Source organism: Eubalaena glacialis, chromosome 20 (assembly GCF_028564815.1).
Source record: "Eubalaena glacialis isolate mEubGla1 chromosome 20, mEubGla1.1.hap2.+ XY, whole genome shotgun sequence".
Lineage (NCBI taxonomy): Eukaryota > Metazoa > Chordata > Mammalia > Artiodactyla > Balaenidae > Eubalaena > Eubalaena glacialis.
In genome coordinates this window covers 17,706,654-17,767,601 of record NC_083735.1, presented here as the reverse complement: position 1 = coordinate 17,767,601, position 60,948 = coordinate 17,706,654, and the positions used below count along the sequence as shown (strand labels likewise).

The window sequence follows — 60,948 nt, the reverse complement described above, 5'->3', positions numbered from 1 at the left end:
TTAGAGGTTGGGGAGCTGGCAAAAGCAAGGACTAGACTAAGTCCTAGGGCAGGTTTCACAATCTTGGCACCATTGGCAGTTTGGCTGGATAATTCTTTGTTGTAAGGGAGTGCTGTCCTGTGCATGGTAGGATGTTTAGCAGCATCCCTAGTTTCTAACCCTCTAAATGCCAGAGTACCCCCTGTTCTCCCAGTTGTGACATCCAAAAATGCCTCCAGACATTCCAAAATGTCCCCCAGAGGGCAAAATAGGCCCTGCTTAAGAACTGCTGCTTTGGGGGATCATAGTAGTACGTATCCAAGGATCTGAAGAAGGAGAAAGCAATATGGGGGAATGTCCAGCGATTGGAATTGGAATGCCAAGTTAGGGCCAGAGCTACAGCAAGAGCTTCTCCTTTATAAGGCTGATGTTGGTAGCTTAGCTACCTTGCTGTGGAGGGGCCATGTAAGTCTAGAGTTGGTGACAGATGGAATATAAATACAAAAGCTGAGAATTAGACAAGGTGTGGCACCCGGTCTCAGTCATGGCTGTGCATTGGAATCAATGTGGAATTGTAAAAACATAAAAATGCCTCGGCCAACCTTAGCTCTTCTGAAGCAGAATTTCCAGTGGTGAAGTCCAGGCAACTGGTACACAAGCTGGTTTGGGAACACTCACAGGGTTAGATGACATCCTGAATACTGTGTTCAGGAACTCAGAAAGAGACAGGCTAGGAATAAAACTGCCTCAGCATAGCAGACCTCAGCAATGCTTAGTGTCTGAACCTCTTTAAGAGCTCCCATCCCATCCCACACGTGAGGATGAAAGCATTATATAAATACATAGCCATTGTGGCTAAACTGTCCTAAGTAGGGAATTTCCCCAATTTTACTCTTATCCTCTGTTCTGAACCTACTCACTCTTTTGTAAAACGTTTCCTGTTCCCACCCCACTGCTTAATACCCGATTTCTTTCTCTCTGTGCAGCCCCCTTGTCCTGATATTTGTTTGGCTTGTGTGTGATTTGGGCAATATTTAAGAGGTAGAATCAAAGCCTTGCTGACTGATTGGATTGGGAGTTTCTAATTTCCTTTTAAAGGTACTGATTAGGCATCTATTGTACTAAGTAATGCAAAGTAAGAGTGTAAAGCAGTAAGACAGCTTCCACAAGCTGCACAAGTATCAGTTTCATAGAGTAGCACGTCATGCTTTATGACAGGAAATCCAGAAAAGAAGAGAATTCTGTGGTACTTTAAGTGTGTACTCTTAAGTTTCATTTCCATGTGAAACACTGCAGTTGACTAAAAAAGTACATCCATGGAGAATCTCAATTAAACTTGATTAATCTTGGTTAAATCTAGCAACTGGTTCAGCAGTAATTCCGTAACAGCCCAATAATTCTGTAAAAACACTTCCACTGATTTTTTTATTCAGAAAAAAAGGAGAAGACAGAAACAAAAATCCTGGTCATTTGCAATATCTATCAGCTTTCAGTTTGGCTCTCCTGTTTAAACAAAAACAAATAATAAAAATTAATCTGTGTAGAAACATGTCATATATAGCCAACTGCTACTAAACATAAACTCATGCTCAGAAATTGTGCTCTCAATTTTGGTTATTATATTACCACACTGCTTATATTAAAATATTTTAATTAAAATTTTACTTTTCAATTTTGTTTCATACTACATGGATTTTATTCTTACAAAAAAAATCTTTTCCTGATCTTTAACTCATGTTGCTTAAGGGCTTTTTAAATCCATAACAGTGATTTTAATTGCCTCTGAATTTAAGCATGCCCTAAGCTTCTATTTAACAGGGTAGCAATGTTGTATTTTCATAAGTGATAAAAGTTAGAGGACACAGACCTTACTCTATTTCTTTTGAGTCCATATCCTGATTATTATTTATAGTCTATTTTTTTTTTTTTAAACAAACAGAAGTTTTTAAATTTTATTTATTTATTTATTTATTTATGGCTGTGTTGGGTCTTTGTTTCTGTGCGAGGGCCTTCTCTAGTTGTGGCAAGCGGGGGCCACTCTTCATCGCGGTGCGTGGGTCTCTCACTATCGCGGCCTCTCTTGTTGCAGAGCACAGGCTCCAGACACGCAGGCTCAGTAATTGTGGCTCACGGGCCCAGCCGCTCCGCGGCATGTAGGGTCTTCCCAGACCAGGGCTCGAACCCGTGTCCCCTGCGTTGACAGGCAGATTCTCAACCACTGCGCCACCAGGGAAGCCCTATTTATAGGCTATTGTTGATTTCTTAGAAATAGGTACATGTTAAATTTGCTCAGCTGGAAACAATTATTACATCATTTGCTATCTTCAGGTAACCACCTGATCAACTGGTTAACAGAAAATACCTGATAAAACACTGTCTTTATCAAGGAATGTAAAGAAATGTCTTAAGACTAATTTTGCAACATGAGACTTGAATGAGTGGCAGGAGATTACCAAATTCTCTCTCGATCTGGCACTTACTTGATTTATACTTGTAAGCTCACAGCTAAACCTCTCTAACCATTTTTTTTTAATTTATTTTTTATTCTCAATGAAGATGAAATAAACTTTTAAAATGTTTTTACTGGAGTGGAATTCTAGAAACTTCATAAAGCTAGGCAAAAAGAATTATTTTCAAGAGGTAGTAAATATTATTATTCACACTTTAATATTAATATTGTTGATAGTGATAATAACACCATTATCTACATAACCCTTTTACAGTTTACAAACTAAATTTACATACATCATACCTCTTCTGTATCTATTTTTTTTCAATTTAATTTTATTTATTTTCTAAGCATTTTTTAAATGTTGTAAATCTAGGACACTACTTACCTAAATAGGAATACTAATAAAGAAATATTAATAATGTGCTATGATAAATATCCTGCACACGTCTGAATTCAACTTAATAAAAGGGCTTCAATTTTGTTATTCAATTTTATACTTAGAAAATTTTAAACTGATTTTTATCTCATTTTTGGAAACCTGTACTACTTTAATAGAACCCACTGAATTTTGAAATTAGTCAAACAACTTCTTTCTAGCCCTGGTTCTAATAGTTATAAAAAGTTGATGGTAAATAAATTTATGAAACAGTTTCAGTCAGACCTGAATTTCTTGCAATAAAATATATAAGCACTTGGAATCTGGCTATTTCCAGATATTCTTTCTTGGTGATCTTTTCCCAGACTTATGATGTCCTTTTAAGGTAACACCACCACATTCAAAACTTAAAAATAAAGACAAAAATTTGAAAATTACAGCAATTAAAAAAAGAACATGAGTTTATATACACTACTTCTATTGGCCACTGAAAATAGTTGGAAATGATTAAAAATATACCTACCTGTCCAGAAGTGTTTCATGCAAAAATCCATCTTTCCGGGCCTTTTTAAGGATTTTACTGTCTTCTTTACTTATTTTAAGTTTGTGGTCTTGGAAGCTCTGGAATTTCTTTCTGTTAAGAAAATATCTTTCTTGAAAAATATCTCAAACTTTGATTATACATGTTTACTGATGAGCTTAAAATATTTTTAAAAGTTTTTTGTTTATCTAAAAAAACTAATTGTTTTTCTTAAATAACATACAACTTTTCAACAACAAAAATGACTTTAGTACCCCACCATCAAGGAGGCAGTTGTTTGGATAGCTCTACAAACTCAAGATTTGGAATGTTGGCTGGAGTCTCCTGTGTCCTGGCAGCATTTGGTTGGCATTATGTACTGGCAGTGACAGACACTCTATAGAGTAGGGAGAATAGACTAACTCAAGTGACTTGAGCATTGAAAGCTAGCAGGATGATAATTACGAAAACTGAAGCCTTAACAGAAGCATTCAGTTTAGTGCTCTGTCCTAGAGTCTACATTATGTTGTCTCTGCTTGTCCTTCAGGTAATTTTATTTTAGGTGCCTTGAGAAGCATGTCACTGCCAAATCTACAGTTCTAAAAGGAAAAAATATACGTACACATAATTGAGTTCACACTGTTTAACATTTCCTTTGTCTTCTTCTGGAATATCATCTTTTTTCTTAGTTTCTCTTTCAGCACAGGATCTAATCTGGATATTGGAGATGAGAACCCAACAGGTTACACATTTATCTTCCCCCTGCTCCACCTTACTTATTACAAGAGAACATTCTAGGTGATTTCTTATGCAAAAGAAGAAAACAGTTAACTTAGCAATTAGATTCAGAAAAAGACAGATTCTAGATATGTGTTTTTATTTATATATATAATTTATCTAAATAATTGCTATTATATGTTTCTTTAGAGCCCTTACATCAGAAACACTGAAGAGAAACTTATTTGAAAAGCATTTTACAGATCAGATCCCGCTAAGCCAATTAGGCAATAATTTAACTAGTTTAATTTTGGCTGCAAAAGTAAATACAGTAGGATCAAATTATCCTGCTATTTAGTGTTCATTTTATAACACTGAAAGTTTAAGATAGTAGCTGTTTTACTGTGCATAGGATATTACCAACACATTAAAACTTTTAACATAACACAATTTGTTTTCATCTAATTGGATTCTATCCCTTTTAAATCCTCCTTATACTTTCATAAGTTTTGACAGATACTTACTAAAACATTCCATAAATTAATTGATACAGATATAGCAATTAGGATCAACTGAGTGGGGTAAGAAGAGGACAGAATTCAGGGCCATGAAACTGGCAATTTGCAACCCAAAGGACCCACATCTGGAAAGGGATCTCTGTGGCTTAGAGCACAATTCCAAGATTGCTTAGAAACTGGTGAGCAATAGGCATGTGCAAATAATATGTGTGCAATGGTTTTGGCTGGAGGAGTCCTAGAAGACCTGGGGAAATTCTGGGCCAGGTCTGTGACACAATACTGCTTTTGGCAGGAGGGAATGTGTTCTGGTAGATAAGGCTAGGCTATAAAGGTGGATGCTGACACAGACTAGCAGAGCCTGCAACGTAAAAGGCAAGGTGGAAATAGTCCTGGATTATCATTGCTCAGAGCTTCCAGGTACCTGACTAACCAGACAGACCCAGGGAAATCTGACAGGTACTTCATATAAAAACGGTTGTAATTATTGATAAATATAGCATAGTGTTTTTTTATTTCTGTAGATGTGCAAAGTACTGTACATACATTTGTACTGCTTGTCTTCAATAATCATACTTTTATAATGTAATCCAGATGAAAAACAATTCAAGCATGATACAATAAAATTAAATATAAATAAATAAAATTAAAAATAGGTGAGTCAGAAATCCACCAGCATTTTTCTAATGACTGCTTCCTGAGAAGCAGTGTGCTGTGGAACGTAATTTCTAGAGTCAGTTGGGCCTGGGTACACATCCTGTCTCCACTTTATCTGTGTGAACTTCATGAAGTGACTGATCAAAACAGTGAGGATGTAGGGGAGGTCAAAGGTTGTTTCCTCCTGTGTAAAGTTAAGATAACCTCATAGGAACACTATGAAGATTAAAGACAACTATGCACGTGCCTCACTCAGCAGAGTACCTGCAGCTACTTGCTGTAGTTTTGTTTACATAATTGAAAAATATTATGACTAATACTTTTTAAAATATAACAAGAAAATCTAGGTTTTAGATTTAAATTTTTTGAGATTTTGGCAGTGAAAATGGCTTTTGAGAAAACTACGGAAGATAGACTGAAACTTCTAATTCCTGAGCTGTCTAGAATGGTATTTTTTTCTCCATCAATCAACTCCAAATGATGAAATGAAGAGTTACTGGTACTGACATTCTTGTTTAAAAAGATTAGTGATATTTTTCAAGGTAAAAAGAATACTGTAAGACTGTGAAACTGAGGATTATGAAAATCAAGAACATTTTAAAAATAAAATCAAATATATGACACGGAATTTAAAACATACAGATACTTGATAGATGTGTTTAAATTATGCTGATAGTAGAGAAAATGTAACATGGATTTTTATGTTTTATTTATAAGGATTAAAGCCACTTTAGAAAAGGCTTTTTTCCCTCATTTCTTTAAGCCTTCCATTCTGGCCCTCACTAATGCATTACACACAGCGAATCTGGATCAGACTACAACATTTTAAAGAGACGTAGTCACATCATACATGTGACATGTATTAGTCTATAGAAAAGTCTCATGATTACCTTTATCATTTCTTCTTCTCCTGCCGTTTTACTTTTTGCTTCTATATCACCTGCTTCATTGCATCTAATAAAACAGCTATTTGAGGCCAGTAAAGCCATTTTCCCCTAAATGGACAAAATAATAAGAAATAAGTTATAAGAATACCTGTGAAAAAAATTCTTAAGTCTTGAGACTAAATTGATTTTTTTCCCATGTCTAAAAGTAATCAGGAAAAATAATGTGAAGAAAACCTGGAAAAATAAAAAATCATACAGAAAACCAAAATCACCTATAATCTTACTACTCAAAGATAACCACATTAAATATTTTTAGTATATTCTATTAGTAGGACTAAATTCTAACTGTATGGAATAGAATTATTTCCTTTGGCCTCAGAGATTTATTGAGGATATAACTGATTTAGTGTTTTAAAAAGTTAGCTTTAAAGACAAAAAAAATTATAATAGTAGTGTTCTAAATTTCTCTCCATAATTAGAAAATATAAAAACATATCATAGTTGACAGAAGTATAATCAACTATACTTCAATAAAATTTAAAAAAAAGAAAAAAAATGCAGAGAAAATATATCTCATAAAAGCTAGCCTTTGATGCCTTTGAATTTATTGTTCAGAACTTTAGGAATCAATGTCTGAGGGACTTTTGGGTGTAGGAAGAATTAAATCTTCTATCATATCCAGTTACAAAAGTGGTAATAACACGGATTTGACTTAATTTCTTATTTGAGGTGGTAAGGGCTGGGTTTTCTGTCATCTGGATGACTTTTGGTAAGCTTGGATGTGGCCGTATTGTCCAAGGTGATTTAAATCTGTGCTGCTGATCTTTCTGCTGAGTACCTTTGTGTAATAAAGTTTTACTTGTTACATCAGGGACTTTTAAGTCTTTCTTTCATTTAAATTTAAAATTTTAAAACTTAGTGTTTTTCCCAAAAATAAAGTGAAATGAACATCCCTCAAATTCTGTATAACTGGTAGTATCTGACTCATCATCCTGGCCTTATCATATGTTGGCGTTTTCTGTTGATATAATGAAAAATATCTATTCAGTTTCTTTGCCCTTTTTTAAATTTTTCTTTTTTTTTGCTATTGAATGAGTTTCTTATATAATTTGGACATTAACAGCTTATCAGATATATGGTTTGCAAATACTTTTCCCAATCCATAGCTTGTCTTTTCACTTTGTTGATTGTTTATTTTTCCCGTGTTGTACTATTTTTTGAGATCTTTTTAAGGTTATGAATTCATGTTGGTTTTAAAAAATTTAATGCATTATTGCAGTCTACTTTTTTTGTTTTTTTTGAACATATGTTCTCAATGAATGTTAGAGACTTTCTCATTCACTGACAAGGAACTTTTATAAACAATAAGAGTCCTTACATCTTGAAAGACCGGTTCCCATTGTTCTCTTGGTCCAATTGCATCTGAACGCCCAACAACAAGTCCATCTGAATTTATACCAAGGTATTTTCCATAGCCAGATTTCAGGGCAATTCTTCAGATCAATAAAGTAGATCAATGTTAAAAACAGAGAGAAAGGAAATTAAATATGGAACATAAAAATAGTATGTGTGTGTATAAAAATTCAAGACTAACCATAGTCCAAATGTTCAAAAGCCATGTGTGGCTAGTGGCTACCATATTGGACAAGGTAGTTCTATGTATACAATTTAATATTCTACTTTTTTAATACAAGTATTATATAATACCTTATATAGCAAACATTTTCCAAATTCATTATTCTTCAAAAACACTACTTTTAATGGATATATAATATTCTATTACAATGTATCATATTGTATTACAATGTATTAATTATAGTTCAACTCAAGCTTACCTGGAATCAGACAATTTGACAGCTGTAAACTGCTCTGGAGGACTAGGACCCTCATCAACTACAGGAGAAAAAACAATTTGAAATAAATTTGACATTTCTTATAAATGTACATATAAAGATATGCTTTAGCTTGAAAGAAGTAGCTCTTTTTCTTTTAAAAACAAACGTAAGAATATTATGATGTAATTATAATACAGTATTCATAGTATCAAGAGTTACTTTATCTTCTATATAACTCATGTTTAGTTTTACATACTTAACAAGACAGATCAGCATGATGCTTATTTAGTCACTTCCAAGATACTATCTCTTTGTATTTTAAAATGCAGTCAGCACAGAGACAAATAAGCACTTAATATTTAAAAAGCTAAATGCTTTAATTTATTCAAGGGATAGCTATTTAGACAAGAAGCTACTGCTTTTTAATCTTCTAATTTCTTCGTATCTCATTAGTGCTTCTTCCCATGGGCTAAAAGGAATGAGAAAACTTTAAATTATTAACAGTTAGTTAATGCTCCAGGTTAGTTTTGGCAAAAGGTGTAAAGAATGAAGGAATTCAAACCTTTGACTCAACCAGGTTTTCTTTTTCCTTCTACTTGTTATTTCAATTATTCATATTGTTTTTGATTCCCATGGATACTCTTCTGGAACTATACAGAATGTTTTCAAATGCTTACACTGGAAAGAGGGAGCTGCCAATAACTGGTAAATAGTGAAGAAGGAAAAAAAATGGAAGAGTCAAATCAAGGGATTCATTCATTTGGAATATATTCGAGATTTGTTAGAATTTGGCCTAAGTGAATGAATGTCATAAAATATATACTGTAGCCTTTTCCCTTCCATTGCTTCTACCAGACACAAACCTTCTTTATGTGGAGCTCCCAGTGTAAAAAGTCCATTGTCAAGTGCATGTATGTAGGTTCCTTTATCCATTTCGATCGCTATGGTTCCTGAGATTTCACCGAAGTTTGTTACTGTCCACCAGATTCCTAAAAAATAAAATCAGTAATTTAAATTTATATTCTGGATTTGACAGAAGGTTCTTACTTGTTGCTGTTGTCATTATAACATATTTAAAATTTTTATTTTGTAGTTGTAAGAAATAATACAGGAGGATCTCATATACCCTTTAATCACTTTCTCCCAGTGGTTAACATCTTGCATAACTATAGTCAGTATCAAAACCAAAAAACTGACACTGATACAATCCATGAAACTTATTCAGATTTCATCACTTTTACACACACTCACTTGTATGTTTCTATGCGGGTATGTAGATCTAGGTTACTACCACCACAGTCAAGATTAGGTTCTTTTAAAATATAAAATAGCAGTACACATGAAGGCACAAAATGATATATACAGAACAGTCTCTCTCATATCAGCCTCCAGTCATCCACGACTGCTTTCCAGAGGCAATGACTATTACAACCTGTTTCTTATGTATCCCTCAAGATTGTAATTTACAATTGCTAAAACTGAGGTCAGGGAGCTTATTACGTATATTTTCCTTCTAGGAGTTTTATGGTTTCAGGTCTTACATTTAAACATTTAATTCATTTTGAGTTAATTTTTGTGTATGGTACAAGATAGCAGTCCAGTTTTCCCAACATCATTTATTGAAAAGACTGTCCTTTCTTCATTGTATATTCCTGGCATATGCATGGGTTTATTTCTGGGCTCTCTATCCAGCTCCATTGATCTATGTGTTTGTTTTTATGTCAGTACCATACTGTTTTGATTACTTTAGCTTTATAATATACTTTGAAATCAGGAAGTGTGATACCTCCAGCCTTGTTCTTCTTTCTCTATATTGCTTTCATTATTTGGGGTCTTTTGTGGTACATATAAATTTTAGGACTGTTTGTTCTACTTCTGTGAAAAATGCCACAGGAATTTTGATAGGAATTGCACTGAATCTGTAGGTTGCTTTGGGGTTAGTTTAGACATTTTAACAATATTAATTCTTCCAATCCATGACCATGGAATATCTTTTCTACATGTCTTCTTCAATTTCTGTCATTAATGTCTTATAGTTTTCAGTGTACAGGTCTTTCACCTCCTTCGTAAATTTATTCCTAGGTATTATATTCTTTTTGATGCAGTTGTAAATGGGATTGTGAATTTCGCTTTCTGATAGTTCATTATTAATGTATAGTAAATGCAACAAATTTTTGTATATTCATTTTGTATTCTGCAACTTTACTGAATTCGTTGATCAGTTCTAACAGTTTTTTGGTGGAGTCTTTAGGGTTTTCTATATATAGTGTCCTGTCATCTGCAAATAGTGACATTTTTACTTCTTACTTTCTGATTTGGATTTATTTTTCTTGCCTAATTGCTCTGTAGGATTTCCAATACTATGTTGAATAAAAGTGGCAAGTGTGGGCATCCTTGCCTTGTTCCTGATCTTAGAGGAAAAGCTTTTCACTGTTGAGTACGAACCTAAATTGTATCCAATTTTTGTTGGGTCTGATAATGATAGTGTTATGTATTAAAAGAAAGAGCAAAACAGAAGGAAGAAAAGAGAGAGAGAAAGAGAGAGACTGATCTTATAAGAAATGCACATTTATGTATATATGTATAATGACATAGTATCTGTTATTTATTTTAAAATTCTCCAGAAAAACGTATGCATGAGAGATTATCTCACAGTGGGCATGTGTGTAAATGAAACAAGACTGTTAAAATATTGATTATTACTAAAGCTCAGTGATTCATTATATTCATGGAAGATTCATTACATTCTTTTCTCTACTTATGTATTAGTTTGAAAATTTTCCATAATAAAAAATTTTAAAAATTGAGTTAATCACACTGTACAAAATTATCTATTCAGCTAAACAGGTCAGGCTTTTCATATCTAATAAAAAAATTAGTAAAAGTTTAGCTTAAATGAAGCTGGACCTTACCTAATATCATATACACATACTAACTCAAAATGGATCAAAGACCTACATGCAAGAGCTGAAACTATCAAGATAAAACTCTAAGAAGAAAGCATATGGGAGAAGCCTCATGACACTGGATTTGGCAATGATTTCTTGGATATGACATCAAAGGCACAAACAACAAAAGAATAAACAGACAAACTGGACTTCATCAAAATGAAAAATTTTTGTGCATCAAAGGACACTATAAATAGAGTAAAAAGACAATGAGAAAATATTTGTACATCACGTATTTGATAAGGAATAAATATCCAGGATATATAGAGAACTCTTAAAACTCAGCAACCACAAGAAAAGCAACCCAATTCTAATGATGGGCGAAGGACTTGAATAGGCATTTCTCCAAAGAAGATATGCAGATGGCCAATAACCACATGAAAAGATGCTCAACATTACTAATCATTAGGAAAATGCAAACCAAAACCATAATGAGATACCACTTCATACCCATTAGGATGGCTATTATCAAAAAAACAGAAAATAACAAGTGTTCATGAGGATGTGGAGAAACTGGAACTCTTGTGCACTGCTGGTGGGAATGTAAAATGGTATGGTGGTTTCTCACAAAATTTAAAATAGAATTACTGTATATGATCCAGCAATTCCATTTCTGGGTCTATACCAAGAAGAAATGAAAGCAGAGTCTTGAAGAGATATCTATACAACCATGTTCACACGCAAAAGGTAGAAGGAACCCATGTTTTCATTGATAGATGAATGGATAAACAAATGTGGTATATACGTACAATGGAATATTGTTCAGCCTTAAAAAGGAAGGCAATTCTGACACATGCTACAACATGGATGAACCCTGAAGACATTATGCAAAGTAAGACAGTCATAAAAGGACAAATACTGTATGATTCCACCCTTCTGAGGTACTTAGAGTAGTTGAATTCATAGAGACAGAAAATAGACAGAAAATAGAATGGAGGTTTCCAGGGACTAGGGGGGAGTGAGGAATGGGCATTTATAATTTAATGGGTGCAAAGTTTCAGTTTTGCAAGATGAAAAAAATTCTGGAGATGGTGGTGATGGCTGTATAACGTGAATGCACTTAATGACACTGAATTGTACACTTAAAAATGGCTAAAGCGATAAATTTTGTTATGTATATTTTACCACAATTAAAATAATTTAGTGAGAGGTTTACATGATAATTTAAGTTATTTCTGACTTATAGCTATAATTGTTTTCAGTAAAAAAAGAAATGCTTTACTCAGAATCATTATCAGCATCTTATGATCATTAAATCTTTTTTAAAAATGTAATAGTTAATGATTTAAAATTATTTGTATTTTATATGTTCTGTGCCATGTTGACCAAGTACACTTAATGTTGATTCTCCCCAAATGACCTAGATTCAATATAATTCTCCCAGAAAATCCAACAGGATTTATGGTAGAAAACTATGAATTGTAAAATTTATATGGAAATGCAAAGGATCTAGAAGAGTATAAAGAAGTACAGAAGTATAAAGAAGAAGTATAAAGTTGGGAGATTCACACAACCTAATTTCAAGACTTTACGAAATGACAATAAGACAAATATATCACTAGAACAGTAGACAAATCGATGGAACAGAGTCCAGAAGTAGACTTAACACATATAAAGTCAATTGATTTTTGACAAAGATACCAAATAATGGAGAAAGGAAAGTCTATTCATCAGTGATGCTGGGACAACTGGATATCAATATGAAAAAAAAGAGAAAGAGAAAATAATTTGTAAAATGTATTTGGTTAAATAATATTTATCTATATTAGGCCTTTAAAATGATATATCAGAATCTCTGGGTTACTAAGCAGTGTAATGATTCAGAGAACCATGTTTCCTCTCTCCTGTGCTTTGTTCTGATGATGAAGAAAAGACCTCAGCAGTGACATCTACTGTGCTAGAGCATAAAAGCAATCATTAACTATAAGTAATATTTGAGCACTTTAAGACAAATATGAGTCGGTCATAAATTCCTTCTACTTCCTTTTTACTACTTATCCCGACTAGGAAAATACTTTTAAAGGGATCTCAACTGATGTTAACTTTTCTCAGAATAAAGTATACAAAACTGACTCACCAACAATATCAAGTTGAATTTCTTCATCTTCTTCTCTTTTTCTCTTCTTCTCTTTGCTCTTTTTCTTCTTACTGTAGGAGATAATTTATATAGATGAGTTTAAATATATTGATTTGCATACTGTCATAAGATGAAATCTTAGAACTCTTTTAAGATGTACATTGATATATAAATTATTGATTTACAACGATATACATTGATATACCCTCTTACTTCTAATCCTGAGAAGTCACTTCTGATCCTGTACATACTGTGTTACAGTTAAGAGAACAGACTCTGGAGCCAGACTGCCTTTTAAAAGCCTGATTCTGTCATTTCTTAGCTCTGTGATTTTTGGAAAATTTACTTAATCTCTCTGTAAGTCAGTTTCCCCACCTGCACAATGAGGATAATAATTTAACCCAACTCTTAAGGCTGTTGTGAGGATTAAGAGAATGCGTATCTTCATACATTGCTCATGAAAATGTAAAATGGTGCAGCCACTTTAGAAAAGAGTTTGGAGTTCTCAAAAAGTTAAACACAGAGTTACCATAGGACTTAACAATTCTACTGCTAGGTATACACCCAAAAGAAAACATACGTCCGCACAGAAACTTGTATAAGAATATTCACAGCAGGGCTTCCCTGATGGCGCAGTGGTTGGGAGTCCGCCTGCCAGTGCAGGGGACATGGGTTCGGGCCCTGGTCCGGGAAGATCCCACATGCCGCAGAGCCCGCGTGCCACGACTGCTGAGGCCTGCGCGCCTGGAGCCCGTGCTCCACAACAGGAGAGGCCACCGCAGTGAGAGGCCTGTGCACCTCGATGAAGAGTGGCTCCCACTCGCCGCAACTAGAGAAAGCCCACGTGCAGCAACGAAGACACAACACAGCCAATAAATAAATAAATAAATAAATAAATAAAAAAAAAGAATATTCACAGCAGCATCAGTGACAAGTGCCAAAAAGTGGAAACCCAAATGTCCATCAACTGATGAATGGATAAACAAAATGTGTTGTATCCATACAATGGAATATTACTCAGCCATAAAAGGAATGAGTACTAATATAACATAGATGAACCTTGAGAATGTTATCCTAAGGAAAAGAAGCCAGGTACAAAAGGCCACATATTGTATGATTCCATTTATATGAAATATTTAGAAGAGGCAAACTGATACAGACAAACAGTGGATTCGTGGTTGCCTGGGATTAGGGGACGAGCAGAATGGGGAGTGACTGTTAATGACGGTGGGGTTTCCTTCTGAGATGATGAAAATGTTCAGCGACTTGACAGTGGTGAACCTTGTGACTATCCTAAAAGGCACGGAATTCTACTTTAAAAGAGTGAATTTTATAGTATATGTATTATATCTCAATAATTAAAAGAAAACCAAGAGTGACTTTAAAAAAAAGTTAATATGTAGTACTTAGAACAGTTCTTGGCACAAAGAAAGTGCTATGTATGTGTTAATTATATTGGTAGTTGTAATGATTATACGACACACTTGTTTGTATTTTCATCACAAAATAAGCTTTCAGAAGCTAACTCTCCCCTCCCTCCTATGAATTCAGACAGTAACAATTTCACATGTATTCAGGATAAATTCTTGATGCCAGACCCCTAGGCAGAGTTCTCAAGTGCAGTGGCTTCAGTTTGCTCCTTGACACTTTCTTTCCGTCTCTCATAAAAGTACCTAAAACTCTATCACTCAGACCAGGATGAAATGCTCAACATTTTTGTGAATAATCAACCCCGAGCAAATCTAGCAGTTAAAAAAGAGGTGGAGGTATGAGTGGGCAGATATCTTTTCCTAAAAATCTAATACTCATAAATCACCACTATAACTTCTTCCTTGTATTTGGCTCTAGTTATTTACTGTACATGTTATCTTACTTAATCCTCATAATAATCCTTTTAGAGTATCATTAATCTCTCCCAATAAACGAATAAATGGAAGCTCAAAGATATTAACGTACCTGCCACAAATCACAAAATTAGTTATTAGTGGAGTCCAGGTTCAAACCCATATCCTTTTCAAAATCCACATCTGCATATTGCATTAAAAGCTAATTTTTTTCTAGGTGGGAGGGAGACAATGTTGAAAATAATTATTCCTAATAAAGGAAGTTACTGTTATAACCTACACGATCAGACTAATACAGACCCACCAAGCATAGGTCTGGAGGTGGGGGGGCTCATCAAGGGACCCGAACTTGTGGCTCCTGGGCTATCGGTCCGCCCTGCTAGGGCGCGACTGTGGCGGTGCGTCTCTGCACCGGCCCCGGGAACTGAGTCCATCCCGGCAGGAGGCCAGGCCCAAGGACTGGGAGCCTGAATGACAGCTCCCTGCGGCTTCCACAGACTAGCCGCTGGGAGGGGAGAGCGGAGGGTTGTCGGAAAAGAGGGGCAGATTCTCCCGCACAAACTCGCGGTTTACCTCTTGGCCTTGGTTCCTTTGAGTACGAGTTTGGTGGGCTTCACGTAGGAGTATTCGGCCATGGTTGCGGTGATGCTTCTGTATTAAGACAGGGAGCTGGCTCAGGGCAAGATACGCGAACCGGCGCAGAAGCGGGCGAGGGAGGCACAAAAGTGGGGATGGAGTCCAAACTACCTGAGAACGTATCAGCGGAGTGGGTGTGTTTCCCCGGAATCCCTGGCCTTTCTCTCCCGAATATTGAGTCCCAAATTGAATTCTACTTCCTGTTTACAGCCTGGGGCTACGGCAACGGCAGAGGGCCTAAATATACCAGCGTTCATTTGCTCCGTCCTGAGAACGGGAACCTTAGGGCCTTTCTAAGCGAGGAAACCGGGGAGACGCGCTCTCTGGTGGATGTGGCGGGTCTCACAGCCCTGCTCGGCGTCTTGAGCCACTCTGGAGAGAGCCGCCTGCTAGGTCTCGGGAGGAGGCGATAGTTAGAGGGTGAAATAAATGACTCCGTCAACCCTCCGGATTCTGCACAGCGGTCTGGTCCTGACTGCACCCCGCGGCCCAGGGCTGAGCCGGCGTGTGGGAGCGGGGCGGCGGGGGCGTTGGGTAACACAGCGCGTTATCTGGCCTTGGACGACGTCATGAGCGATGTCAATTACATAAACGTTTATTGTACTGTTTTAATTAGGGAGACTCGAGTAGTGTGCAGGAAACAAATAGGGAATAAAATAAAAGACAATTAAGTGCCAACATTTGGGCCGAAGATTTCACTAGTGCTGCAGGAATTTGGGCGGAGGTAGAGTGGGAGGGTGACCGTGGAAACTAATGCAATCAGAGAGGTCTTTCCATATAGGGTGGGTTTTGAGAGGCTTTCACAACTTCAGTCACCTGTTCCAGTCTCTTCATCAGTTTGATAATCCACCTCCCTGATTCCATTTTCGCCGCCTTCCAAACCGTCCTCTGTAGTGCTGAGTGATCTCTCTAAAGAAATCGCTGATCATTATTCCCCTACCTAAAATCTATTAAAGGGAAGCCTGTTGCTTTCTGGAGGGAAAATCCTAGCATCACTTAATAAACTGGTGATCGTGACCCCTTTACCCACCACTGAACCCCTGCCACCTTAATTCCAGTCACACAAAATTATTGGAAATGTTGGAGAGCTCTGTGTTTGCTTCTGCTGCCTAGAATGCTGCTTTAGACTCTTACCCACCCTCTTCATGTGGCCCTTTTTTTTCAGCCTTTAAGACAAACTCAGGCTTCATTTTCTCCAAAAAGCCATCTTTGAATGACTTCCTCTGTTTCCCCAGATAGCCTTCATTTCTCACTCTGTAGTTTAGTACTGTGCTTTTCAAGCGCAGGAGCCATGGCTTATTTATCTTTGTTTCACCTACACCCGTACCCAATGCCTGTTTCATAGTAGACCTTGCCTAAATGTCAGTTAAAATAGTAAGATCCTAAATCCTGGTGTGGGATAATGAAGAGAGTGGAACAGAGTGCGACTTGACTAGATAGGAGGGGTTGTGATAGAAAAACACAAGTAGACACATTGGATGGGTAAGGAAAAGCAGGCCATTGGAAGTCAATTCCTTATTTATTTATCAGCTGTCTCTGCAAAGACACTGCTTGGTGATAGGAGAATACAAAAGATGCTTAGACTCAGGGCCTGATCTTAAGGGGCTTCATCTAAATAAATAATGAGCTGTGAGAGGCAGTATAACATAATTAAGAGTGTAGCTTCTGGAGACAGACTGCTTGGGTGGACAAACCTTGCTGTCTTTGTAAGTTAGATGACTTAGTTATTTAAACTCCACATAGCTATGTTTCTTCAGCTATAAAATGGGATGATACCTCCTAGGGTTATGATGAATATTAAGAGAGTTAATATAGGAAGATACTTTTAAAAGTTCCTGATAAATAGTGCATCATAAATGTTAGCTATTATTATTAGATATCAAAGTGCCCTGAGAAAGATATAAACAAAATGTTGTAGCAGGATATGGTGGTGACATGTTATAGGAGTTTGTGCTCCTGTCTTGCTCTAGGGATCAGGAGAAGATTAATAGTCAAAGTGGCATCCGAGAAGGTTCTTGAACAATGGGTAGGATTTTGATAGATGGAGATGGGGGAGGATAGGCATGTCTGATGGTGGCAGCAGTATTAGCAAAGGCATGGAGATAGAAGAGTAAAGGGCTTGTGTAAGGAGCAGTGAGCGACCCTGTTGTTTGGAGCACAGGGCATGTAGATTAGAGTAGTGCGAACTAGGACTGAGAAGGCAAGTTGGGCTCATTTTTTTTTAACTTATTTTTTATTTTATTTTTATAAATTTATTTATTTATTTATTTTTGGCTGCTTTGGGTCTTCATTGCTGCATGCGGGCTTTCTCTAGCTGTGGTGAGCAGGGGCTACTCTTCCTTGCGGTGTGCAGGCTTCTCATTGTGATGGCTTCTCTTGTTGCAGAGCACGGGCTCTAGGCGTGTGGGCTTCAGTAGTTGTGGCGTGTGGGCTCAGTAGTTGTGGCTCGCGGGCTCTAGAGTGCAGGCTCAGTAGCTGTGGCGTACGGGCTTAGTTGCTCCGCGGCATATGGGATCTTCCCAGACCAGAGCTCGAACCCGTGTCCCCTGCATTGGCAGGCGGATTCTTAACCACTGCGCCCCCAGGGAAGTCCCTGGGGTCATTTTTTGGCTGAAGAATTTGCATGAAATCAGTAAGTACTTTAGAGTGATTAAATAGTAGTTGGGTGAGATGAACAAAGTGGTATTCCAGGACGCTTATTCTGCAGCGGTGGGTATGATGGGTTGTGTAAGTGATACCAGGATCCTCCCACTCAAGCCATAGCTCTTTGTGACATAGAAAAAAAATGGAAACCAGTTTGAATATTAAAGAATCTTTGGCAATATTAAACTCTTGATTCCTGGTGGCACCACAGAATCAAGATGGGCCCAATTCAAACCTAACTCAAAGCAAAACCATGACAAATGGTTTAGTAGATTAGTATCCAGTCTAGTTTGTAGAATCTAAGATGGTGCTTTGTACTGGAATCAAGATAAATTCATGACTCTCCCTTCTAGTCCCACCCTCTGTTTTGAAGTTAAGCAGCCACTTTTTTTTTTTTTTAATTAATTTTATTTTCAACTCCTCCAGGTTTCTGTGGGTTTCAGGAGTTATATAAGTCCTCTAGGATCTTGATGAATTGAGGAGGTGTGAGCAAACGTGTTTTTAGCAAGGGAAGAAATTTGAAATTCTGTTAACATATTTTCCATTAACATTCCCAAGTTTTCAAGGTTATTCAATGAGAGGGATCCTTGTACAATTTTCCAAGCTTTACTGACCTTAAGAATCGTTGCAGGGAATTCCCTAGCGGTTCAGTGGTTAGGACTCGGTGCTTTCACTGCTGTGGGCCCGAGTTTGATCCCTGGTCGGGGAACTAAGATCCCACGAGCTGCGTGGTGCGGACAAAAAATAGAACGAATCACTGAAGATATTTTTTAGAAACACTGACCCCCAGGCTTCTCATCTAGAGATTTTTATTCAAGAAGATCATTGATGGGACCCAGGAATATGTGTTTTTGGTAAGTGTCACAAATGATTCTTAGTGGTCAGGCAAATTTGGGAAACATTGACCTAGAATTTATGTTTTCATGACTGGCAGCTGGAGAAGTTTGTTCCCCAAACTTCTATCTTTTCTGAAAATTAAATATTTATTTTTAGTTTTTAAAAGGAAAATTTTTATAACTAGATACAATGTTTATACACATACTATATGTATTGTACTATACTGTATCTTTTGTCATTTGTATACTTAAAGATGGGTTAGAGTACTATGAGAAAAATTAGATATTAAATGAAAAGAGAAGTGTATGGAGGTAGAGAATAATGGGAGAGGTGTGTTTATTACTGTGCAAAAGTGAAGTCCAAAATGATAGAAGTCTGAGGTTGCAAATAGCACTTAGTAAGGTGCAAGAGCTTCAAAATCATTTCTGAAATCTTTGATGTTCAGTTGTAAATGGTGACTTGGGACTAGATTTAGGGGAGAAACCAATTATGCTTTAAAATGTTCTTGTAAAAAGGGCTTTAAATGTAGGAAAATCCTTATATTTACTTGAGTTAATTTAAATGGGAAGTTTTTAACAAGTTACTAACCCTCCCCTTCTTAAAAATTTTCATTTGAAATGAAAATTTGAAATAAAAATTTAAACTGATGTTTATGCTCTATTAGCATCCTTATGCAAAGACTTAACAACATATTTTACATTTCCAAGTTTTTATTTCTTAATTTTTCTGGAAGGAATTGTTTTACCTTGAGTTTTTAAAAGCAAGGTAAAACAATTTATTTTGACAAGTGCATATGGTACATTCTTCCCCAGTTTTTCTGTGGCAAAAGATTAGGTTTAACAGTGATTGCAGTATGAGAGCAGTGGGTCCAGATCAATTGCGCTAACTTTACTAAAATTATGTTCTGTTGTTTGGACTAAAAGAAAATGGAGGCAAAACATATAGATCTGACACGAAAACATTGACTGTTCTACTCTCTGTTTCTATGAGAGAGTACACACACACACACACACACACACACACACACACACATACCACATCTTATTTATCCATTCATTCATAGACAGACATTTAGGTTGTTTCCATCTTTGCTATTGTGAATAATGCTGCATCGAACATGGAAGTGCAGATATCTCTTCGAGATACTGATTTCCTTTCCTTTGGATATATACCCGGAAGTGGGATTACTGGATCATATGGAAGTCCTATTTTCACTTTTTTAAGGAACCTCCATGCTACTTTCTACAGTGGCTGCTCCAATTTACATTCCTACCAACAGTGCGTAAGGGTTCCCTTTTCGCCACATCTTTGCCAACACTTATTATCTCTTGTCTTCCTGCTAATTGTCATTCTAACAGGTGTGAGGTGATATTTCATTGTGGTTTTGATTTGCATTTCCCTGATGATTAGTGACATTGAGTGTCTTTTCATATGCCTGTTGGCCTTTGGAAAAATATCTATTCTGTTCCTTTGTCCATTTTTAATAGGTTTTTTTTCTAATGAATGAATTTCTTATATGTTTTGGATATTAATCCCTTATTAGATATATGATTTGAAAATATTTTCTCCCACTCTGTAGATTGCCTTTTTAATTTGTTGATTGTTTCTTTTGCTGTGCGGAAGCTTTCTGGTCTGTTGTAGTCCCACTTGTTTATTTTGCTTTTGTTGCCTGTGCCTTTGTTGCTTGTGCCTTTGTTGCTTGTGCCTTTGTCACATCCAAAAAATTAATTCCATGACCAATGTTGAGGAACTTTTTCTCTATGTTTTCGTTTAGGAGTTTTATGTTTTCAGGCCTTATGTTTAAGTCTTTAATCATTTTCAATAGAAATATTTAACATTTCAGGAGTGTTATGGAGGCTATCATGAGCACATCTTCTAAGGACCTAAGCTGGGACATTCTGGACTATACTCTTTATGGATTTACCCCTTCAACATGTAACATTGGCTAATATACACAGAAGATATATCATATAGAGTACAAGATGACAGGACAGGAGATATATGACATTCTGCCACATTCTATCATTATCTTCTCACTTATCAAAGCCGCAAAGCATCTTCTTTTTTCTTTTTTTCTGTTGACCCATTACTAAGTAGAGCCCTATTTACTTGTGCTGGAGAGAAAGAACATTTAAAATATATGTCTTAGAGAGAGAGGGTATGAAGGAAGTGGTTTCAAATAGGTTGATGACATTGAAGGGTGCTTTTTGTAGAGAAGTTAATAAATAATTCCCACAATATAGAGCACTTCCCCATATGAGGGAGGCCTGGAGTAGAGAAATAGTTTCTGGATTTTGCAACACAGCTTGGGTGAGGGGGATGGGAGATGATCAATCAAGTACTGTCCTTAAGAAATGGAGTAGGTGGAAGCTACTTCAGAGAGTATGTGCTTTAAAGCGTCAGGTCTCAAACTTTTTGCTGTCAAAAAGTCTATACTCTTAAAAATTATTGAGGACCCTAAAGAAGTTTTTTAAAATATGGATTATATCTATCTATATTTACCATACTAAAAATTAAAACTGAGAAATTTTAAAAATTATTAGAAAATAGACCTATTACGTGTTAACATAAATATTTTATTAAAATTGATGAGAAGAGTGGCATTGTTTTATATTTTTGCATATGTATCTTTAGTGTCTGGCTTAACAGAAGAGATTTTGGTTCTCCTATCTGCTTCCACATTCAATTTCTTGTGATATTGCATGCCGGGCAGCTTCTGGGAGACTCCAGTGTACACTGGGGAGAAGATGGGGGTGGGAGAGGCAAGTAACACCTAAGTACTGTCACGGAAAGGGTTTTGACCTTGCAGACTTCCTGAAAGGGACTCAGGACCTCCCAGCGTCCCCTGGACCATGTGAGCACAGAGTAGAGGGTAAGGTAGGTGAGAAAGCAGCCTTTGTGGAGGGTTTTGTTGACTGGCAGGGGGATCCGGGTTAGGGAGTGTGGAAATGAAGGTTGCGCTCTTCTTTCCTTTCATTCTCCTTTACACTCTTGTTAGAATTTACTTTTTAGATTACAGTATTGCCAGAAATTAGGAATTGTGTGAATGGACGTCATTGATACTGCTTGATTAAAGACTTATTTTGTCCATCTTCTAAGTTTCGGGTGCATTCAAAGAAGCTTTCTGTCTCATTTTTTCCCACACCCCAATCTGGAATTTAGAAAGCGTCCTTGAAGCTGTATTTAGATGATGTGTCTCCCTGAATACACTTTGAGATCACTTATAAATCTCTATAAGCCATGTTATGCTGTCCTTAAAATACAAATATGACACTACTCCTCATGTAGAAAGGGCTACAGAAACCTAAAAAAATGATATTTTTAATACAACCTGATGCTACTTGAACAAAATGTCTACTTTCTTATGTGTCCACAAGGTGCTGCTGTTTCCCTTCTAATAACACAAGGCAGCTGCTCCCAAGAACACAAGGTGCTCAAAAAATTACTATCGTTCCTATTCCATAATTATTAAGTTTTCAGGGTGCAATTAGGTTTGTCCCATAGAAGAAACGTGTAGGGTTTTTCTTATAGAAACATAATTTATGAGTTAGTCTAAAATTTGGCATTGTTAGAGTGAAGATTTCTCTTTTTTCCTTATAATTTCATTTATAATAATTATATTTTTAGTGATACTAACAGCTTCTTAAAAACATCATTATATTATACACCCAATGACTGAAATCATCTGCCTTGAAGCACAGCGAAATCATTAATCAGCAAACTGGGTCTGAAATGGGGCCATTTTAAGAAAGCTATTTACACTCTGATTTGCAAGTTGGGTTTTTTTTTTTTTTTGAAATTAAAACATTTCGAAAATATACTAACTCTGATTGTTTAAAAAAAGTAATGGTTCTTTTTATGGTAAGGAAATAAATTGAGCGTCTGTGTTGGAAAGTGCAGAAAACAAATCAGCATTCTTTATAAATAGATTTTACTGCTGGTTTAGAAATTACCTTATGTGCTTTTTAGATGATGGGAAAATGAAATCAGCCTCTGTTTGCACTGTGCATGCAGCATATTTGCTGTGTCCCTTTCAAGAGGATTACGGAATGTTGGGGGGTCAGGATTCTCAAAAAAGAGAATTCTAAGAAGTGGCAAAATGAGAAAATGAAAATAAAGCAAGCCTGGTTGTTTAATATATACACTGATGGAGTTGAGGGAAGACCCTGGGCTGGGAGCCAGCAGGTCGTGTTCGGACTTTGATGGAGTCATAGGTGGACCCAGCAGGCCTGGTATTCGGTGAAGGCCAAGGCTGACTGGGGGTCAGGCTGACGGGCATTGGAACAGGGAGAGAGGCCACTGGCCAGAGGTAATGGCCAAATGTTCACTGTTCAGTGCTTAAAGCTAAGCAGGGCATTAATGTGCATTCTGAGGGCAAAGTTGATAGCAGAATCTAGACTTCCCAGCTGAATCCAAGACCTCAGTCTGATAGGCAGGATTAAGTAGTCTCAGAGGTCCAACAGAGCCCACAGAGGAGTGCTCTGCAGATGTTGGCTGGAGAGCAGCATAGAGATGTTTCATTCCACTTAGTAAACATTCTTTGATAGTCTAAGTTTGACAGAAACATCCTTCAGAAGCAGAGACAAACTCTTCAGATTTGGGTTAGAGGTCTGGCTCTTTGGAGCTGTAGCCCTAGGAGAGAGGAGACAGCATCTCAGGATGGTAGGTGACTGCAGTTAAACTGGATTTTTAAAAAAAGAGAATTCTTATGTCTTAGTCTGCTTGGGCTGCTATAACATATAACAAAAAACATTTATTTCTCTCAGTTCTAGAGGCTGGGAAGTCCAAGATTAAGGCAGATCTCATGTCTGGTCAGGACCTGCTTCCTGATCTGCCAATGGCTAGCTCCTCATATCCTCATATGGCAGACAGAGCTCTCTTTCTCTTCTTATAAGAACATTCATCGCATTGTGAGTTCCTCACCCTCATGACCTCACCTAAACTAAATTACCTTCCCAAAACCCAATCTCCTAATATCATCCCATTGTAGGTTAGGGCTTTCACATATGAATTTTGGGAGGACACAAATATGTAGTCCATAGCACCTTATCTAATAAAATCTAGTCCCTAAAAGAGATGTAGGAATTTGATTTTTGTCCAAACTGTCTTGATTTTTGTCCAAACTGTCAGTCTGGATTTCTTAAAAACAAACCATACTTTACTATTTCATCTAGAGATTTATTCATTCTTAATCCATTATATTTACAGAATTTTTAGAGAATTGCATACATGAGACTTCTAATAGCTTTATCATAGGAAGCTTTATAATATTGTAGGTAAAAGCATGTGCTTTGAAATCATACAGTAGAATTTATGAAAAAATCCACACAAAACCCTATTATTGGCTACTCTTACTGTTCTAATTGTGCTGAGGAACTAAATTTGAGAGACTTGCCCAAGGTCACACAATTAATAAGAGGTATAGCTGGAGTGTGAATCTAAGTCTATTTGATTCCAGGACCTATTTACCATTCTCCTACAATGCTTTTTAAGACCCGGAGAATGCTAACATTCTTTCTTTTGAAATCTCACTTCTTTCTGGGTAGGAGCTTTATTGATCTGTGAATAGGGTACCATAATACAGACAAAAAATTCTTTGAAATCTTTAATATTTGCGGTGAGATAAGGAACAGTTCTGTGGTATTGTCAGTGGGTAAGCATCATTTGAACGCTCTCTGTGCACCAGCTCTGTAAGAAGTAGAGACATTTCTGTTGGCCTGTGGAGGACAGAAAGCCCACAGCTTCTATCATACCTTCCCTTTTACTTCATCTCCATGGAGATGGACTTCTATGGTTGGTCAAATTTAAGGATCTTTTATGAGCCACAGCTAGAGGTAGAACTTCCCTACCTCTAGGTTAAGATTTATGAGCAAGCTGGAGAACTAACGTAGCTTGCGACTACTCCTTTTGGGAGAAAGTCTAATCATTTCTTTTTTGGGGGCCCCCTTTATTCCCCCAAATGCTGCATAAAATAAGTCTGCATTCTAATCCTTTGGCAGTAGAGGATATCCACTCTCTTCCGCTGAACGCACAACCAAAAACAAACAAGAAAAACTAAAACAAAACCTAGGCAAGCTCCCCTGGCTTCCTTGGGACTACACTCTCTCTGGCTGCTTTCCTCATCCTCCTCTCCGACAGGTGTTCTGTCCCTTTCTCATAAGGGAGTGTCCAGATCTAAGACTTGGGCCTGGGCTTCGGGAGAAGTAGGCGGGAGGGTTCTCTGGCTTGCTTTGGCACCAGACCAAGTTAGTAACAGAGTCCTTCCAGCGTTAAGGTCAGCTCAGTAGACCTCTCTCTGTGTTTGGGGAAAATCTCCAGGTAGCAATAAAGTGTTATTTTCCTGTGCTTTGTTTTCTGTACATATGTATCTATCTTAGGGACATCATGTGGAGATTTGTTCCTTGGCCAAATACCATCCTCATCACTTCCATTATGGCAAATTGTATTCCCGTGTGGAACTGCAATCTAAATGGAGATTCAGCGAACAAGTATAGTGAGAGAATTATGTTATGGGGTAAATCCTTTAGTGTCTTCTTAGGGACATTGATTGTTTTCTCCCTTATTCACCAAGTGCTAGGCTTGCATAAAAGTGATGTCTTGGTCTGAGGCAAACTTCCTGATTGGTTAGCAATAAATTTGACTGCCTCCCATAGGACTGCTGGGAACTATCTCTTGTCTCAATCAGAAATTCCACTATTTGGAGATGTGAACTGGGAAGGCTATTAATATTTATTGAGTACCTGTTGTATGCTCAGCACTATGTTAAACATTGGACATATTAAATAATTTTGAATATCTTCACATTCAACCCTGACAACAATACTCTGATATACATGTTATTAGTCCCATTTTAGAGATGATAAAACTGAGGGTCAGAGAGACTAAGAATCACACAGCTAGGAAGAGATGGTGCTGAGATTTGCAGCAAGTCTAACTCTGAACCACCACGTTTATGCTCTCTCTTTACTAGTGAGTTCTTTCTTTGATTCCTCAAAGTCATTAGTCTTCAGGAATTAATCCTCAACTGTAGGTTTCACAGGGAGGAGCTGCCACTTTAAACTTTGTGGCTAAAAGTGCAGATTTGGAACCTGGCGAGAGGCACAGGGGAGGGTTCTGTTGATAAACTTCATGTATTGGGTTGGCCAAAAGTTTCTGCAACAGCTTACCGAAAACCCAAATGAACTTTTTGGCCAACCCAATAATTTGTGGGGCTCTGAAAGACTGTCTGCAAATTCTCTGTCCTGTTGGCTTTTCCATATTAGTTCAAATGTCATAAGTCTCTCTTTTAGGTTAAATTAAGGAAAATTTCTAAAAAACTAAAAAAAAAAAAAAAAAAAAAAGGACTGAGAGAGAGATAAAAAGCCAACTCAGATCTCATACTTAGGTCCCAGAGTTTTGTTCAACCTAAAACAGGCCTTGGTTCAATTTGAAGAAGGCAGAATTGAGCTTGGAAATCTTTAGCAAACCCATCAGGAAGCAGGCAGGGTCTGGGGGAGGGTGGCACTGGTCATCTAGGGAACTGGGCACCTTTGGGTTGGCCAAAGATCACAGAACTCAACTCTGCTTTCTTCAGGCGCTGCTCAGGTCTGCTGGTGCTAACAGAGCTCTGAGAAGGACTGCTCCATGGCCTGAGCATGGGTCCTGAGCTGCCTTCCCTCATCAATATCTTGGCTGGTGGCTCTGCCCTCAGGGGCATCTGGCCTGGCTTTCTTGATCCACGCCAGAAAACTTGCTTTTGAAGTGGTTTGGAAAGCTCCAAAAGAGACGTGCTTCATGGTATTGGTACTGCTGCCAAAGAGAAAAGGTTCTGCTTTTCATCAGCTGTTTACTCCAGCAATCTGTATCTCTCTAGCACCTACTGCTGATGGCCCTGTTATGCTGACATACAGATAGTGTAGTTGAGGGTGAACAACAGCCAAGGGTCCTGTTCCTCTCAATTCCAGCCTGGGCTAGAAACAGACTTAAGATGTTCTGATGCTTGAATGCAGGTAAGCTGGAGATTCTGTGGCGGCTCTTATAACATGAGGCTGGACATTCTTTATCGTTTCTCCAGATACAGGAATTGGCAGGGCTTGAAAAAGAATCACTGGCAGGAAGTTCATTTTCTTTACTGCTACCTCCCCAGCCATAAAACTGAAAGCTTTTTACCTAAATCATGTTTGATATCTCATGGGAGTGGGAGATATTTCCTTCAGAGTTTTTCAAGGGATTTGCTAGTTTTAATAGTCTGTTTGAATTTGAAAAGCTTTTCTAATTGATGTTCCGCATATTCTCTCCCTCCCCCAGAAGGCTTCTGATTTTGTGTCTTTAGGTTTTCCCCACTCCCCCTGCCAAATCTCAGATTCCTGAACGTAAAATCCTTTCATTTTGAACTTCACCATCTTTCACTTAATTAGAACTTCATTCACCTATTGTGCTAGGTTTAATTTCATCCCTTCAAAATAACCTTCCTCTGTTTGAGTTTTCTCTAACTATTTGACCCAGAGCTATTTCATTCTTGCAAATAAGCAGAAAAGGGAACCTATCCTTGCGTCTGGTGATTTGTGTAACAAAACGTTTTGAGGTGCTGACTCCCTGATTTGTGCTTTGTTAATGAATAAAAATCTTACTAAGAACCTTCTGATTTTCAAGATTTAAAAGTGTAGTAACTGACATTGTATCTAATTCAGTCTACATTTCCAGTGTGAAATAGTGTCAGGAGCCCTGTGACCTAAAGCTGACAGCGGGACTAACCCGCTGTGTGACCTCAAGCAAACCACTTCATCTTGCTGCTTCTTCTTTCTTCATGTGTAAAATGTAGATAACTTGTCTGCCCCACTTAATTCACAGGGTGACTGTATTAGATCATAGGTTTATTGAAAATCATAAAGCTCTACAATTAGGTACGATATTATCTGTAATTTATAAGCTTCTGCAATCCTGTGACCATAGAGGAAGTCCCTCTTCTGGTAAAAGAACCCTCTGCAGAATTTCTACAGGATCCCTACAGGGTCTCTTCTTTCCTTGGCTTTCAGGGATTCTGTTGTTTGTCACTTTTCCATTTCTCATCTGCGTCTTCAGTCTTTCTCCTCCTTGATGTTTTTTGTCAGCATTTAAATATAAATCTTTCATAGAGAATGAACTTATGGTTACCAGGGGGGGAAGGGTGGAGGGAAGGGATAGTTAGGGAGTTTGGGACTGACATGTACACACTGGTATATTTAAAAGGATAACCAACAAGGACCTACTGTAGAGCACAGGGAACTCTGCTCAATATTATGTGGCAGCCTGGATGGGAGGGGAGTCTGGGAGAGAATGGATACATGTATACATATGGCCAAGTCGCTTTGCCATGCACCTGAAACTATCACAACACTGTTAATCGGCTATACTCCAATATCAAATAAAAAGTGAAAAAAAATGGGATCAATATTACACACAGAATAAAAATAAAGACAAAAAATATATAAATCTTTCATTCATATGGAAGATATTATCTTCCATTTTAGAGAGATCCCTTCCCTTGACTCTGTATGCCTTTCTAGCTACCAAGCTGTCTCTTCTCTCCCTTCATGGCCAAATTTTCCTCAGGAATATTCCGCATTTACTATCTCCTCTTCCTCACTTTCCTTTCACTCTTTATCTAGGCCAGCTGGTTTTTACTTTCATTAAGTCCGTTAAATTATTTTTGCTAAGGTCACTGTAGTAGTTTGCTAGGGCAGCCATAACAGAATACCATAGACTGGGTGGTGTAAACAACAGAAGTTTATTTTCTCACAGCTCTGGAGGCTGGAAATCCAAGATCAAAGTGTTGGCAGATTTGGTTTCTTCTGCGGCCTCTGTCCTTGGCATCTTCTCTCTGTGTCCTCATGTGGCCAACCCTCTATTTTTGTCCTAATCTCCTCTTCTTATAAGGACACCAGTCATATTGATTAGGGTCTACCTGCGTGACCTCATTTAACCGTAATTACCTTTTAAAAGGCCCTGTCTCCAAATACAGTCACAGTCTGAGGTATTGGGGTTAGGACTTCAACATATACGTTTTGGGTGAACACAACTGAGACCGTAACAGTTATCAACAGCCTCCCTTTTTTTTTTCTAGGAATAACAGTTTTATTTACCAATTACAGAATCCATTCATTTTATGCACACTGCATCCCCTGTCTTTCCCCTCTCCTTACTCCCCTCACTAATAGATTTAGAACTGACAGTGCTTTCACTTCTCAGTACAAAGAATAATTTTCTTTTGAACATAGAGACAACTATAAAATCAAAATCAAACTTTAAAATATAGTCCTCTTCTAACAGTAGCCTTCCTATTTTTAAGTCCAGTGGGTTCTCAGGAATATTCAGTAGAGTAAACCTCTTCCTCTGAATCTCTCTTTTTTGGGGGCTCCTTTGATTCTATACTTGGTTGATTTTCTTCCCCTTTCTTTGGCTCAGATCCTCCTTCCTTACCTCCAAACTCTAAATGCTAGAGTTCCTCAGGGCTTAGTTCTGGGTCCTCTTCTCACTTGATACAGACTTTAAATAAGATTTTAATAATTCCTGTACTTTAAATATCATTTAAATGCTTATGACTCTCAAATGTAAATCTGTACTACAGACCTCTCCTGCTAAGTGCCAAAACATCATGTCCAACTGTTTTTTTGAAGTTTCCACTTGGATTTTCACAGGCATACCTAAAATCAGAACTCAGAACTTTTGAGTTCTATCCCCAAATTTATGCCTCTTCCTAAATCTATTCCTTCCTGTTAGTTTATTTCTTATCCAACCTTCTTTTTCTTCATAGAAGTCACCTCCATTTGCCTACTTTCTTCTCCCAGAAATGAGGAGTAATCCTTGATGCTTCCTTCTTTTTGCCACACTTCTGTTAGAACCACTTGCAATCAAATCCTGTTATTCTACTTCAAAAACATGTCCTAAAAGCAATCTCCTTCCATCCCCATCAATATCTCTCACCTGGTATGTAAACAAAACTCCTCTTTCCAACTTTGTGTCCCTCTAATTCATTCTCTACAGAGCATCCAGAGAGATCCCTTAAAGATTTCAATTGGATCACATTTCTCTGTTTATAAATTTTAATGGTTTCCCACCTACAAGGTAATTCTGCTAGACTGCAAGATCTAAGGATGCAGGGACTAAGTTTGCCTTATTTACTTCTGTTTACCCAGAGCCTAGCCCAGTGCCTTGTACCTAGTAGGCCCCTAACACATTGACCTAGTTCTCATCTACATTTTGGCCTCACCTTTCATGCCAGTACTCATCTGTCTTAGTCACTTTGCTCTTTTCTCAGATCCGTGAGCTGGCCTGGTCCAGGCTGCCTGGGCTGGGATGTACTCACTCTCCCTTTGGCTAGCATTCACTTGTATCCTTACTACACTAACTGGTGTCCAAGACCAGCAACATGGGCTTCCCTGAGAGCTTGTTAGGACTCAGACCCCACCCTAGACCTAATGAATCAGAATCCACACTTTTACCAAGTCCCCAGATGACTCATGTGCACATTAAAGTGTGAGAAGCTTGGCTGTAGATCTCAGCCTAATTGTTAGTTCTTTAGAGAGACCTTTCCCAACTGGCCAATATAAATTAGGCCAAGTAATGGATTCACACATCTGTGACACCCAGAAGGGAAAGGAAGTGAGATGCCAGGGAGGAAGGCTGGGGAGGTGAAGCCTGCCAATCAGAAGCTGTTCACTTTAGAATTTTACCTAAGGCTGACCTTTCAAAAGTTTTGGATTACACAGAGGAGCATGTGAAATCTGTGAATAGTTCTGATTTGATTTGAGCGAATAGAAAATTGCAAGAAATTTTGTTTGCTTTAACAGATTTTTGAGTCCACTCTGAAAATCCCTTTATGTAGTTGTTTTGTGTTGATTTGCCACATTATGACACCACAGGATAAATGCACAGCAGTGAGTCATAATCACTTTGGGTTTTCCAATATTTCATCGATCCATGATTGTGTATTGTAGAAAATCTGGTCAGGACGCCTTTTCTTTAAGGTAGTTTGATTCCAGCTTTGTTGCAAGACAATGTTCAGTGTTTTGATGCAAATACTTTAGGCATTGCATTGTTGACTGATTGGTTTGTGGTTCCTGGGGCCTTCTATAGATTCTGTCAGGAGCCCCAAAATAACATTATTGCAGATCTGCAGCACTTTACAAAGGACATGCAATGAGTGTTCAACCGATGAACTAAGCCATGGTTTGTGACTGAGAGATGGAAGAAAACACACTAATTAAAAATAAACACCTTTGTTACTTATCTCTGAAAACATTTCTGAGGTGTCAAACATGTATTTCAGGATTTTATGGTGCCAAAGTATTTTATTAATTTAAGTAGACTATTTGTTTTAGTTATTCAACAAAGTGTTGGCAGAGCTGTCATTGTAAAGTATAATCCCACATGACCCTCGAGCATTACAGCTGCTCCTTGTTTGTGTAATAGAGCTGATGAGTACTTAATTTCAGAGGAAAGCTGGGCGCAGGTGTAGTGCTATTTAGAGGTAACACATTTGACATCTGTTCCATGATTTATAGGTAAAGCAAAGCAGAAGTTAAAATCAGCCCTATGTCAAATCCACATAGTTTAAAACTTCACAGAGTTTTTCTGGACATTGAAGGAGGAAGTTTAGTGGAAATCTAAGGGAATGAGAGAGAGAGACCAACATTTGTTGATTTGTTGATTACCTTCAATGGGGTACTCATTTAATCATCACATCCACCCTTTGAGATGGGGTTTATTTATTCCATTTTACCCAAATGAAAAATTGAGCCTCAGATGCATGCTTTCCCCTCACCCCACCGTTACACATTAAAATCATAGGAGTGGCATTAAAAAAACACATTGTACACTCGTTAGGATGGTTATTAGAAAATGGAAAATAACAAGTGTTGGGGGACTTCCCTGGTGGCACAGTGGTTAAGAATCCACCTGCCAGTGCAGAGGACATGGGTTCGCGCCCTGGACTGGGAAGATCCCACATGCCACGGAGCAACTAAGCCCTTGCGCCACAACTACTGAGCCTGCGTTCTAGAGCCCCCGAGTCACAACTACTGAGCCTGAGTGCCACAACTACTGAAGCCCATGCGCCTAGAGCCCGTGCTTCACAACAAGAGAAGCCACCGCAATGAGAAGCCCATGTGCCGCAATGAAGAGTAGCTCCTGCTCACCGCAACTAGAGAAAGCCCGCGTGCAACAATGAAGACCCAACACAGCCAAAAATAAATAAATAAAGTTAATTTATAAACAAAAAAAAAGTGTTGCAAGGATGTGGCGAATTTGGAGCCCTTATGAATGGCTTGTGGGAATGTAAAGTGGTGCAGCTGATGTGGAAAACATTATGCCAATTCCTCAAAAATTTAAACAATTACCATGTGAGCCAGTGATTCCACTTATAGATTGGTATATATCCAGAATAACTGAAAGCAGGGACTCAAAGAGATACTTGTACATCCATGTTCATAACTGCACTATTCACAAATTCCAAAAGGTGGAAATAACCTAAAAGTCCATTTATGGATAAATGAATAAACAAAAGGTGATATATACACATAATGGAATATTATTCAGCCATAAAAACAAATGAAATTCTGATTCTTGCTACAACATAGATATGAAAACGTATGCTAAGTGAAGTAAGCCAGACACAAAAAGACAAATATTGTATGATTCCACTTACATGAGGTGCCTAGAATAGGTAAATTCATAGAGCCAGAAAGTAGAATAAAGGTTACCAGGGACTGGGGGGACGTGGGAATGGGAAGTTATTGTTTAATGGGTACAGGGTCTCTATTTGGCACGATGAAAGATTTCTGGAGATGGATAGTGGTGATGGTTGCAAAGCGTTTTGAATGCACTTGATGCCACCGAAATATTCACTTACAAATGGTTAAAATGGTAAATTTTATGCTATTTATATTTACCACAATAAAATTTAACACATTGCTTGGGCTCCACTATCAGCTTTGTCTTGGGCATCAGTGTCTCCCAGGTACCTTCTGCTTTCAAGCTGTCCTTTCCAGAGCTGTTCCAAAATCCCTCTTGGTTTCCAGTTTATGCCTGATTGCTTCTGAAGAGCTCCACGCATCAAAGCCAACTGTGTTTCTTCCTCTTCTCACTTCAACCCTCTACCTACCTCAGCTAGGCATTAGGAGAAAATCAAAATTTGCTGTAGGATACCAAATAATCTCCAGGATTATTGGTTATTAACCCATATGACTCCCTGGAGAGTGGTGGATCCCTAAAATCCCACCATTCAGTCAGGCATTTGTATGTCAAAAATGTCTTTATTTTTGCTAAAGCTGGGGATGGGGAAAGAGTAATGAATAGAGCCAGAAGCTACTCTGAGGCCCAGTGAAGACCTCAGGCTCATAACTCCAGGGGCCAGAAGCGGTGAGGGAAATTGACGGCTTCACATCTTTTCTCCACCTCTACTATTCTGTTTCTCCCCTTTGCCCCCTGCAGCTTCCCCTGGGGTCCGGATCCTTAACCATTCTCCACTTCAATCATCTACCTTCCACCCCCTTTAATGAAGGAGGTGGTTTAAGTGAGGGTGCTGAGTTGCATTAAATTACATTAATTCAGGAATCTTGATTAGTTCCATACTGGCTTCTAACACCAGAGAAAGAATGTGGAATGCTCTTCTCTATAACAGAAATGTCCCTATGTACCATATTGATCATGTTTTTCCTAGGGCATAATACAGATATGATGTCTATTCAAGCCATCTTGAATTTGGATCTTGCTTCTGGATATACATTTCACTTTCCTCTAGTGTGAAATATAGTGTTGGACTAAACAATCTCTCTGCTCTCTTAAAACTCGAAGATTGAATACTCCTATGGCAGAGTTACTTTTTCTCCTGGTGCCTCCTAAGTCTAGCTTCATTCATTGGCTTGGCCAAGCCTGCCTTTTTCTTTCCTCTCCATCTACTCTTTCCCCTCTGTTTGATCCAATGTATATTAAAACTTTTTATTTTTTTACCCAATAGCTCCTTTTATGAAGCTGGCCTCTGATACTGTTTCTGTGAAAAATAGGCAAGACTGAATATAGTTCAGTATGTCTTCTGTTTGTTTAATGGCAACATTCTGATAAGAAAGTAAGAGTGCTTCTTTTTAACTCATCGTTTAATACGAGGCAGAGCAGGTAAAGAGAAATTAGATTCCAAAATCTTGCATTTGTCAAACTTGGGTATCTTCTCACTGATTCTTTTTTTTTTTTTTTTTTAAAGGGATGGGCGGGGCGGCGGGGTCTCTGCTGTCAGAAACTTAAAGTGGCATCTCTTGGTTACTATGTAATTCTAAACATTAGTGAAGATCTAGTATGTAGATATTTTTGCTCTGTCTTAGTAATTTTGATTTCTTAAATGTATTATATTCATGCTATTGTTATTGCTAGTAATAATAATCATATCTTAACAGTTACTGTAAAAAGTGGTAACTCTCCAGATAATCAAGAGATTACTATTGTTGTTAATACATTTATTAAGTGTTTAAACTAGGCCAGGCATGTTAAATGCTTAACTCTTTTTTCTCTATTAATTGCTACAATAATCAGACAGAATAGGTATTATTGTTTTTCCCTTTTTTTAAAGATGGAGAACCTGAAGTGTAGCTATTAAATGGGGGATCAAAGAGTCTAATCCAGTTCATTCATGTTTTAAAAATGTAAAAGTTGTTAAATATGGAAAAGTACACAGATTTAAAGTAATACTCAATGAATTTTCACAAAATAAATACACTTTTATAACCAGAATCCCAGAAGCCTGCTTGCACTTCTTTCTAGACAATCTCACCCCTCTTCTAAGGGTAACTACTATTCTGACTTCCATCACCCATTCATTTTTTTTTTTTTTAATTTTTGAATTTTATTTTATCTTTTTATACAGCAGGTTCTTCTTAGTCATCCATTTTATACACATCAGTGTATACATGTCAATCCCAATCGCCCAATTCATCCCACCACCACCACCACCACCCCGCCGCTTTCCCCCCTTGGTGTCCATACGTTTGTCCTCTACATCTGTGTCTCAATTTCTGCCCGGCAAACCACTTCATCTGTACCATTTTTCTAGGTTCCACATACATGCGCTAACATACGATATTTGTTTTTCTCTTTCTGACTTACATCACTCTGCATGCCAGTCTCTAGATGGATCCACATCTCTATAAATGACCCAATTTCGTTCCTTTTTATGGCTGAGTAATATTCCATTGTATATACGTACCACAACTTCTTTATCCATTCGTCTATCGATGGGCAGGTAGGTTGCTTCCATGACCTGGCTATTGTAAATAGTGCTGCAATGAACATTGGGGTGCATGTGTCTGTTTGAATTATGGTTTTCTCTGGGTATATGCCCAGTAGTGGGATTGCTGGATCATATGGTAATTCTATTTTTCGTTTTTTAAGGAACCTCCATACTGTTCTCCATAGTGGCTGTATCAATTTACATTCCCACCAACAGTGCTAGAGGGTTCCCTTTTCTCCACACCCTCTCCAGCCTTTGTTGTTTGTAGATTCTCTGATGATGCCCATTCTAACTGGTGTGAGGTGATACCTCATTGTAGTTTTGATTTGCATTTCTCTAATAACTAGTGATGTTGAGCAGCTTTTCTTGTGCTTCTTGGCCATCAGTATGTCTTCTTTGGAGAAATGTCTATTTAGGTCTTCTGCCCATTTTTGGATTGGGTTGTTTGTTTTTTAAATGTTGAGCTGCATGAGCTGTTTATATATTTTGGAGATTAATCCTTTGTCCATTGATTCGTTTGCAAATATTTTCTCCCATTCTGAGGGTTGTCTTTTCGTCCTGTTTATGGTTTCCTTTGCTGTGCAAAAGCTTTGAAGTTTCATTAGGTCCCATTTGTTTATTTTTGTTTTTATTTCCATTACTCTAGGAGGTGGATCGAAAAAGATCTTGCTGTGATTTATGTCAAAGAGTATCCTTCCTATGCTTTCCTCTAAGAGTTTTATAGTGTCCGGTCTTACATTTAGGTCTCTAATCCATTTTGAGTTTATATTTGTGTATGGTGTTAGGGAGTGTTCTAATTTCATTCTTTTACATGTAGCTGTCCAGTTTTCCCAGCACCACTTATTGAAGAGACTGTCTTTTCTCCATTGCATATCCTTGCCTCCTTTGTCATAGATTAGTTGACCATAGGTGTGTGGGTTTATCTCTGGGCTTTCTATCTTGTTCCATTGATCTATGTTTCTGTTTTTGTGCCAGTACCATATTGTCATGATTACTATAGCTTTGTAGTATAGTCTAAAGTCAGGGAGTCTGATTCCTCCAGCTCCGTTTTTTTCCCTCAAGACTGCTTTGGCCATTCGGGGTCTTTTGTGTCTCGAAACAAATTTTAAGATTTTTTGTTCTAGTTCCATAAAAAATGCCATTGGTAATTTGTTAGGGATTGCATTGAATCTGTAGATTGCTTTGGGTAGTTTGGTCATTTTCACAATATTGATTCTTCCAATCCAAGAACATGGTATATCTCTCCATCTGTTGGTATCATCTTTAATTTCTTTCATCAGTGTCTTATAGTTTTCTGCATACAGGTCTTTTGTCTCCCTAGGTAGGTTTATTCCTAGGTATTTTATTCTTTTTGTTGCAATGGTAAATGGGAGTGTTTCCTTAATCTCTCTTTCAGATTTTTCATCATTAGTGTATAGGAATGCAAGAGATTTCTGTGCATTAATTTGTATCCTGTAACTTTACCAAATTCATTGATTAGCTCTAGTAGTTTTCTGGTGGCATTTTTAGGATTCTCTATGTATAGTATCATGTCATCTGCAAACAGTGACGGTTTTACTTCTTCTTTTCCAATTTGTATTCCTTTTATTTCTTTTTCTTCTCTGATTGCCATGGCTAGGACTTCCAAAACTATGTTGAATAATAGTGGTGAGAGTGGACATCCTTGTCTTGTTCCTGATCTTAGAGGAAATGCTTTCAGTTTTTCACCATTGAGAATGATGTTTGCTGTGGGTTTGTTGTATATGCCCTTTATTATGTTGAGGTTGGTTCCCTCTATGCCCACTTTCTGGAGAGTTTTTATCGTGAATGGGTGTTGAATTTTGTCAAAAGCTTTTTCTGCATCGATTGAGATGATTGTATGGTTTTTATTCTTCAGTTTGTTAATATGGTGTATCACATTGATTGATTTACGTATATTGAAGAATCCTTGCATCCCTGGGATAAATCCCACTTGATCATGGTGTATGATCCTTTTAATGTGTTGTTGGATTCTGTTTGCTAGTATTTTGTTGAGGATTTTTGCATCTATATTCATCAGTGATATTGGTCTGTAATTTTCTTTTTTTGTAGTATCTTTGGTTTTGGTATCAGGGCGATAGTGGCCTCATAGAATAAGTTTGGGAGTGTTCCTTCCTCCACAATTGTTTGGAAGAGTTTGAGAAGGATGGGTGTTAGCTCTTCTCTAAATGTTTGATAGAGTTCACCTGTGAAGCCATCTGGTCCTGGACTTTTGTTTGTTGGAAGATTTTTAATCACCATTTCAATTTCATTACTTGTGATTGGTCTGTTCATATTTTCTATTTCTTCCTCGTTCAGTCTTGGAAGGTTATACCTTTCTAAGAATTTTTCCATTTCTGTCAGGTTGTCCATTTTATTGGCATAGAGTTGCTTGTAGTAGTCTCTTAGGATGCTTTGTATTTCTGCGGTGTCCATTGTAACTTCTCCTTTTTCATTTCTAATTTTAGTGATTTGAGTCCTCTCCCTCTTTTTCTTGATGAGTCTGGCTAATGGTTTATCAATTTTGTTTATCTTCTCAGAGAACCAGTTTTTACTTTTATTGATCCTTGCTATTGTTTTCTTTGTTTCTATTTCATTTATTTCTGTTCTGATCTTTATGATTTCTTTCCTTCTGCTAACTTTGGGTTTTGTTTGTTCTTCTTTCTCTAGTTCCTTTAGGTGCAAGGTTAGATTGTTTTTTTGAGATTTTTCTTGTTTCTTGAGGTAGGCTTGTATAGCTATAAACTTCCCTCTTAGAACTGCTTTTGCTGCATCCCATAGGTTTTGGATCATCGTGTTGTCACTGTCATTTGTCTCTAGGTATTTTTTGATTTCTTCTTTGGTTTCTTCAGTGTTCTCATGGTTATTTAGTAACGTATCGTTTAGCCTCCATGTGTTTGTGTTTTTTACGTTTTTTTCCCTGTAATTCATTTCTAATCTCCTAACATTGTGGTCAGAAAAGATGGTTGATATGATTTCAATTTTCTTAAATTTACTTTGGCTTGATTTGTGACCCAAGATGTGATCTATCCTGGAGAATGTTCCGTATGCACTTGAGAAGAAAGTGTAATCTGCTGTTTCTGGATGGAATGTCCTATAAATATCAATTAAATCTATCTGGTCTATTGTGTCATTTAAAGCTTCTGTTTCCTTATTTATTTTCATTTTGGATGATTTGTCCATTGGTGTAAGTGAGGTGTTAAAGTTCCCCACTATTATTGTGTTACTGTCGATTTCCTCTTTTATAGCTGTTAGCAGTTGCCTTATGTATTGAGGTGCTCCTATGTTGGGTGCATATATATTTATAATTGTTATATCTTCTTCTTGATCATTATGTAGTGTCCTTCCTTGTCTCTTGTAACATTATTATTGTAAAGTCTATTTTATCTGATATGAGTATTGCTACTCCAGCTTTCTTTTGATTTCCATTTGCATGGAATATCTTTTTCCATCCCCTCACTTTCAACTTGAATGTGTCCCTAGGTCTGAAGTGGGTCTCTTGTAGACAGCATATATATGGGTCTTGTATCTGAATCCATTCAGCAAGCCTGTGTCTTTTGTTTGGAGCATTTAATCCATTCATGTTTAAGGTAATTATCAATATGTATGTTCCTATGACCATTTTCTTAATTGTTTTGGGTTTGTTTTTGTAGGTCCTTTTCTTCTCTTGTGTTTCCCACTTAGAGAAGTTCCTTTAGCATTTGTTGTAGAGCTGGTTTGGTGGTGCTGAATTCTCTTAGCTTTTGCTTGTCTGTAAAGCTTTTGATTTCTCCATCGAATCTGAATGAGATCCTTGCTGGGTAGAGTAATCTTGGTTGTAGGTTCTTCCCTTTCATCACTTTAAGTATATCATGCCACTGCCTTCTGGCTTGTAGAGTTTCTGCTGAGAAATCAGCTGTTAACCTTATGGGAGTTCCCTTCTATGTTATTTGTCGTTTTTCCCTTGCTGCTTTCAATAATTTTTCTTTGTCTTTAATTTTTGCCACTTTGATTACTATGTGTCTCGGCGTGTTTCTCCTTGGGTTTATCCTGTATGGGACTCTCTGTGCTTCCTGGACTTGGGTGGCTATTTCCTTTCCCATGTTAGAAAAGTTTTCGACTATAATCTCTTGAAATATTTTCTCAGGTCCTTTCTCTCTCTCTTCTCCTTCTGGGACCCCTATAATGCAAATGTTTTTGCGTAAAATGTTGTCCCAGGGGTCTCTTAGGCTGTCTTCATTTCTTTTCATTATTTTTTCTTTGTTTTTTTCCACAGCAGTGATTTACACCATTCTGTCTTGCAGGTCACTTATCTGTTCTTCTGCCTCAGTTATTCTGCTATTGATTCCTTCTAGTGTAGTTTTTATTTCAGTTACTGTATTGTTCATCTCTGTTCTCTTGTTCTTTAATTTTTCTAGGTCTTTGTTAAACATTTCTTGCATCTTCTCCATCTTTGCCTCCACTGTTTTTTCAAGGTCCTGGATCACGTTCACTATCATTATTCTGAAATCTTTTTCTGGAAGGTTGCCTATCTCCACTTCATTTATTTGTTTTTCTGGGGTTTTATCTTGTTCCTTCATCTGGTACATAGCCCTCTTCCTTTTCATCTTGTCTATCTTTCTGTGAATGTGGTTTTTGTTCCACAGACTGCAGGATTGTAGTTCTTGCTTCTGCTGTCTGCCCTCTGGTGGATGAGGCTATCTAAGAGGCTTGTGCAAGTTCCCTGAATGGAGGGACTGGTGGTGGGTAGGGCTGACTGTTGCTCTGGTGGGCAGAGCTCAGTAAAACTTTAATCTGCTTGACTGCTGATGGGTGGGGCTGGGTTCCCTCCCTGTTGGTTGTTTGGCCTGAGGCGACCCAACACTGGAGCCTACCTGGGCTCTTTGGTGGGGCTAATGGCAGACTCTGGGAGGGCTCAAGCCAAGGAGTTCTTCCCAGAACTTCTGCTGCCAGTGTCCTTGTCCCCACGGTGAGCCACAGCCACCCCCCACCTCTGCAGGAGACCCTCCAACACTAGCAAGTAGGTCTGGTTCAGTCTCCCCTGGGGTCACTGCTCCTTCCCCTGGGTCCCGATGCACACACTACTTTGTGTGTGCCCTCCAAGAGCAGAGTCTCTGTTTCCCCCATTCCTGTTGAAGTCCTGCAATCAAATCCCACTAGGCTTCAAAGTCTGATTCTCTAGGAATTCCTCCTCCCGTTGCCGTACCCCCAGGTTGGGAAGCCTGACTTGGGGCTCAGAACCTTCCCTCCAGTGGGTGGACTTCTGTGGTATAAGTGTTCTCCAGTCTGTGAGTCACCCACCCAGCAGTTATGGGATTTGATTTTACTGTGATTGCGCCCCTCCTACCGTCTCATTGTGGCTTTTCCTTTTTCTTTGGTTTTGAGGTATCTTTTTTGGTGAGTTCCAGTGTCTTCCTGTCGGCGATTGTCCAGCAGCTAATTGTGATTTTGGTGTTCTCACAAGAGGGAGAGCATGTCCTTCTACTCCGCCATCTTGGTTCCTAATCTCTCGCTGTTTCTTATTGAGGCCTTTCTTATATATTTTGCCACGAGGTGACTCATAAACTGCTTGGTCCAAATGGAAGGTAGTGTGGGACTGTCAAATGGGGATCATGTGCATGATGCCCTGCCCAGGTGGATAATTAAATATTCAGGAATTTTGTGAGTTGGTTGTTAAACTCCTGGTAGCTTGAAATCGACCACGGTGGGAGTATTTACACCATGGAAATCAGCAAATGCTACAGATGGCTTACCAGCACACCACTTTTATTCTTCTTGTCAACATTTAGAATTCCTGTAAGTATTCCTAGCCCGTCCGACACTCCCTGTCTTGCTCAGAATAAGCCAAAGTGCCTTCAGTGGCCAATAAAGCCCTAAATGCGCGGACCCACCCCACTCTCTGACCTGCCTCATCCTATTCGCCTGACTCCCAGCATTGCTCTGCTTCTCCACGTGGAGAGCCCTGTTTCCAATCAGGGCACTTGCCTGCTGTTTGCCATTTTTCCTGGAGCACCCTTCCCCCAGATATCTGTAGACCTGGTTCCTCACCTCCTTCAAGTCTTCGCTCAAATGTCACCTTCTCAGTGAGATCATCTATATTAGTTTCTTATTACTGCTGTAATCAATTAGTACAAATTCAGTGGCTTAAAAGAACATACATTCTCTCTCAGCAAGAATCTATTTCCTTACCTTTTCCAGCTTCTAGGGGATGCTCGCATTCTGTGTCCTGTGGCCCCCTTCCAGGCAACGGTTGTATCACTCCAACCTCTATCTTCACATCCCCTGCCTCTGACTCTGTGACCTGCCTCTTTCCCTTATAAGGACCCTTGCGATTACATTGAGCCCACCTGGATAACACATGATAATCTCCTCATCTCATGATCCTTTACTTAATCACATCTGCAAAGCCCTTTTGCTGTATAAGGACATGGATATGTTTGGGGGCCATTATTCTGCCACTGTACCTTCCTTGACCATCCTATTTGACTCTGTACCTATTCTCTCTCAGCACTCCTAATCTCTCTTCCCTGATTAATTTTTCTCTGTACACATTATCACCTGCTAGAATATTATATATTTTACATGTTTATTTTGTTGGTGGTCTGCCTTCACCCACTAGAATGTAATCTGAATGAGGGTAAATATTTTTGTTTTATGTCATTGTTGCATTTTCATTGCTTATAACAGTGCCTAACTCCTAGTGAGCATTTTATACACACACACACGCACACACACACACGTACACATAGAGATATTTGTTTAAATGAATTAGGTGGAGGACTTTGGGAAAAGAAACTGACATGACATGGGGTGTTCTCCAGTGATGGAGAACCATGTGGTAGAACTTCTAGAGGAAGTTGAAAAGCTCCAGAGATCTCCCAAGTCAGAACTGCTTTGTCTACATTGAAATATTTGCCCAAGTTCTCGTTTCTCATCTGTTCTCTCATGTTTGTTTTTGCTCTCTTTGGAATATTCTCAAACATTTTGTATTAGCTTCTGACTCTAGATTATAAACTCCTGAAGGAAAGAAACCATTTTCCTCCTCATTTGTTCTCTAATCCTTTTACTCTGTTTGCATAGTACAAGAGGTAAGTTTTACTTCAAAAATTTCAGTTTGTTTATGTGAAGGGTAGAGGGATTTACTTTCCAATGATCTATATTTTAAGATGTCAAGAGAGTTTTCTTCATACTTGTTTTAACCTGTTTAGGCTACTTTAACAAAAATACCATAAATTGGGTGGCTTATAAAAAATACATATTTATTTCTCATAATTCTGGAGGCTGGGAAGTCCAAAATCATGGTGCTGGCAGACTGTGTCTGGTGAGGGCCTGCTTCCTCAGAGATGGCCATCTCACTGTAACCTCACGTGGTGGAAGAGGTGAGAGATCTGTCTGGGGCCTCTTTTATAAGGACACTAATTCCATTCATGAGGGCTCCACCTAATCATCTTCAAAAGGCCTCACCTCAAAGTACTATTACGTCACATTAGGGATTATGTTTTCAACATATGAATTTTGGGGGGGGGGCACAAACATTGAGACCATAACAATACTATGGAGAAAATAGAATTCTTATTAGCATTCTCAGCTCCATACTGAAAATAGATATTTTGATACTTGTCCTGCTGTGGTCTGAGACTTGGAACCATGGATCTTCCTGTGGTCTACCTACCGGTTAGCATACACACATAAGCATCAACATGAAATCCTCATTGGGCATTTCTGGTAGTTACATTGACTTATTCCAGAGCAAAGTTAATATATGATGAGAAGCAGAGTATTTTCTGTTGCCCTCTCAAGTATTATGACAAGAACCTTCCTTAGAAAAGCATTAGTGAGTTGTGAGGACACTGGATGCTATAACATCCTGTGCCTTCAAGGCATTGTGAACGACTTGAATCAATCCAGTAACCTTATCAAACACAAGCAAACAGTAAAATGAAAACCATTTATCTGAAACAGAAGGTTGGAAGCTTCATTGGTACACGTTGACATCGTCTCACTACCACTGCCGAAGCTTTGCAGAGCAGGGCATGAATTTTTCATTACCCCAATAATCAAGGTCTTTAGAGTTTCATGGTGTTTTCTTTCGAATAGAGCTGATATGTTGAGCATTGCTAGCATTCTGCTTGTGGTTGCCAAGGATGACACAAAAAACTTGCTTTGAATGATATTACAAAAATATTGAAAGAAATAGCTTTGGTATAGGAACTAAAGTTGAATTATGTGCTGTCTATAAAGTCACTAAGGTGGGAGGGGGAAAACATTTCAAATTGATTTTAGATAGTAGATGTAGACATCTTTATTGGATTTATCTGGAAAAAAGGAAGAAAAATCCCCAAATTATCTGTTAGGGTTGACTTGTGTAAGCCTTAGCCCTATTGGCCCCTACCCCCCCACCCCTTCCCGCCCCTTTCTCTTTAGATTCTTTTTCCTCACTCTGACTTTATGTATAGAGAAGAAACTCAAATGAGTCCCAAGTAGTAACCCTGGGTGCTATCATTGCTCATAAAGCATTTTGAAGATTCTTCTATTGGATTGGTCTTCAGAGCTAGTGATAAGACTTGTGATGAAGCCAGTCTTACTGGTTTAAGCTGCATTTCACTGTTCAGAATCCAGGCTCTGTTCTCAGTAGAGATGTGAAGTTTCAGACAAATTATTTAAGCTCCTTGAGCCTCCATTTTCTGGGTACAACAACACATACCTTATAGGGTTGGTTTGTGGATTAAATGTGGTCATGTGTGTAAATCCAGTACAGTGCCTTCTTTCCCTCCTTCTCTTTAACTGCCCCTGATTTTCCATCAAGTCTTATGCTGAGGTCTGACTTCTGAGAGGTTAGGTACACAATCAAGCTTGGTGCTTGCTAGAAAATGAGGAGCTAGACTTGGGTGTTAGGAAACTAGGGAATGGTATCTGTGATGCTGGAGGCCCCTGCAAGTCCTAGGAGGAAAGTGAGGCAGGTCAGGAGGGTGGGAAATGATGCTCTGCAGGCTTCTTAGGCAGTCTCTGGGATCTCTGGTCAAGGCATTATTAGTGCTGAGTTATTTGGAGCCTGAGGTCATGGCAGATATAAGAGATGGATGGTAGTTATTGCCTTGTTGAGAGTCTAGTAGCTTTAAGTCCAGTTTAATCTTTTCTGTCCCAGTCAAATTCATGGACAAAGTTCCTCCTACATTTATGATCAGGTCTCTGTACCATTATTTCTCATCTGCCAAGGGCATCTTCTTTGGGCAAATGGAAAAGTCTTAGTACACCTGGGGCAGGTAGGGACTCAGGGCTCTTTCCTCTTCATTGTCAAAGCTGTAGGTTGCCAAGGTCAGGACAGAGCCTAGTTATAGCAGTTTGACAATCATATCCCTCATTTAAAAAAAATATCTCATTAATTTAATTTTATTTATTTATTTTTTAAATTTTTTGGCCATACCATGTGGGGTGTGGGATCTTAGTTCCCTGACCAGGGATTGGACCTGTGCCCCCTGCATTGGAAGCTCGGAGTCTTAACCACTGCACAGCCAGGGAAGTCCCATATCCCTCATATTTGAATAAATAAACGTTTATACAATTTCATATCCCGTTTACTTCACTTATTCACTTGTTCGTTCATCCAACACATTTATCTGTGGAGCAGTTGGCCTGGGAAGAAGGGGCCATTCCTTAGCATCAAGGGGGAAAGAAGAAAGAATGTTCAGAGATATAAGCCTGATTCTGTATGACTTTTGACAGTTTCTAAAATAAAATAAAATAAGATCTAACCTGGAAGGGCAAGACCTGCTATCACTGGAAATATTACGACATCTAAAAAGTCAGCACCAAAAGAACTTCCAAAATGTTACTAAAAATGATTACCCATATTGGAACGACTGTGTAGCATTCCAAGGTTTCAAAGTGTTCAACCAACATTAGTGTCTTCTGTGTGCCTGGTGCAGGACAATTGTAGTGGGAGTCACAAATGAATTGGAAAGTCCCTGACCGTAGGCACTCAGTTACCACGTAAGGGTAAATACCTCAGAGACAGTACCTCGTGTTCTGGGCAAGAGGACGCAGTCAGCAAGTGTATCTGGTGAGAGGAACAGAGCTGGTATCATGGAGAAGGTGCTGTTTGAGTTAGTCCTGAAGAATGAGTAGGATTTTATAAGGCAGATATGAGAGGAATTTTGTTAGTTACATGTCCTACTTCGGTACTTGTTCGGAATTTCTATTTCATTTGCTTTTTAGAGATACAAGACTCACATTTTGTGTCTCAGGATAAGAAGAGAGGATCGATTCTTTTTGTGCAGTATTTTTTCACAGAATTTCTTTGTGTTGCCAAGCTTACTCTGACGAGCTGAAGCTTGTCAGAGTTCTCATAACACATGCGTGATTGAACTAAATTACAACCTTCACCTCTGGCACTGGAGCCTTGCTACCCTAATGCTTCCAGGGGGGATGGTCTGCCCTCTGCAATTTATTTACAGACCAAATGATAACCAATAACAATTCCCGGGCTTAAACCTATAGCAGGGGTCAGAAATAAACTTTGCGATTTGCACTAATAAATGCAGTCTTCCAAAACTGTTGTTTTCTAATATGCATAAATATATCGAGCCAGTTGTAGAGTTCTCTTAAATATAGGGAGGTAATGAAAGTGCTTTATAAACTAAATTCTAATATTGTTATTATTATAGATATGGTTTATTAAATATTGGGTGATTTTAGAAAGTACAGGGATTTTAATTGTGAAATTAGTCTAAAGCATGCAGAAGAATTTTGGAATAATCTTTCCCTTTAGAACACCATGTCTGGTTTTTAAATTCCCTTGATTTACACTTTTAGTATAGTGTAGATTAGCAATGGAGTGTATTAGTGTCCTTGAGATGTATTAAGATTTTTGTATAAATTTTTAATTTATCAAGGAAAAGGCTAGATAAATAAATAGGATCACATTTGTCCCATCATTTTGAAGGATGATTTAAGACCATAGGAAATACTGACTTACCTTTTCCAGAGAGGCAACTAATTTTTTTGTATTTTTAGTTTTATCCAAATTCATCCTGCCTACCTTTGATTAATTGAAACAATATGTTATCATAAACCTTAACAGAAAAATTCTTCTTCTTTTTTAACCAGAAGAGAAACGTGAAATGTTTTGCTTTCTTGGGCCTGCTTTCTATACTTCAACATCATAAAACATTCTTGACACTTCTGTAATGTTTAGCTTCAATTTTTTTTTTTTTTTGGCTTAAACAATCAAAATGAATTACTTGAATTTTCTCCTCCTCCTCCTGTTCAAAATGGAACCTAATATATCCTTCTACACCCCCAACCCCTGGGATTATTTCTTTTACTCCTGTAGCCCCTATTATTTCCACCTTGTTCAGGTCAGAAAGCTGTGAGTCTCCTTACCCTCCACCCCCTCCTACATTCCCCCTTCTAGTTTTCTGTTTATTCTGCCTTCTAAAAATCTCTTGTCCACTTTATTTCCATTTCCACAGCCACTGTGAGTTTAGACCCTTATCATTTTTAAGAGATTCCTCCCGCCTCTCCCGAATTTATATTCTTTCTAAATGTGATGTGATGATGTCATCATTTCCTCTCTAAGAAACCTTGCATGGGTCCCCAACACATATAGAATCAAGTGCCAACTCTTTAATATGTTTAGATAGTCTTCCGTGTTCTGGCTCCCAGTTATTTTCTCAACACCTCATTCTCCAAAATAATCAAATAGCTTGCACCCTCCTGTCTCCTGTTGCAGACCTCCATGCCTTTCCCTCTACCCCTCGGCTACCTCCCTCTTGTTTAAACTTCGATTGATTGACTGGTACCTGGCTGGTGCCTGAACTGTGTGGACCTCCCACCTGTTGTGTTCTCTGGTATTTGTACACTCCTGGTTTTTGGTCTTTCTACCTGGCTTCACCTGCCACTTGTACTGCCCCTGGCTTATCTGCCTGATTCTGGTTGATTGTGTTACTTGTAAGCTTCATATCTACTTGTTCTCAATTATTTTTTAGCCTCCCTGGATCATGGTCCTTGTCTTGTATCTATAAACTGCTGTTGGCTTGAGAGTGACAGTGTATTTCTAATCAAACTGTTTTGTTGCTATAGGTCCATGACAGTGGTACAGTAGATGAAATGGATCTGTCTTTGAGTATATTACGACATTACCTTGTGATCCATAAATATATTTTTTGTTATTATTGATGTGGTTATTCCCTAATGGGAGGATCAAGGAAGGCAGAGTCTTGGCCAGTGATCTGAGTTTAGACTTTATCCTTTCTTAGAATATTTGTGATCCCTGCTAAAATTCTGAACTTTAAGTGCCATTCGGTGACCTGATACATAGGAATTTTGTTTTATTATGAACTGAGCAGAGTTTCAGCATTTGACTATTGTATCATAATTCTTATAGATTCAAAATGTAAAAGAAACCTTCATTTTTTAACACAAGAACATCCCAGGTCTCAATCCTTAGCCCTCTTGCTATCTACGCTCATCCCTGATGAAGCCCGATGGCATTAAATGCCATCTATGTGCTAAAGCTGCACAAATATGTATCTCTAGTTCCAACTGCTCCCTGAACTCCAGGCTCATATCTCTAACTGCCTCCTAATTCTTGCCACTTGGAAGAGTAATAGACAACTCAAACATCGCACAAACACAGGAGAATTCTCGCTCCCTCACTCCCATTCTTCGGCCCCCACCCCTGCTCTGCGCTCAGTCTTCCCGATCTCAGTAAGTGGCAGCTCCACTGTACCAGTTACTAGGTCAGAAGGTTCACCCTGACTCCTCTTTGTTTCTTACACCCCAACCAGCAAACACTGTTGAACTATATTCAGAATCTCACCTTTTCTCACCACATCTATTGAGTTCACTCTACTTCACTTTGTAATCATTTTCCTACATTATTGAAACAGCTTCTTAACTCATTTCTCATTTATTCACTCTTGTCCCCTGCATTTTATTCTTCACTGAGCAGCCAGAGTAAGCCTTTAAAAACATGAGACAGATAATGTTTTCATCTGCTGAAAACCTTGCAATCGTTTTTCAGATCAAAGTAAAAGCTACTGTGTCACCACAGTGAACAAGGCCTTAAATCATCTTGTTCCCTGAGACTTTCCTGTTCTCAAGTCCAACATGTTCCCCTCTTCCACGGTAATCCTCGAAGGTGTCAGGCAGATGTGCTTCTTCTGCCTCAGGGCCTTTGCACTTGTGATGCCCTTTGCCCGGAAAGCTCTTCCACCAAATATCACCATGGCTGACTTCCTCTCTTTATCCAAGCCTCTGCTTAACGTTACCCTATCATTAGAGGAGTCTTTTCTGAACACTTCATTTAAAATGGTCCCCCCCACCATTCTCTAGTCCCTTATTTTACTTTATTCTTCTTCATAGCACCTGTTACAACCTGACATATTTTATATACACATTTAAAAATTTCTTTGCTGGTTGCTCTCCCTCTCCCTTATGTAAACCCCATGAGATCAGGGACTTAATTTTGTTTATTGCTGTATCTCTGGTTTTAAAAATAGTACTTGGCATATGGTAGGCATGCAGGTTAAGTACTGCACGCATGAATGTGTGTATTCAAGAGGTACAGTTAAACTATTTTAAAGGTTGTTTCAGTAGGCTAGGTGCTGAATATTTATTTGTGGAAAAAAACCCCAAACAAATGATAGGGATCCCAAATCCTTTCCGAAAGTTTTCCCTCAATATTTGGGCTAGCTTCATACCCCCAAGTCTCTCTGTGTCTTGACTCTTAATGACTCACTTACCGTGTCTCTGTCCCATTTATTTGATGATTGTTTTCTACCTTGTATTGGTGAGTTGTTTTTTACATACATATCCACTCTTTCTAAGAAGACTACAAATTTCTTGAGGGTGGGGACTGGGTCCTAAACTTGTATTAGGTACAAAATGAGATTTTAACTTACAAATTAAACCTGGTTTCATTAGAATCTATTTTAGTTATATTGTTAGTGTATACAAATGATTAAAGATTAGGGCATATTGTACATTGTGTGGCTTTGGGCCCAAAAGTTAGGGTAAAACAGAATTCAAAGAAAAAAACCTGGAAAATAGCACCTGTACCCCTAGCCTGAGTGTTCTTTGTTCTGTGCAGTAAATTCTATATATGACAGAGTAACCGCCTGGCTTGTTGGAAGGTGATTGTAATAATATCAACGCCAACCTTGGCATCAACACTTGAGCAAGTCCCAACTGACAAATATTTGTGCAGAAGTGTTGAATATTCCATTTTAAGAGTATGAACGGAGGTTTAAATATTTTCCACACATTTTCAACACACATTGGGTAACACAGGTGTTTAGCCCAAGAAGAAAGGATGGGGAAAATGTGCCCTCAGATATTAATGAAAAACAAAGAATCTATGATTTTCTTTTGTACCATAAAATATCCCCAAATCACATAATGAAAGACTTTAGATTTGGCCATGGTGGAGTTTGCTTGATGTCTGTTGAAAGACTAGTACCACATCCAAGTAAAGACATCATAAATTTTTCCCCTCAATTTCATTCTATCTGTTTATTGTCATTAGTTTTGTATAGCTTTCTAAGTAATTTTATGTTTTCTTAAATATTTACTCTCTATAGACATCTGTAGATAGTTGTATCTCTCCAAAGTCATTATTTAGGCAAACCACACAGATCTGACCTTTCAAATCTTTTCATATAAATTATTCATTGAGGTGTTTAATTCTTACTATTTTCTATTTTCTAAATTTACTTTAATTTTCTGTATTTTTCTCACCAGAAGTCCTGAGAACTAAGTGTAACACTGTGGTGCTGATTCACAAGGTCCTTTTTTGAGACAACCACATCACTTCTCAGTGGGACGAGATACCTGTGTTAGTACCACCCACACCTCAGTCACTGTTCTTTTTTCAGCTGTCATCACTCATAATAAATCCTGTTTTAGTTTCTTATAACAGTTCTATGTCTCTTCTACTATTATACTTTTACAAGGACCTTCCTTCCATTGCAGAAAAGTGTTTTATAACTTTCCCCCCAGAGATATTACCTTACTAGGCTGGATCTTATTTTTATTGCCTGCCTCCATTTCTAATCTGACTGTATTACTTGGTTTCATTTCTCAGCTCTGAATGTTAACAACACTGCACAGATGGATGTTGTGATTTGCTTGCAGAGGTTATTAAGATGCTGTTTGCTTCTCCTCCCCAAAGTCATTAATAAAGATGGGGAAAGTCAGTTCAAAAAAAAAATCCCTGTGTTATAGCATTAGAAACTCTCCCCCCACCCCAAAACAAATTTAATATGCAATTACTTAACCTTTCCTTTTGTTTTCTTTCAGTCAGTTGAATCCCTTTCACTGTGCTCATGGCAAAAGGAATGTAGCCCAATTTTGTGAGTTGAATTAGATGAGTCCCTGAACTTTCGTCATTGTTAAAGTCAGGATTTAGGACATTTTCTTTTATGAATTAGTATTAACTGCATCAAAAGAGCTTAATGAGATTCACCTGGCATGATTTGTAAGGTGATTATTTTTCAGAATTTACTGAAAAAGAGAAGTCCTTTGATTTGTTATGCTTTCAAGGAGTAGAAAACAGCAGCTGGGAAAAGATATTGGAAAGGGTCAAAGTGTGTTAAGGCATGGTTGAGTTCCTTTGCAACAGATCAGTGGGGATAATTTTGTGTTCAAGTTATACTGGTGTCAGCAGTCTGAACAGACAACATGCAGAAAGGGCAAACAGAAAATGACCTGTGGTCATTCATTTAACAACCGAATACCCGAATATCCACCCCAGATGCTGGGATGGCAATGATGAATAAGAGGGACATATTCATGACTTTGTGGACATGTTATACTGGGGTTAGCTGACAAACGGAAAGACCATTTCAGTACGGTGCTCTTACCCAGGGAGTTCAAGGTGCTGTAGAAGCCCATTGAGGGAGCATCTACCTTCTTTAGAACTAACTGAAAACAGACACATCTCCAGTTTGGAACTGTTAGCAGTTCCAGTGGAACTGGAATTAAAAAGTTGGATGAATCAACATAGAATACATATTTACTTGGGTTAGTTAGCATCGACTAATAATTTAGTTGTATTAGTTAAAATAAAAAGAATTTGTAAGGCCAAAGGAGGAAGAAATATGGGAAGTTTTTAGCAATGCTATTGAAAACCCATATGCTATACTATATAATTCTCATAAAAATGTGATAAGAACATGCATAAATGCAATGCAATAGGAAGCTGTAGAAAGAATACTATTGAATATTATTCACTGATTACTCTTCACAGCACAACCATGGGTACTTAGTAGACATTCATTTAGTTGGTGAATAGAATTAAGGAGATGCAGAAGGGTAGAATTAGTTGCAACTGCAATTAAGCATGACTACATCACAGGGCCAACTTCCCTTGGGTGATGTCTGATGACTGAGAGGGAAGAGCTGTCCCACGATTGTATCCCGTGTGAGGTCCATGTCAGGGGGTCTCTGGTGGGACCAGCCAGCCCCTTCCCTAACAGGGGAATAGGAATCTCTCTCCAGTGAACTTCAGAAAGTGCCCTAAATTTAGATGGGTGCTTTCGGTAAATCAGCAGTAGAATTTATTATGAAATCCTCAAAGATGGCTTTACCTTCCAGTAAGGGCACTGGCTGAGATAAATGAGGTAGTGCAACTGTCCTGACATGGCTATCCTGTCCTTGAAACTTGTAGAAATGCCCTCAGTACAGAGACAGAGCAGCCCACTCTCTGGACTCAGCTTTGCCTGTAAAAGCGGAGCCCTCTGCAATTGTAAGCTTGAGAATCTTAGCTGTGGGCGCCAACACACGAATGTCCTTATGTTCTTAAATTCTATTTTCCATACCTATTCAGTTCTGTTCTGTTTTCCCCATGTTCTCTATTTTAAAATTTGTTGCTGTGCCAGAACCTTCCTGGCTCCATGAAGGTGGAATTACTTGGATGGTTATTTATAACATTGCACTTTCTCTATCCTCCTGTCTTCTGCTCTTTTGGATTACCTGTGTCTTCTACTCTGTATCAACTGCTGGTCTTGACTTCAAATTCTTCCGATATTAGGAGTTCAAAATAGAAAATTTTCCTTTCTTTTAAAACTTCCTTTAGTTGTCAATATCTCCTTAAAAAATAAGCAAGGATGAGAATAGAATAACACAGATTATAGAAGTAGAGAGAGGGAGACAGCAACAGGGCCAAAAGCAAAGGAGCATGTGGGCTCTGGTTGTCCACTTTGCTGGGGACTCCAACATTTATCAGCCTTGGGACTGTGATGGTTTCTGCCATCTTAAAAATGTGCCTGTTCTCTCTGTTCTGACGGTGATGTGCAGCAAGTATGGTCTGCTGAAAATAAGACTTGATTTAAACAAATTACAGCTGTAATCTGGATCCTTTTGAGATGGCAGATTATGAAAAATGAATTTGAAAAATGGACAGCTATTGTGAAAAATCACATTTGGGTGAAACCTGAATACATGAAAACCAGGCAAGACTTTGGTGTCTTTCATTTACCACAGTGTAGCTGCGTGCCAAGTGAAAAATAATAAATTACAAGGGATTCTTGTGGCAATGGAACTGTCCAGTACATTGACTGTGGTGGTAGATACAGAAACCTACTCTAGTGATAAAATTGTACCAAACTTAATAAACACACCCACACACACAAATGAGGACAGATACAACTGGGGGAATCTGAATAAGATTATTGGATTGTACAATGTCAATTTTCTGGTTGTGGTATTGTACTGTAGTTTTGCAAAATGTTACCATTGGAACAAGCTGGGAAAAGTATACAGAACATCTCTCTCTATTATTTCTTATAACCGGATGTGACGCCATGATTATCTCAATAAACACTTCAAGTAAAAAAAGACTTACAGTGAAATCTGTCTGGTTTTAGTATTCTATCATGATGATTTTGCTTCTGAAAAAATAAATCAGAGCAAATTCCTTTAAAAATTAGGGTGTAAGGATATAGTTGTAAAAGAAAACCATTTCTGGAAATTTTAGCTAACTAATTTGCTTATAAGCAGAATGATATCTTGATCTAACAATTTCTTGGAAGGAGGTTTAGTTTAAAAGTTTCAGAGTAATATAAGCAATTTGGAAATAATGCATAAGGATTCACTTTTGGTGAATTTTTAAATGATGTGATGCATTTTCATATGTGAGAATTTAAATGAAAACAGTTAAATAGTAGGCACTGTGATATAATTACACAGTTATTTAGAGAACAGAATCTGTACTCACTGTTTCACAATCTGTAAAAGATGAGTTCTTTTCCTACACATCCAGAATGTAACCTATACATATAAAATCAAGTAGTAAGTCAAGTAATAAAAACACTAATTTTGCCTTTCCAGGTCATTGTTTGCCATTTGGATGTCTGTGTTTGTGTGACCTTGGGAGGCCACATACTTAGTCCAACTGTTCTCTTAGTCAAAGCATTCTCTGAACTTTCCTTTTGAAAATGCCTTTGGACTCTATGACACATTAATTTGGATATCATCGGGGAAGGAGTGTTTGTTTTTTGAGGAGAGTGAAATAGTCAAAATCTATCAAGTTAAGTCTGGTAAATAAAATGGTAAATGAGATTGAATCATATTCTCTTGGGTCAAAAATGAGGGGTAACTAAAGCAATGCATTTGCTTTTCTTGTGTGGTTTATTTACTGGCTCTGAAAAAAACAAGAAATGTTTAGAGCTCAAAGGGGTAAGCCTTTAGGACACTCATTTATGTGAGTATGTTTATCACAGGGCCAGTTTTACGACTCTGTGGGCAAATCTTATGCATAATGTGGTTTGATACACTGGGAATAAACCAATCAACCAAGACATATTTGCTGATACCTTTCTATATTCCAATGATGAAGGAATAAAAAAATAGTATTCGGGGCTTCCCTGGTGGCACAGTGGTTGGGAGTCTGCCTGCCAATGCAGAGGACGTGGGTTCGAGCCCTGGTCTGGGAAGATCCCACATGCCGCGGAGCAACTGGGCCCGTGAGCCACAACTGCTGAGCCTGCGCGTCTGGAGCCTGTGCTCCGCAACAGGAGAGGCCGCGATGGTGGGGGGCCCGTGCGCCGCGATGAAGAGTGGCCCCCACTCGCCGCAGCTAGAGAAAGCCCTCGCACAGAGGCGAGGACCCAACACAGCCAAAAATAATAAATAAATAAATAAATAAATAAATAAAAATTAAAAAAAAAATAGTATTGGATATATTTTCAACCCCATGAGATAATCTCATTCCATATATTTCATATACTCCCTATACTTAATTTTTAATTGACAGACCTGCTACTCTCGACCTGTTTTATTGAGAGATTGGTGATGACTGCATCCTGGACTGTGTGTCTAGAATGGAGTACCTCGTAGGTGTGTGTGAGACTGGATCCTTGCGGGCCAGAGCTGCTGAGTGTGAGAAATCCTTGTGGACACGGAGCAGAAGACATCCTCAAACTCCTAGGATGAGGTGATAGAGAATTTGGGGGGACGCTTGCTCTGAACGTCCGGGGAGATGTCCGTGTTCACAGAGTCGAGAAGTGCTTCTTGAGTCCTTTACCCTAGGAAGGTAATGTTCTCCTACTTCTCCTCTGAGGGTGTCCAAGCAAATGCTGCGTTCCCTGTAGTTCAGTTGCAGTTCTATTCCAAGGTCAAGAAATCAGGGAATTCTCCAGGTGTTAAGGGTTGTGCTTGAGAATGAACCTGTAGACTCTGTGTGAACAGGAATTAAAGCTCCATTACACAGGGCCCTGTGAATTACTCAAAGGCTCCACTCTGGGCCCACAAATTGTGGGTTGTGATCAAGTTACTGAATATCCATGTTGCTTCCCCAATCGGCCTTGTTTCTGAATGTCGATATCTTTGATCAAGGATGCAAAGTTATTTTAATCTGCTTGCTTACCTGTTGAAGAATGACTTCTTTGCCATCTCGAGTCATCTGAAATTTTAATTTAATGACCTACTGAGATCTACAGACTATAAAAATAAACATTAGATCAATATAAAACAATGCATATGTAGAAAAAAATTCCTAACAGAAATATTTGGGTTACACGTATCACAAAAGGAAGGCTCACTTTTAGAGGGTGAGGATACATAATGTAGACAGCTAGGTGTGTTAAAAAAGAGAAGGGAATTCAAAAAAAGGAGAATTGGAATAATTGTATTTTTCAATTTTTACGTTTCTTTATCTCTAGGTTTTGTGGGATCCAGTTCCATGACAAAATTTTTCCTATTATTATTCTCCTGGTGAACCTTGTAATTAGGGAAAAACTAAAAATGGATCCTCCCTTGCTATATACATTTGCGTTGAGTAACCTTATTTTTGGATTCAGTCAGCATGAATATAAGGCTTATACTCAATTAAGCTTATAAAATAAAATACTGTTTCTTTCAAATTTGCCTCTGTAGCCTTCATCCCTCATCAGATGTCAAGATTAATTCAGTCATAGTGGATACAAGGCTTATTCTTTACATAAGAAAGAAAGCACTGTTTTCCTACAAGTGAGTAGAAACTGCTGAAAGATGGGGCCTCAGCATTGTGCTTTTATCTCGAGTTCCTGGGAGAGTCAATGTGCTAAGAGATATTATCCATTCTCCTCCAAGATATTATTAAAGATCCCGAGGCCTCCCATGTGCTAGAAGGTGAGAGAGGATTTAAAGTCTTTCTAGAATGATTCCTCACATTACTGTGGTTTTCTATTACTAATACAATACTTTCCCAACATCTGTGACACATTGTTTTTCCCCCAAGGTAATGAACACAGGTAACTTCTCTTAAGAAACAGAATAGTTAAGTATAAGTACCAGATTGTTTACACTTAGCTTCAAGTGGTTCAAATTATTCATCCTCTGATATACTTTCTTGTTCTCCTAAGAAGAGTACAGCTATATGTTTATGAAGACTAAAGAAATTCCGGGAATTCCCTGGCGGTCCAGTGGTTAGGACTCTGAGGTTTCACTGCTGAGGGCCTGCAAGCCGCTAGGCATGGCCAAAAGGAAAAAGAAAATCAGCTTTGGAGAAGGAATGTAACATTTCAGCTGCTATAGCCTTTTTATTAGTTATTACTTATAACCAGGAGTTCCAATTTTCTCTCCTGGGTCTATCTATTTTAAAGGGTGCAGCAGTGCCTCTTTGGATGCTGAAGAAGCAGGAATAAATCCCTTTTCGCAGTGGAGGCCTTCCATAATGTGGAATATAGGTTCCATAAGGAAAGAGATTTTTGCCTCTTTTGTTCAGTGTTCTATCCTGACAGCTAGAATAGTGCTTGGTACATAGTAGACCCTCAGTAAATATTTGTGGAATGAATGAATGAATCCTCAAGAGAAACTGTGGGATGTGGGTTTGTTGGAGCTTGATTTCCAATAACCTTCACACGGGGAGAAAAATGTTATCAGTGAGTTACACTGATGCCTTGGTCCTCTGTTATCCTAAGAAAAACTTGCCTCTCCTCCTTCCAGGCTCGGTACCTCAGGGAGCAGATCTCTGTGGCCTAGGTTACCAAACTCTGCAGCTCTTCAAGGGGCCATAGTTGAGAATTTGAAAGGCCTCAGAGTGGCTGCATCAACCTTGTAGAGAAATGCCAGTCAGCAGAGGGCCTGTTCCCAGGATCACATGACTAGCTGCGCTGGGTGCCAGCTGGGTGTGGAAGCCTTTCTCAGACTCCTCAAATGCATGCCATAGACCTGGTTAATAAAGTATAAACCAGCAACCAATGATTATATTTTAGAGTTCTTATTTCATCACAAAAAACTCAAAGTATGTGAAGATAGATTGGAATGTGTAAAGAATAGCTAAGAAAGCAGATTTCTGATAAGATCAGCATGTGACTTGTATAACAGCTCTGATTTACAGTCTGAAGGATGGAATGCTGACAGTTCTTTCTTTCGTGTGATCGCTAGGATTTTATTTCCCCCTGTAACAGGTCCCTTTTGAGCCCATCTTAAGATGAGAAAATACTTTGAAGAATTATGCATGATGTGGAATATATCTTCCTTGTTATCACTGGGGGTTCCACTGCTTACAGGGTGGATGGAGATGATGCCCATGCCTTTGGACATAATAGCTTTTGACAGACGGACCAAAATAATTCCTTTTTAGCCATGCAGTTGTCTGTAAATCTCCTTAGTTGATCATCCAAAGTGATGACATTTAAGATATAGTTGATACACTGTTTATCTTAAAGAAACATTTTAAAATTAATTTGTCGGACCTGTGCAATATTTCATCTTTTCAGTTTAATAATATCCAAATGTGCTTTTGGTCGCTTTTGTGAAGCAGAAAACACATGTGTGTTTCTTCATAAATCAGTCAGTTAGGTTTGAAAATATAGTATGTTTCAAGTATGTAGCAAAGGCCCTCAGAACACAATTATTAAAGCAGAATGAGGAGTTGAGTTTGCTTCAGTTTTGGATTTTTAATAGATTTCACTGTGATGTCGTGAAGATGGAATTATACCATTGGAGTCTCTGGCTAAGAGCCAAGAATTTTTCTTTTCTATTATTTTAGAGCCTTTTGTTTCTTTCCTCAGAAGGGAACATATACATTTATACTGCTGGGTAAAATTATTAGAAAATATAATTCCCATAAACCTACTCTTTTGACTCTTTAGGTAAATGTGCTGGCACATGAACTCGAAATTTCAAGTTATGACTTTGTAAGAAATTTTCGTGTACTTCCGGTGAAGGTGTTATTGTGCTTGTGTTTTTTGCTTGATTTATCATAACATTATGAGACCTTTATGTTTGTCGAAATATAATGTATATCAATGTAACTTGAAAGTTATTTTAAAATACACGTCCAATTCATCACTTTATTTTGTCAGTTTTGTCTCTAAATAATTCTATGTCTTCATTTATTTTAATCCCACCTCCTATCCTCCCAATCCAGATCATCGTCATCTCTTTGTTAGCTGAACTACTAGAATAGAATCCCCTCCCGATGCCCCGCGATAGTTAATGACACAGGAAAACACTTTATGGTTTTTATGTAGAAAAGCAAAGTCCTAACTGAATATTCAAATAAATCATGATGGAAACACACTAAAAATACTAAATTAGATGCAGTTTTACTATGTGTCTAGCTGTGGATTTCTTTTTTTTCTTTTTTTTTTTTAATCTATTCTGCTTTGGAATATTCAGCTTTCCTTATTTTCTCCTCCCCTTCTGGATCATAAATAGAACTTTGTTAAACCTTAGCATGTTACTCTTTATTCTGCATTTCATTATGTCTCTGAACTTCATTCTGGAAGTCATTATTTCCTCAAGTCTGTAATTGTTTGTTTATCTGATCTATTGAATTTTTAACTTTAGTGATTGCATTTTTCATTTGAGAGGTTTTTTTGGTTCTTTTTCAAATTATCCTGTTTTTTAAAAATAGCATTTTATTCCTAGTTTGTGATTTCAATTTATTTTTTGAATAATTAAAAATACTTATTTTATATCCCATATTTCTAGTATATGAAGTCTTTGGTGGTTTAATTATACTGTTGATTGTTTCTGCTAACTCTTAAATACAGTTTTTCATGTTTTGGATTGAGCTCATGTTTTTTTTTTTTTTTTCACACACACACACTGTATTTTATTTTTACAAGAGATAAATAGACTGACACCAAGCATTGTAAATGGATGACCACAACAAAAGCAACAATGATTGCAATTACCAAACACGAAACACACTCATAGTATGTCATAATATTGACATTCAGTCCAGTAATCCTCCACTGTAACATGAGCTCATGTTTAAATGCCTGGGCTTTATGTGCAAGAATCTTGTAAAGTTTATGTTGATGGTGCATCCTTCTGCAGAGAATTTGTTTGTGTCGCTTGGGCATTCCAAGGTATAACCAACCCAGGGCTACTTAAAATAGTTTCTTGTTTGAGCTTCCTCGGGCCTACTAGGTAGTATCATTTAAAACCCAGTTTTGGAGTATGTCAAGCCTGTGGTTATTGTCATGGAAAACTTCTATTTATTTTTATTCACCCTGAGTCTAGGCCAAGAATGACATTTTTATTTGTCATCTCTTTTTGTTAGTGGGTGAACATACTTTTTGAATTGACTTTGTGGACCCTGGCTTTGTTTGTAGATCTTAATTTTAACTACTCCTTTGGGTTGATGTCATGCTTTGCCTACTGTCTCCTATAAACCATATAAAGCTCAAGCTTCCGGCTCCAGACGTTGTTGAAAATACCTGATGACACCCCTACTGCAGTGACAGCTTACCACTCTGGACTGAAGTCCTCATTTTATTTTTTGCCTTTGAAAATTTCTACCCCCTTTAAAGTTAATTATATTATTATTTCTAGCTAATTATATATTTAAAATAATTTAAAAATATTCTTTAGTATTTCTATATGTTTTATATGAGAATTTTCCAGAACATTTATTCTACTATATTATTAAAAATGGAACACACAATTCCCTCTTAACTGGTTTCCCCCTTCTGCTTTAGCCTCTTTCCAATCCATTCTGTACCTAATAGGCAATGTGATGTTAAAAATGCAAAATGATCACGTCACTTCCTTGGTAAAATTCCTCAGTAGCTTCCTGTTGTGTGCTGAACCTTCCTGGTAGTATCTGTGACTGCGACCTTCTTTGGAAATAGGGTCTTTGCAGGTGCTTCAAGGTAAAATGAGATCATACTGGATTAGGGTGGGCCCTAATCCTTGGATTGGTGTCTTCAGTAAAAGGGAAATTTGAAGACAGAGTCGGACACACAGGGAGAAGCCATGTGGTGCTTGGAGTTATGCTGCCACAAACCAGGGAATGCCAAGGATTGCTGGCAGCCACAGGAAGCTGGAAGAGGGACTTAGACTAGTTTCTCCCTATGAGCCTCTATGTAGGAACCAACCACGTGATAAACTTGATTTCAGACTTCTGGCCTCCAGAACGGTGAGAGAAATAATTCCTGTTTTTTTTAAGCCACCCACTTTATGGTAGTAGTGGTCACCCTAGGAAACTAATACACTGGTAAACAGATGAATAAGTGAAAACTAGTAGAGCAGACCAGAGAAAACTGAAAACAAGTGTTTTCAGAAGTCAGGCCTGGAAACAAGCTGATTGACATTGCAGAACGAACAACTCTTCCTCGTGTAATTAGTATAAAATAAAAGTCTCAGTATGGTTTGTTATGCCTTTTTGATCTTTCTTGCTTTACTTTTTCCAGCTTCACGTTGCCTCTGCTGCTTTCACTGGCCTGTTATGGTTCCTTGAATAAGCCAAGCTCTTGTCTGACTCAGGGATTTTGTATATGCTGATCTCTCTGCCTAAGAAACTCTTTCTCCTATGTTCTGCTTGGATAACTACTACTCATCATTCATGTCTGGTGAAATGTCACTCCTCGAAGACCCTGTCTGTAATATTTTTCCTCCATCGGCCACCTGAATTAGGTCCCTTAGTTATACCTTCTCATGCACGTCCCCACTTCCTAGCATTTATCATGGATTGTCTCTAGACTATGTATGTTATTTGTATGATTGTTTTTTTAATGTCTGTCTTCCCCACTAGACTGTATGCTCCATTAGGCAGCAACTGTATCTGTTTTAATCTTCTCTATTTCCCTAACTACCAGCATAGTGACGGGTATGCAACAAATATTTTTGACTGAATGAAAGCACATTTTAAAGCTTACAATTAGATGGATGGGCACAAAGAGAAAAACATCCATTTTTCAAATTTTTTTTATTAGGGCCAGAGTATTAGGCAAATTGTTTCAATCATTTTACATTTTACTTATGTAGCTATTCTAACAGGTTAATTATAAATGTCATTATAGTAAAAGAGCAACCACTCTTCATTCAGTCAGAGTCATATTTTGAAATATATTTGAAATGCCATATATTAGTATAATT

At 38.0% G+C, this 60,948-nt stretch overlaps 1 protein-coding gene across 2 annotated transcripts; it reads right to left on the bottom strand.

Annotated features, from left to right (window-relative positions):
• Positions 1–1,376: 1,376 nt before the first annotated feature.
• Positions 1,377–15,692, bottom strand: FRG1 (FSHD region gene 1). 2 transcript variants are annotated; one of them, XM_061177342.1, is made up of 10 exons: positions 15,555–15,692; positions 15,381–15,458; positions 12,964–13,034; positions 8,802–8,927; positions 7,939–7,996; positions 7,482–7,596; positions 6,107–6,211; positions 3,950–4,041; positions 3,331–3,441; positions 1,377–1,482 (listed from the first exon to the last, which is right to left on the bottom strand). In XM_061177342.1, exons 2-10 carry the CDS (start codon positions 15,440–15,442, stop codon positions 1,446–1,448), a joined length of 777 nt encoding a protein of 258 aa, XP_061033325.1. In that variant the 5' UTR covers positions 15,443–15,458; positions 15,555–15,692; the 3' UTR covers positions 1,377–1,445. The 2 variants fall into 2 exon arrangements, with proteins under 2 accessions (XP_061033325.1, XP_061033324.1); XM_061177341.1 differs by having other exon boundaries at positions 15,381–15,691.
• Positions 15,693–60,948: the final 45,256 nt, after the last annotated feature.

Excerpts from the sequence above, each read along its gene's own strand:
- FRG1 (XM_061177342.1), bottom strand. The coding sequence starts at position 15,442 with ATGGCCGAATACTCCTACGTGAAGCCCACCAAACTCGTACTCAAAGGA. Across the intron at positions 3,442-3,949 it reads CAGTGTGAACTCAATTATGT|AAAGAAATTCCAGAGCTTCC; the intron begins GTACGTATATTT and ends TTTTCTTAACAG. Across the intron at positions 1,483-3,330 it reads CATGAAACACTTCTGGACAG|GAGAGCCAAACTGAAAGCTG; the intron begins GTAGGTATATTT and ends TTGTTTAAACAG.